The 52320-nt window shown below is 46.3% G+C and overlaps 3 protein-coding genes across 15 annotated transcripts; 2 read left to right on the forward strand and 1 right to left on the reverse strand.

Moving 5' to 3' along the window:
• The first annotated feature begins 430 nt into the window (after positions 1-430).
• Positions 431-18303, forward strand: C23H1orf167 (chromosome 23 C1orf167 homolog). Its single transcript, XM_059866751.1, has 20 exons — positions 431-522; positions 5157-5200; positions 5777-5993; positions 6170-6345; positions 6825-6922; positions 7687-7873; positions 8294-8475; positions 8779-8965; positions 9143-9365; positions 9943-10100; positions 10264-10360; positions 10812-10954; positions 11485-11693; positions 12399-12543; positions 14745-15009; positions 15571-15679; positions 15921-16125; positions 16202-16361; positions 17099-17209; positions 17913-18303. The coding sequence occupies exons 4-20, from the start codon at positions 6182-6184 to the stop codon at positions 17970-17972; spliced, it is 2703 nt and encodes a 900-aa protein (XP_059722734.1). The 5' UTR covers positions 431-522; positions 5157-5200; positions 5777-5993; positions 6170-6181; the 3' UTR covers positions 17973-18303.
• A 948-nt stretch (positions 18304-19251) lies between these two features.
• MTHFR (methylenetetrahydrofolate reductase) lies at positions 19252-31098 on the reverse strand. Of its 8 annotated transcripts, XM_059866756.1 has the most exons (13): positions 30978-31080; positions 28335-28385; positions 27966-28217; positions 26690-26928; positions 26281-26391; positions 25922-26115; positions 25203-25453; positions 23916-24050; positions 22891-23071; positions 22322-22504; positions 20907-21008; positions 20564-20683; positions 19252-20070 (listed from the first exon to the last, which is right to left on the reverse strand). In XM_059866756.1, the coding sequence occupies exons 3-13, from the start codon at positions 28205-28207 to the stop codon at positions 19873-19875; spliced, it is 1956 nt and encodes a 651-aa protein (XP_059722739.1). In that variant the 5' UTR covers positions 28208-28217; positions 28335-28385; positions 30978-31080; the 3' UTR covers positions 19252-19872. The 8 variants fall into 8 exon arrangements, with proteins under 8 accessions (XP_059722739.1, XP_059722740.1, XP_059722735.1 ...); XM_059866757.1 differs by lacking the exon at positions 28335-28385 and having other exon boundaries at positions 30978-31098; XM_059866752.1 differs by having other exon boundaries at positions 27966-28385; positions 30978-31087.
• A 244-nt stretch (positions 31099-31342) lies between these two features.
• Positions 31343-48448, forward strand: CLCN6 (chloride voltage-gated channel 6). Of its 6 annotated transcripts, none has more exons than XM_059866746.1 (23): positions 31343-31436; positions 32177-32236; positions 33286-33351; positions 33875-33943; positions 34587-34653; positions 35056-35162; positions 35394-35520; positions 36082-36149; positions 36246-36304; positions 36927-37059; positions 37465-37578; positions 37835-38001; positions 38870-39011; positions 39368-39494; positions 39815-39968; positions 40061-40220; positions 40366-40472; positions 41065-41251; positions 41676-41833; positions 42628-42784; positions 43465-43572; positions 43967-44092; positions 45435-48448. In XM_059866746.1, exons 1-23 carry the CDS (start codon positions 31359-31361, stop codon positions 45513-45515), a joined length of 2622 nt encoding a protein of 873 aa, XP_059722729.1. In that variant the 5' UTR covers positions 31343-31358; the 3' UTR covers positions 45516-48448. The 6 variants fall into 6 exon arrangements, 5 of the variants coding, with proteins under 5 accessions (XP_059722729.1, XP_059722731.1, XP_059722730.1 ...); XM_059866748.1 differs by having other exon boundaries at positions 31346-31436; positions 38870-38996; XM_059866747.1 differs by having other exon boundaries at positions 31346-31436; positions 33878-33943.
• Positions 48449-52320: the final 3872 nt, after the last annotated feature.

Below are 52320 nucleotides of genomic sequence, written 5' to 3' on the forward strand. Positions count from 1 at the left end.
ACGGCCTTGCCGCCTTCACGGTGGGCCTCTCGTGGGGTCTCATTGAGATCTCCTCACCCAGACAGCTGCCATGCTCGATTCGGCTGCTTTTGCTTTGTTTTTTTAAACCTTCGGCTCCTGCTGTGCCCGGTGTTTTGGTGGTGAGCAGCTCCCAGCATTAAGCCTAACCCGCGCAGGGCACGTCCCTCCCTCAGCTCTGGCGGGTTCGGGTGCCGCCTGGGGAGGAAGACGTGGCGGCTGTCCTGAGGCACTGCCCGGGACAGGCACGGCTCCCGCCCGGCATGAGCCCCCCTCTCCACGGTCGGGACCCGGCTTTAATTAGCCATGGCCCAGAGCAGCTTTCCCCGGCCATCTGTAGCTCCGGTGACCGACCTAATCGGGGGGATAAGCTGCTTATGGAGCCGCAGCTGGAGCGGGCGCTGAGGGGGCCGAGGGTGGCTGTGGCCGCGAAGGAGGTGCCGCCTCAGCCGCTCAGTGTGGTCGGTCCCCGGGGCCCAGCAGTGCCGGTGTCTCTCGCAGTGGGTAAGTGGAGCCGTCGGGGCTGCTGAGCGGAGCCTCGGCCGTGGGTGAGGAGTTTCTCACTCCCACTGCTGCGTCCTGGGCGCTTGGATGGCAGCGCTGCGGAGGGAGGAGCACCTGTGTGTGCTTGTTGAACGCACGGCATCGTGCGGCGGCAGCGGTGGTTGGTTTGGTTTGTAACGCTGAGCAGTGTTTGGAAAAAAACTGCTTTCCAAGGAGGCTGAAGTGTGAGCTCAGAGTAATCACTGGCCCCTACTTGGAATATGAAATGGATCAGTCTTGGTCTGCAGGGATCGGGAATAAGCACTGTGTGTGCAGCGTAAATGTGTTTGTTATGGGTCTGGCGTTGTTACCGTATTGCTGAAATGGTATTTGCTTGAAAGAGCTTGATTTACTTTTCATTAACTGTGCTATTTATTTCCTTTGGCGTATAACAAAAGAAATAACTTGATCATCTTAATTTTTATTTGCTTAATTGAATTTGTTTCAGGTTTTAATGTGTTTGTGTGTTACTGCAAAGTGTATATAGTAAGCATGTATTAAATGTTTTATTGGAATCATAAAAACTAATATAAAATCCATTGGTCATGGATTTTGCAGTTCATAAAATGTGCAGTTTGCCTTGATTATCTTTTGGCCTCAGAAGAAGTTTTAAAAAAGATCTTCATAAGATCTGGTGACTGAGATTAACCCTGCTGCTTAAAAGTTGTTATGGTAAAGATCTGAGTAGCAATTTCAGAAGGCAGACAAACGTGATTTTGAAAGGATACTATTTCTTCCGGATCTCAATGAGACTGAAATTAGGAATGAGGTGGAGGACACCGCCTGAAATAACCATGGTGATATGTTGAGAACCTGGTACCTAGCACAAAGAATTGAAATGGAGAGCTAAAAAAATCACAAGTTATCAAAAAAATAGATTATTATCAAGAAAATAGATTATGTCCAGATTCTTGAGCATAAGGTAGTCCAGAGCCAGGTTTTGGGTGTTCACAGAGCAAAATAACACTGAAAAACGTGGTGGGTTTATGTCCTTTTGCTATTTAAATCCTTTGTAACACCCTTTTGTGATACATTGCTTGTCGATTGGATATTTCTGGGATGCAAGGAGTGCTTCCATGGAACACCAGTCCACTGCATTTTGTGGTTATACTTCATGCAGTGATAGGCACCCTAAGGAAGGCAGCTGTGCTTTGTCTGTTCACTCTGTAGTTGCCAACTTCAACTGGTCCGGAGGAAATAATGGGATCTTTCCGTTCATGGCACCCTCGGTGATGTATGAAAGGCGGTAACAGCAGTTCCCAGGGATAATTGCAGCACCGCCTGACTGTCTCCTGCTGCTTTAGAAACTGTGTTTGCTCCCCAGATTGTGGTGATTACTGAAGGAGTTTGCATGTGAGAGGGAAAAATGAGCTGCTACAAACAGGGACAACTGAGCCTCAAATGTTCTCTTAGAAGAGAATGAGATAAACACAGCTTAGAAACAGTGCAATTTGGCAGGAGGCTTTCTGGGATTAGAGTGTGTTTGAAAAAGACAATGGGCATTGATTTCGTTGCTGTCTCTTCTCAGATTGACTAGGGGGCTTTAAGATGATAGAGATGTGTGTGTCTTTATACAATACCATTTTCATTTTTAAAAGAGAGGTGGAAAAGAATGGTGGTTAGAGTGACAGTGATTGACAACTTGCTTTTAAAATCTGAGGGAATGGAACCACAGTCCTCTCAAATTGCGCTTGCCTGTTAGCAGCAACTTAAGAATCCATTTTCAGCATGAATGTTACATGTATAACCATCAGACTTAGTGGCTAGACTGCACAGTAGGTCTCCCAGCTATGCTGTAAATCTTCCAGATTAGGGGGCAGTGTGGATTTTATGAATATGTAAACATGGTTTCATCCTTTAGTGCAGACAAAAAGAAATAAGTCTGTATAGCCTTGAACTTGGGATAATTCAGCCTTGCTAGCAACAGACTCCTTCTGAGGCTGCTGGTGTATAATGCTGGAAGTCTTTGTTTTCCAGGTTTTTTGTGGAGAACTGAATCTGTCCTTTTCATTCATTCCTGCTCTGCCAGATACGATTGTCTGCTGAAAAACAGGAAGACAGTAGTGTCCATAACACTTTCAGGACTGAGACTGGTGGATCAGAAACAAGAAATTCCCAAGGAAAGTACCCAAAGGTTTTGGCAAACTAGGCAAGATGAGATAGGAAATACTTGTGGTCCTTTGCTTATATTTCTTCTTGTTTTTCTTCAGAGCAAAGAAACATTCAGAAGAACGTGAATGTCAATCTGTATTTGGGCACTAGAAGTCAAGTAGACATTTCTCATCCCTGGCCTGAGGCTGCAGCATTCAGTATAAGCACAGAGGCAGCAGCACAGGGTTAGCTGTGTACCACACCTCTGTCAGATGGGAAGAGATCCCAGTCTGAAGACAGACTAATCTCTCCAGCCCTTCCTGGACTCTGCCAGCCAGTTCTGCAGTTCCTGCTTGCTGCAGCAGAATAATCTGTGCTCTAGGCTGCACAGCTCTGTAAGTGTGTAGTTCATGGAGTCCCCATCTTGCTTTGTCAGTCCTCCCTGCTGTTTATCTCCCCCAGGGGCACTTTCACCTTGAGGCTTGTGTTTTGGAAGGGAGAAGGAGTGAGAGTATTGACTTGCCTCAACAACACCATCAGGAAGCCAAGACAGCTGGTAGCTGCTCCATACCCATTGTTCACCATCGCTATTCAGAAAGAAGGAACAAGAATTGTGACTATCTGGTGGAAAGCCAACAGCATCAGCCTTCTGCTGCTTCTTGTATGAATCCTGTGAGCTCTTTGCTGGTCAATGCACATTTGTCATCTCATGCTGCAGATTCCCCTCTTAGGTATGAATTAGTGGTGGGTCCTTCTTTAAGGAGCTCAAGTGAAAGTGTGAACACTTGTCACAGTTCAGCCCTGACTCTGGGGAATCTTGATCCATCTAATCTGGAGTCTTTTCAGTCTCTTTTGCAGTCCTCACAGATTTCTGCTAGCTTGTACTGTTCAGTCCAGAGGCTTGAGCAAGAAAGTGCTTTGATGGGGATACGGGGTTCCCTCCCTCTGGAGTCTGAGTCTTCTCCAGTCATTGGCCGTTCATGCTTTTCTCCTGATGATTTAGGTCCCAGTATCCTGACCATGGGAGAACAGCTAGCTGCAGTAAAAACCAGTGCTCCTCAGGCAAGATTGAGATGGAGTGTCCCATTTGCTAAAGACTGGAGCCTTAGTGCAGTGACAAGAGATTTCAGTCCTGCTGAGCCTCTCTCTGGCTCTTACAGATATGGATACATTGGCTCTAACACATGGAGAACCAAAATTTCAGGGGGCATCCAACCACAAATCCTTACTGCTGGAGTGGGCTCTGGCAGGCTAGTGGGTACAGAAGCAGATTCCTCCTTCAGTTGCTCCCCTTTCTTCAGATGCCAGTCCCTGGTAAATCCATCTCTGCAAACTGGTAGTCTTTATGTTCAAAGCAAAAGTAATTCTCCTGGAAATGTTGTTAAAGGAGAGCAGACATCTAATGGGGGGTCTTTATGTGCTGAGTCTTGGAAGAAAAACCTTTCAGCCAGGCTGGATCCAGAGGTTCTGCAGGTGTTACTGGAGACAGATTTGGGGGGCGCTCAGAGGAATGTTTGTGTAGCCATGTGTGGGACTCCTACAGAAGTGTGTGTGAGCATCACTTCTCATCCTGGAGATAAAGAGTTTAGACCAGGCCAGCAGCTTAGTGTTAAATCTGTAGAAGTCAGCAACTCTCAAGTTAAGTACAGCAAAGAGTCAGAAGAGGTGTGTCACTCCAGATCACCAGCAGCCAGAAGAACAGCTGCAGTGGGCAGCAGCCAGTCCAGTCCTTTGGGTACGCCAGTTGAAGAAGGTTTTAGTGAACATTCTGATGTAGATTGTATGAACATGAGCAGAGAAGGAAGGAGAAACAAATACTCCTACCAAAGCAGCCGGTGGAATTTGGAAGCTGATGGCAATCTTGAGCAGTCTGAAGAATATTCTGTAGAAAGGAATGCCAAAGAACCATGGTGCTATGAAGAAAGGAACCAGACACAGAAAACTCTGCCCAGAGAGGTGAGGGTGTGGTCACTGTGAAGCATCTCTGTTCACAGGTATTACTTGTGCTTGTTTCTGCCACTTGCAAGAGGTGCAGAGTTGAGGTACAAGTGATGGGGATGCTTGTCCTATAGTTTTTTCTTGTCACTGAAAAGCCAGAATCTCATCTCTTACAGTCCTTCTTCATCCCAACCTATGCATCTTTCCATCTCACATGTTTCTTCCTAAAGACCAGCTTGTCAACTTGGTTGTTTTGGCAGTGTAAACACCTGTTTATATTCTCTGATCTGCATGCCAAGGGAAGGCATTAAACTGGGTTTTACTCTGTGCATTGTTGCAGGGCCCTGAGATTTGAGGCTTTTTGTGCCTTTTTATATCTGAAGTATATAAGAATATTCACAGAGCAGTGGTGTGGGAGCAATGTCCAAGGCATCCCACATAATACATGATCTTGAGGCAGTCCTGCTCTGGTCTCCATCCAAAATGATGTGTGCCACAAAGACAAATTCTTAATAGAGTGGAGCAGTGTGAATAATTGTGAATTACTGTCTTTTGTCTGTTTGCAGATCTCAGAGAACAGCTTCTGGTCATTGAAGGTGAATGAGCAAAGGTAAAAAGACTCTGTTTAAGTATGAGTGTGCTGGTAGTTAACCAAGAAGCACTTCTGGGAAGTGGCTAAGGAGCCTTGTCCCTAGGAACATTTAGGTTTAGGACTTAGCCTACATTAACCTGCTGTGGTTGGCTGAGGGGCTGCATCCACTTCTTTTCAAAGGGTTGTCATTTAGAATGGAGCATGAACTGAAATATAATTTCTGTATCTTTTCAATGCTGTCTTCTAAATTCAGCCTTGGTTGATGCTAGAAATAAAGAAGTGTTGGTATCATCAGTGCTACTCTTCAATGCAGCAAATCCTGATGTGTTCACTGCACAGTTAGAGAAGATCAAGAGCTAGACTTATCCATGAGATGGAATTCAAATTTGTGGATAAGATGTGAATGAGGTTGCTAGCTGTTTAGCAACAGTGATTCCTTCATTTAGTATGAGATTGCATGTTTTCCATTCTTTAGAGAGAGTGATTTGAAATAACCTCTTTACAACTTGATGGCTGAACTCTGATTGCCACCTCCTGGCTGGTTTCACTTTCCTTTCTGTTAACAGGAACTCACCTCTGTTTTTCATTTTTAAGTTTCTGGCACTTGTGTGACAAACAAATCCTAACAAGGTGTTTCCAAGCCTGGAGGAGATATATCCTTTGGAAGAGGGCAGCCACGCAGCTTTACAGACACCAGCTGCTTCAGAAGGGCTTTGGTGCTCTGCAGTGGCTTGTGCACCAAAGGAGGACACAACTGGAGGTGGCCCAGCAGAGACATGCTTCAACTCTGCTAGCTGCCAGCTTCCAGAGGGTGAGCACTGGCTGGGGACAGTGGTGCCATGAACTTTCTGCTGTGCAATCAGAGAAGGCACAAATCTTGTTTGGATAGGGAGGAGGAAGGGGTACCCTGTGTGAAATTCTGTCATGTAGACCCTGGTACCAATGCTCTGTCTGCAGTTTGTTCTAATCATGTGGTTTCTCCTTCAGTGGAAGGAAGCTATGGCAAAACAGAGCCAGAAGAAAGCTCTGCAGCCTGAGCCTTACTCCTATATCCAAAGTTCATCAGCTGGGATTTTTGGAGTAGGAAGATTAGCCACTATGACAACCTCAGCTCAGCATCAGCTTGGAACAGGTTACTCAAAGGAAGTGGAGCAGGCTCATAGGTAAGCAGAGAGGATTCTCTTTCTGTTATCTTGGACAAAGGAAATGTTACAAACACAGGGCAATTTTTTTCTCAAATGATGGCAGACTTGTTTCCATGTCCTTGGATGTATTGCTGTGGATAAACACTGCAAGAATAGCAGTTTAATGTTAAGAACTAAACAGTCCTATTTCAGAGCTTCTGTGCACCAGTGTTTGCAGTCTTGAGTGTCTGACAGAAATACTCCTCTACTACTTCTTTGCTTCAGCTGTCAGCTGCATATGTGATACAGGGGTAAGTGAGGTTGGAGTGAGGCAATACTACAGTCTCTAGCAGTAGCTTGGCAGTAGAGGTGTCAAAAGAAAAGCCTTTTGTTGAGGCTTCTAATTCTGAAGACAGACGAACAATTTGAGACAAAAAGAGAGAGGAAAGCCCTGGATTCTGTTCTGTGAGGGCCTCTTTGGACAGTTGGATGTTAAGGCATGTGTGTGGCTCTTTCAGGATGGAGGGAGAGCTGTGGACACAGCTACGTCATAGGCAGAGAGGAGATGAGTTCTGCTGGGGAGTTGAAGCAATCAGAGACATGAGGCGGCTGGCTGGTAAGCACACATTCCATGGCCTTGGAACAGCTTGGAGGTATTCACTGTTTCACCAGTTTTTGTGCTTTATGTCTAGTCGTTGCTTTGAGCTCTTTCAGAATGTGACCCTGCAAGTGTGTTGTATTTGTGTGGTTCCCAGATGATGGAAGGAATGATGAATCTGACTCCATGTTCTTAGAAGGCTGATTTATTATTTTATGATACTGTATTATATTAAAGAATACAATACTGAACTGTACTGAAGAATACAGAAAGGATACAGATAGAAGGTTAAAAGATACCTATGAAAACTCGTGACTCCTTCCAGAGTCCCAACACAGCTTGGCACTGATTGGCCTTTAAGTCAAAACAACTCAGCGGAATCAGTGAAACAACCACCTGGTAAACAATCTCCAAACACATTCCAAAACAGCAAAACACAGGAGAAGCAAATCAGATAATTATTGCTTTCATTTTTTTCTGAAGTTTCCCAGCTTCCCAGGAGAAAAATCCTGGGCAAAGGGATTTTTCAGAAAATATAACAGTGACAAAAGTAGCTGGACCAGGATGTGTGATTTTGGAGGATGGCCACTCACCATGTCATACAAGTTTTGCCTCATTTCTTGTATGAATTCAGCTGCAGCATGTGTTGCTCCAGCAATGTGAGCTGCCTTCCTTAAGTGTCCTTCCTCTGGCAGCTTGGATTGAAGCCAGGGAATGCTTGCTGTGTGACACAAAGTTGTTTGAAGTTCTTCTGCTATTTCTCTTCCTGCCCTGCGACACAGCAGCTTTCAGACTGTGGCGCCTGCAGAAGGAGCTGCTGAGCAAAGAGGAAGCCAGGCTTTTGGAAGCCCGTGCTCTGCTGGAAAAGAAGAAGCTGCGAAACATTTTCTGCATGTGGCATTCTCAAAGCTTGGAAATGAAAGAGATTCTAAGACTGACAACTCAAATCCAAAGAAACTTGATTTCCCGGTGAGTTGATGAGATCTGGTTTTCATGTGAAAAATCTGTTCTCTGTGAAAGTCCGTGGAATAACAGAGCCAACCCAGACAGTAATAATTGTTCCATCTTAAAGCCATTTATCCTTTTGTTAATAAAGATGAAGGTAGGGGTAGAAACATAAAAAAGAACTGCTGTGGCCGGAGATGTTATGACTTGCCTCCTGTGCACTGCCAAAACTTTTTTGTCCTGACTTTAGATGTTCTGAAAGACCAAACCCCAGACCAGCCACTGTGCTGCTGTGCTCTAAGCATGACAGTGGCTTTTTACTGAAATAAACAAATAGAAGCTCAGGTTACAGCTTGTGTCTGTCTTTCCTGAACTAAACCTAGTCTCAGGAAGACCCATAAGCTTGTATAAGTGTTTTTCAACATTTTCCTTTGGTATTCTCAGGTGCTTCAGTACGTGGAAGGAGACTGTTGAGCAGAAGGCACTTGACAGGTGCAACCTGGCCCATCTCAGAGCAGTATCACTGAGGAAGCACTTCCAGCAGTGGGTTGAGATGCTGCAGGTCAGAGGAGGTGACAAGCAGGCCGTGGTGAACCTCTTCCTCCTACGATGGAGGCAGCATTATGGTGAGCAGTTTGGGGTCTGTGCAGAATCTGAGCTTTAGAGGTGCTTAGGCTCCTTCCTCTTCTTGTACACTGAAAACAGCCTGAAAACAGAGGGGCTCAGATGATACAGGGTATGAGCAAACCAGCGTGGGCAGAGGACTGGTTCTGGGTGTGTCAGTGAAGCTACAGGGAAGTTTGTTGCTCTTCATCATAAACCAAACATAAACTCTTAAACCTTGCTGTAAAGAAGCAATGTGAGGTTTGGGCTGGGCTGAGTTGAAATGCCTTGAGACAATCTCTTGTTCCTTTATGTAACTGGTTAAGGAGCAGTTGTGAGCTCAGTAGCTGACAAGACTGTGACAAAGAGGCATGAAGGTCAGACATCATGGACTGGAGAGAGACAGCTTCTGGAGAAAACAGTCTATTCTTTTGATGATTTCTGCCAAAAGCTGAAGCTGCAGAGAGTATATCTGCTGTGGAAGACAAGGCTGTGTGAGCATCACAAGGCTAAGTGAGTGCAGAAGAGCCAGTCCCTGGAGCCCTGCCCCCATTAGTAGTGTCCACTTGATTTTCTGAACCTTTTGCTAGAGCCCCTTTTACCCCATCTATTGTCCATCATGTCTGTGCTAGTCATCCCCTCTGGTATTCTTCTTCTTTCACTTTACTGTCTCACTATCTTCTGTCTCAGTTCTTTCTCTCAGATTTTGGAGCAGAGCAAACTCAGAAAAACTCTGAAATTATGGCACCAAAAGTATCTCATGCTGAAGACAATTGAACAAAGTTCTAAGCACTTGCATAGAGCTGTCCATGAGGAACCTTTTGCCATGCTGTTTTCTGAGGACCTCTCAACATCATCTGGCTTTGACAGCAGTGCACCAGCTACTCTGACCTCTCAAAGCTCATTGGAAAAGGTGAGAAGGTCTTGGTACACCTAGACTGCCTTGAGGTATTAAATTGCTGGGATTTTTCAGGGGAAAATTTCGCTTCAACATGATATTGTCATCAGCAAACTGTGCTTAAAATTTAGTTCTGAATCTGTGGGGTCTTCAAGCTGAAATGAAATCTAAAGGTGTAAAGTCAGTGCTCTCTGTGCCTTTTCTGATTCATCAGTTAGAGATATGGGAAGCTGAGCTACTGAGTTTCCCTTGTACAGTTGCTTCTGTTGGTGGCTGCAAGGTGGAAGGGATGAGATATAAAGAGCTTCCTCACTGAGACAGTGCATATGCTCATTTCCCCTTTTCTCAGTATAGAAAGACATGTTTTTCTGGATTCAGTATGGAAATTATTAGTATAGAAATAACTTTCCCATCACTTAGATGTTTGCTCCGCAGAGGTGTCATGGCTAGCCTGCAATTCCTTTGGATGCATTTTGGATTTGCCTGAATCCTTGATAAAAAAAGGAGTAAATGGTGTGGTCAGAGCTGTTAGCTGGGTTCTTCCACTGCAAGGACACTCACCTCACACATGTTCCTCCCTTCACACCTGCAGGAATGCAGTCTTAGTGACAGCAGCCAGCATGGCTTCTCCTCCCCTCTGACTGCTGAGGATGTCACACATATGTCATGTCACAGTTCTTTCCTTCAGCTCCACCAGTGCACAGAGCTGCCAGCTGAGCTGTGCTTGCAGAGCTCCTTCCCTGGATCTGGGTGAGTTGGAGACTGGTTTTTTTGGAATGCTGGTAGGAGTGACCCCTTGTTTGCACTGTCTGAATTCCTTCCTTCTGGATAATCCCTCATGTCATGTCACACCATCCTTCTAGGGGATTTATTTTCTTTCTTTCCTTGCTCACCCAACACTTTTGTCTTGCAGAAGAAATTGGTTTGTGGGAAATCAGTTCCACTCTTCAGTGCTACAGAGTCCAGATAATAATTCCCAGCCTCTCACCAGTTACTCTGCATGGGAAGAGGTAAGGCTAGAAAGTGTTGTGTAAAATGTAAATATACAAGTGTTTTCTGCATATTCAAATTTAGCAAAGAGCCTTTGAGTTTCAATATCAGCATATGGAAGGTCTCACTGCTATTTTGTTCTCACTCAAACAGAAGATTTGAGAGATTGAGGCTTTTCTCAGGGTAACTCTTCCCTACCATTTGTCAGCTGAGTGGAAGTAGGGCAGGTGTCAAGGCTTTAAAAAGGATGTGTTAGACCCTCATGTCTGGCTGTTCATGTGGGGCAGGTGTCAAGGCTTTAAAAAGGATGTGTTAGACCCTCATGTCTGGCTGTTCATGTGGGGTGGATGGGTTAGGGATGGAGCTGGGCAATCACAGCAGTGACAGTGGCAAGCAGAGACAGCTGAGCTGTGTGGAGTAACTGATATAGCAGCAGTTCAAGGCCTTTTTTTTTGCCTTTCTGGATTACAGGGCTGCAGTTCTGACAAGGAGGTGAAGAGTTGCAGGCAGGAAGCAGAGCAATGCTGCCTGCAGAGGTGCTTCATTGTCTGGTCAGCTCAAACTCGACACCATGTGAAGGCCCAGCAGCACTGCAGGCGTGTTCGGCTGTCTCGGTAGGGATTGTGCTTTCCAGAAGTTTCCTAAAGCTCTCTGCTTTGAAAGCTTTACACTTGCTTTAATTAAAAAAAAAAAAAAAAAAAAAAAATTCTTCCTCCAGCTATTTTATTTTGTCTTCAGTGGGAGTTTTGCAGCCCATTATTTTGGGCTTTTTCCAGCTTCAAAATTACTATGTAGGAACACAGTAATTTCTGGTTTGATGGAATGCCTCATAAATTAGAGCAAGCCCAGCTCTGCTGATAGCAAGTCCTGGTAACTTCCTATCCACTGAACTGGCCTTGCTCTCTACTGATTCCAAAGCTGAAGAGTGCAACAGGCCTGGCACAGCCAGGACAGAAAATCTTACTCTGAACAGCTTGTCCTGTCCATCGTTTCCCCTGGTGTTTAATGGGGAAAGGATGTTTACAGATCAGATGTGTTTCCAAAACTCTCCTCGTGTATGTTTCTTGTTGAATTTTCTGTTACAAAGATGTGTATCCCTGTGAGTTGTTCCTACAGTCAGTGCAGCAACCTTTATCCTTCTCAGAGCCTTTCTCAGCTGGCATCACTGGGTCATGGAAAATAAGAACCAAAAAGCAGCAGCAGCCCTAAAACATGGAGTTCATTGTGTCCAGATGGCTTTCAGCCTGTGGAAAAGGAGGCTGGCCCAGAAAGTGGAAGTTGACCGGAGATTCAGATGTCATGTTCACCAGATGACTGCTGATGCTCTGTGGCACTGGCATTCCTGCTGGCAAAGTGAGTTACCCCATCCCTCTGCCTCACTTGTCTGTATAGAGAGAGCAGCTCTGGGAATAGTTGGGATGGAGAAAGTCACACTTTTGGCTGTAATTCTGTGCACTGCTCCTCTGGAAAGGCACATACCAGGAGTTAGTAGATGCATGTGTCACTGCATTCTTCTGGCTATCAGCAGGACATGTGACCTACTGTTTTGTCATGCTTTATATTAGGGAAGATGCTCCTTTGACACTTCTACCTGCACAAAAGAGTGTTCAAGCAGTGTGTTTTAGGAGCTGGAGAGTTAAATGGACTTCCATGCAGCATTCTAAGTTTGAACGTGTCTCCTCAGACCAAGCAGTCAGGTTGGGAACAGAGTGTATCTTTTGGGGTGGCTTAACAATCCTGATCCCTCAAGGAATTCCATATGCTCTAAGTACTTGCACTGTGCCAGGGAAGAAAATCTCCTGATTTTTAATGGAAAACTGCCTTGCAGATAAGAGTGGAAGTAATCTGTCATCCCTTGCAGGGAAAATTTGACTGCCTTGCAGACAAAAACTGCAAGGTGAATTGAAAAGTCTCTTTAGCTGCTAAAGAGAGGACAGGAAACGTTAGCAAGTTTGGCCCCATTTGGTGTTTGCAGGAGATGTATTCTTTGCTCCTGTCTGGACTGTGCAATGGAGAAACATTGACTGGCTGAGCTCAGGAAGGTGTGCTCTCTCACAGGGAAGCGTGCTCTGGGAGAACTGCAGCAGCAATGGGCCTGGCACAGCTGCCAAGAGAAGAAGAGGCTGGTCCTGCAGACATGGTATCACCAAACAAGGAAGCAGAAATATGCTGTGTTATTCTGGGAACGTTTTCTCCTGCACAGGTTTGTTTCTTGCTCTTTGAGAGCATTTCCAAGGGAAGCTCTGCAGGAAGAGCAATTTATCTAGTAGTATCCAGTATTCTGAGCAGAGCTTGGATTTGAAAGTGTGGATAGCTCATGTATAAATGGAGCTTCTGTTGGAGCACTTATCTGAGGATGTCTCTGTTAAGGGGTCTGTTACCTAAAGCCTCACACCCCACCTCATTTTTCCCATTCAGAAATTCTTTTCCTTCTTGAACTTGTATTCAGTCTTAGTTATGCATGGTGGTATTTGTGCACTAAGCAAGGGAGAGATGCCAACAAATTTGTGCAGTTTAAACTTTGAAAGCCTTATTTGCACTTCAGTATTTGCTGAAAGGAATAGTGGGCAGAGAGCTTCCAGAGATCTGATGTTTTCAGAGTTAGTCTTTTAGGATTCTGGACATAGTGTGTTGATTTTAATTTAATGTGAAAAATTGAGATTGATTTGTTCCTGCAGCAAGGCAGAGTAAAGCTTATGAAGGGAGAATCATGATATTCAACTCATCTTGGTGTTATTACAATATAGGTGAAGCTGTAGTCTGTCTTTGAGTCTTATGTTATGTTTACAGGTCTCAAAACCACAAGAATTTAATTATTTTCCTCTCTTAACTGTGTTCAGTGGTCTTCTTACTGGAAACAGTTTGGATTGTAGTTTATGTTGTATGAGGCCAGAGCCTGCCTGAAGCACAGAGAAGTGTCCAGCTGTAGTGAACCAGGATTGTTGAAGTGTTTCTCTAAAGTAATTCAGGAGGATAAGAATGAATAAGATTATTTATGTCAAGAGCTCATTTAAGGTATGAGAAGTGTGGGTTTGGCCCTATCAGGTTTTCTTTTGAATTGCAGCTTCAGACTGAGAGGACTCAAAGATCTGCAGAGGAAAGAGCAACTAGAAACCCAGTAAAACTTGGGTGGCTGTGATGTTTAGACTCTGCACTTACCTTACCCAATTCATTTTCCTCTGCAGATCTATATGCGTGGCTCCCTCATGGGAATTGTATTCAGGAGAAGCCCTTAATGTTGCTCCTTCCTGTTGAGTATGTCTCCACCTTTAATCTTCCTCCTGAGTCTCCTTTGATGAGAGTGCTTCTAATTTCTCACTTGGATGAGCTCTCTCTCTTTTGAGGGGGGCATTTTTTGTGCTGGGATAACCTGGAACAGCTTCTTTTGATCTTCCAGAAAGCCTGCCAGGCACAGAATATTCACACCTCTGCCCTATGGTGCAGTGGGGTGATTTGCATAATGAAGGTACAAATGGAACAAGCAACCACAAGGATAAGCCAGAATTAAAAGCAGATTGCATTCTCTGCTTGCAGAGGAAGACTGGCCTCCTGTGCATCAGCCTGTGAGATACAGAGAGATTATTGTGGGTGCAGATTTACCATGCTGATTATAGTAACTCCTGAAGCTGTTGATTTTTTGGAATAAAATAGTCTTTGTAAAGATTCTAGTTGTACATCCCACATACACAGGGCCTTAGTTTGTGACAGCCAAGAAACAAAATCTGAATCTTGACAGCAAGTGGCTGTCATAAATGCTGCAAGCAGACTTCAGGAATCTGCTGGGTTCCATGCTGAAGGAGATTTTAACAGTTTTACTCTCATCCCATAATGGACAAATGAAAAAGCCTTCATCAAGCACCATCTTTCTGGTCAGCTGGTAGCACAGAGATAGACTGAAGACTTTCTTATTAATTTATTTTTTTGTGTGTGTGGGTGGGGGGGAACCAAGTATGTGTACTGGCAAGGCAGCCTAGGAAAAGAATTTGTTTTGTAGGCAGAGGAAAAGAGTAGTAGAAGATTGGATTCAGTTTGCAGAGGCCTTTGAATAGGAGGAAATGCTAAAATGGCCAGAGGGAAGCAGAGTCTCTTGAGTAGGTGACAGGTAACAGTGCTGGGAACTTGAAGTAAAATGAGGGCAGGTTTTCAGCAGAAAGATATTTCAAGAGTCTGAACTTGCACCTCCCAGAGATGAGGCACTGGAAAAACACGCAGCATAGAGGTCAATGCATAAATCTTGATTGCAGGAGTAATAGGAACAGGCTTTTTTCTTGTTGAGTGCTCTTTGTCTTGCTTTGGCCATTTATGTGGGATGCTGCAGGGCAGGTGAGAAGGTGAAATTTGGTCTGACATGGAATTGTTACTTCAGGCATCTGCTTCATTTCTGTGCTTGGAACTGTTTTTCAGGTGCCTTGTCACTTGGGCCCAGGTCACTGCATGTAAACTAAGGCAGCATGAAGCCCTCTCCTCTTTTAAAAGAGTCAGAGAGCACCGTCTCCTGGTTGGGAGCTTCATTAAGTGGAGGGACAAACTCTGGAGAGCTGAACAAGTGCCAGGAGGGAGAAACCACAAGTGGCAGGAGCCCTCTCCAGGCAGAGCCTGTCACCGCTGGCGAGTGGCTGCAAGAGGACAGCAAGCCCTGCGCCTGGGATCTGTGGCTACTGTCAAACAAGTAAGAGGAGATAAAGCTCCCTAAGAATGAGAAGATAAAGGTCCCTATGAGACAGTTATTATTAATTCAGTGAGTCATGAGGCACTGAGATAGTGTGACAAGGCTTGTATAAAAACCTGGTTTGATTTATGGTGACTGCTTAGTCCCTGCTGTGAAATTCTTCACCGACTGTGCACACAACTTCATCACCATAATCTGGCACTGATTGCAGCAACCATATGGAGCACAGCAATAAGGAAAGGGGACATTTTGACCAGAGAGATGAGAGCACTCCTTCCTCTCTGCTCAAAGATAAGATGGGATAATCGCTGTCCCTGCAGAGCAGAGTGAGCTGCCAGAGTTGCAGCTTTTTTCAAAGGACTCACAGCTAGCGAACTACAAAGAGGTCCATTGATTTGGAAGGGCTGAGTCAGTCCTGCTGGGATCTCATCTGTGCAGTTTCCAGCCTGGGGTCTAGCACATTAAGCTACCTGCAGAGCTGTGAGCCTGTCTCTCTGGGTTGTGTGAGTGCTGTGTGCATTGTGTTTACTCTTGGCTGCAGCTGTGTTATTTCTTTTGCAGGCCTGCAACTACTGGACCAGAGCAGCTGCCTTTTCCCAGTGCTTACGGCAGCGCAGTACCCTCATAGGTGTCAGGAAAAGCAGAAAGATGTCCCTCTCTTGGCCCACGAGTAAGAAGATTCTCCCTCCTCTCTTCCTTTCACAGCCCCATGTGGGGAGTGAGGGAAAGGGGATTGGTGTTTACCAGCTTAATGACTGGGATTCCTCTGTGGAGCAGGAGCTCATGGCAATCAAACTCAGTTGATTTCTTCTGTGTTCAGGAGTTGAAGGACTAAGGGCTCATGGCAGCTCTGATGTCTCCCTCTCTAGCTCCAAGGTTAGCTCCTGTGTGATTCCTCTTTTATTTCTTAGAAAGCAGAAGAGGCAGAGAAGAAGATTCAGCACCAACTGGACATTTTCCCAGTGCCATTCAGCGCTGGCTGGTGATCTACAGGAGCCAAAACAGGGCAGAGAGGTTGCTGGAGGGACCTGATGTGGTAGGACCTTCTCATGCATATGCGAAGATCCAGGAGAATGCAGCAGAGGTGGACTTGGAGGAGTGGGCTAAGTCACTTGGGTAAGTGGAGTGCAGGGCTCTGGGCTTCCTCTTGCTGATACCATCAGGGAAGGGCTCCCGTGTATGGCTGGTAAAGTTTATTTGCTGCTTTTGCCTGCAGGAGGAGATATCTGAAGAGGTGGCATCACACAGTGGTACTGCGCCGGTGCCAGCATGATAGGAAACTGCTCTGTCTGGCAAGGGGATGGCATCAGTGGAGGGAAGCCAGCAGGGTGGTGATACTGGCTCAGGTGCTGGTGAGTGTCCAGTGCCACTGGGGTGGCAGTGATGGGTGTTACTGGGCAAGCCTGCTCTGCCTGTAGCCTCACATACATCCTGGGAGATGACACCTGGGGGTTTAACAAATACCAGTATGCACCAAAAATCCTGCTTTACTGCTGTGGCTAGTTTTTCCATTGTTGTTCTTGGAGTGTCAGCTTGATAGACTGGCATATCCACAGATTTAGTTGTGTTTTGCCCTTACAGATGGGAAGCTGAAACAGGATTTGTCTAGATTGTCTGTAGACTGTACAAAAAGTTCACAGCAGTTGTTATGATCTTTGTCCTCACCTGTGTTCCTGATACATCCCATTGGTGTCTACAGTTTACCAAGAGCTGTCATTTGGCTTCCCCTTCTGTTCATACCCATGTTCTGCCTGGTTCCTGGGCATTAGCTGTGTGAGCTGTGCTCTGGCCTGCCCAGGTAACAAGATGATGCCTGTGTAGTGTGAGCATATCCACAGTCACTGAGGGGCTGTGCTGGAGCACAATGGGGCATTGTTCTCTCCCCAGGGTACTGGGACAGCCACACTGGGCTGGAGAGAGTAGCTCAGCAAGAGCTCTGCTATTAGTCCTCTCTGGTTTGTTATTACCAGTGCAAAGTCTTTTAAGAGGGACTCAGGAAAGCAACTGGAACAAGGTGGGACTGGAGGGAAGTGTGGTCATTTGCCTGCCAGAGCCCAGTTAATCTGTGTGCTGCCTCTTTTCCTGGCAGGACCAGCAGCGGCTGATAGAAAAGGCCTGGAGGGTGTGGAGACAAAGATATTTGCAAAGCTGTGTGGTGCAGAATCTTTTGAAGGAGGAAGCCAGGAGCCTCCTGTCTCAGGTAAGCATTTATGCTTTCTTCAGTTGAGTGGACCTCAGTGATACAAAAAGCACCCCAAAGGGACAGCTGGTGTTCCCTGTATCTCTCTCTCTGCACAATGCACTTGCTTAGGGAGAAGTTGAATACATCAAGGAATGGGACTTGCCAGTAAAAAAGGAAAAACGCTTCCAGCTTAACATGGGTTCATCTATGGGTGTTTTTCAAAGCTTTGTGTCAGGAGTCAATTTCCCTGACATGTGCCCCCTTCCCTGTTATTAGTGATGTTAATCCCCTAATCCCCTTCCTCATGAGACCCCACTCAGGGAAGAAACAGGCTCCACATTGGTGCAGGAGGACTCTGCTGCCTTGCACCCAGGGGCAAGCAAATCACTATGAATTTGAGTGAGCAGGCAAAGCCTTAGAACTCATATCCAGTCGCTCCTCTGCCTGCCTCTTGAAGATTCATGCAGGATTAGGGCCTCCTTTAAGGACACAGGAGCAGGTACTGAAATTAGAGGGCATTGGTCTTTCTTCTCTCACATTCATTTGTACTCTGCATGCCCCATGTTGGCTCCAGGAGAGACAGGGAAGGCTTTTGAGTGAAGGGTAAGGCAGCTGGCAGAGCCATTGCTAGAAGGAAAGCCATGTTTGTGGGTTCTGTAAGAAAGGCTGCAGCCCCTCAAGGGTAACCCGAGTGTTTGATTTGTGTACTTTCCTCTTTCAGGCCTTTGGGAGGTGGTGGCAGCTCACAGCATTCCAGTGTAAGGACAAAGGATCCTGCTGAATGGAGGGGCCTGCCTGCAGCTGCTGCTCAATTCAGGGCACGTGGAGGATACAGCTCCTGTCACAACAAGGAGGTGGTCCTGTGCTGTCAAAAAAGAACTCTCTGCTCTTACAATAAAAGCAGTGCTGCCAGTCAGAAGGATGACAGCCAAAGAACAACCAGGAAGAGATTGTACCTAGCTAAAGGTCCTCTTTAAAGGACTTGTATCTTACAACACAAACAGAGCAATACAAACAGAGAAGTTACTTACAGTTGTAAGGTTGCATTCTCTTCTTCTCTGGACCATGCTTTTGCTGGAGTTCTGATTAACGGGCAAAAAAGCCTTACAGGCTTTCCTTTTTCTCAGTGTTTTTTCCCTGGCCAGGAGCTTGGTGTCAAGGGGGGAGTATGCAAATACAGCCTTAGAGACGAGCAGGAGTTTGTGGGTGCTGGATCCTTTTGATTTCAAAGTCTGGATTGGGTAGATGCAAACACAGCTCTTTATTTTTAGATTTGGCTTTTACCCTGGAAGGGGGGCAGATTTCCACATGGCCCCCACCTCCTCCCCCTGTCTAGGTCCATCAGCTCTTCATTAAGCCTTTCAGTGGGTGGCCAACCTCCTGACTGCTTCCTGCTGGTTCATTTCTGTGCTGAATGGGCAAGGTATGAAGGAACCTGCTGGGAACAGCTGAGCACCAAAAGCTTTGCTGAGGCTAGACAGGCGTGTCTGATCCCCAGCCTTCCCATTACTTGCCTCTATGATTGATGCCTTGTAATTACCCTGGATATATGAGCCCGCTCTCAGACAGCTGTAACAAGAGGGTCTGAACAATCTGGAAAAGGCTTTTCTTCCTTGCTTGTTTCAAAGAGATGCTCACAGCATGGCAGGGATCTTGAAATCCCACTGGGAACTACTCCAAGGTAGTTTTCCTAGCCTGTGGCAGCTTTGCAGGATTGTTAAGTACACAAAGCAGCCTCAGCTTCCCCAACCCCTCACTCCAATGCCTTAGGGTCTAAGGCTGTTAAGAGTCATTAGGTCAGGAAAGATAGGTTATCTTTCCTGGTGTAAGCTTATCTTGTCCTACAGACACTGGAAAAGAATTCCTGACCTTAATAGTGTAGCTGGTAACTTTTGGTAAATTCTAGGATTTACACTTTCTCCACTCTACCACGGAACCTGGGCCATACTCAGGACATGCATTGAAAGTGAAGGTAGAACTGCCCCAGAAACAATTGATTTTCCTGAAGTTTTCCCTTGTGCCAGGTGATTAGTTAAGAGCACAGCCTAATAAAAGAGACATTTGTATGCATGAATTTTATTGTATGTAAATCTAGGAAATAGTACAATTCCTACTTAGTCTTATCCAGACTATTAAAAAGAAAACAGGAAATAAAATACAAGGAGAAAAGTTAGGAAGAAAATTTGAACCTTCTTCTGGAGTGAGTGCAAAAGTGCCTGATGATCAACTGTGAAATATATTTTAAGAGTGCAATATAAAAGCAATTTGACCTTCTTTTCCAGGTTGGTAACTGCTGATATAATCCCCTTGCATGACAGGAGTGTTTCTGTTCCCCTGCCAGCATTTCTGGCACAGGAGAGTTACCAGAGGGGAAAGTTACCAGAATCTCCTGTTCTTCTGTTACTGTAATTAGCTTAACCATGATTAGCAGCTCTTCATCCTGCAGACCCTGGCCTCTGGGCTTAGTCTGGAGCCTGAGCTCAGAGGTTCAGGTAGTTCTGGCGAATGTTCAGTGAGAATGGCTCAGGGAGCCTTAGTGTTGGGGACAGAAGAGCAGAAGTGTGGGTAGATCAGAGAACCACCCTGGTCACAGTGTAGGAGTGTGTTCATTGTCAACACAGGAGCTGCTGCTTTCCCCGAAGTCAGTGGATGGGAGGAGGAAGAGATTAGAAGAAGAATTTTCACTGCTGAGTTGGAGAGTTCAACAGCTCAAAAGTATCCTCCACAACCTGCCAGAGGCAGTTTTCTAGTGGGAAGTCATTGTCCACCAGGTTGACCAAGTAATAGTTGTCATGGATGTACTGGATGATCATGCGGGAGGGCGATTCCTCTTCGTAGAGCTTGGCCCATTGCTCGATCCACAGTGCAAAGGCCTCGTCCTGCCACAGGAACAACAAAAATTTGGCAGTTGTCAGACATCTTCATGTTATTTAATTTAGGATACCCAGTGTTACACATCACCGGCCAGACTGTGGCTTGTTTCTTCACAGTAAAAATGGCAAGAGCTGAGCAAGGAGCCTTATGCTTTCCAGTCAGCAGAAAGTGCTCAGAACTGAAAGGAGACATATTTGCAGTACAATGGATGGCTCAATGCTGCCCCTGTATGTGTAAGAAGGGAGGAAGAGCCACTGTCCAGCACTCTGAGGCCTGGTACAGTACCAGGAGCAGCTCTCAATCCCTGTTACTGGGTGCTTTGTGTGTGGCAACAGCTCTTGCTGGAGCTGAGGGAGCAGGAGGAACAAGACCTGTACCTCTGCCAGCCAATATAGCAACAGCCCTCAACTGTGAGCAGTGTTAGAGACTAAAACTAAACCAGACACCCTGAACTTCCAGGGCATCACAGCAAGGTATCCAACAGAAGGCAGGACTCACCTTCCAGGAGAGGAAGCTTACAGGATCCACTACAGTGGGCTGGATGATCTCCCTTCCTGGGAAGATACCCCAGGTGACAGCATTGGGTTGCAGGTCTGGAGCATTGGTGATATTTTCGCCCTGACAAAGGAAAGAAAACTTTTCTGAAGCAACTGCTGGAGGAAAGAACTGAGTTAGTTGGAAAAAGTGTATTTACCCTCTCCTTGTTTAGGGACCAGACAGCTGCTGCACACCACAGCTGATGTACTTTACTTTCCCTTATCAGCCCTCATGTCTGAATATTTGGTATTTGTGTCTCTCCCAAGGTGATGAAGAGGAAGTGTCCTGTGAATAATGACCTTACCTTGACATTGACAATATGGTAGTTCACTCTCAACTCGTACTTCTTCAGCACTTTGAGCAGTGCCCTGACAATTTCACTGGAGGTGAAGAACTCCAGGTATGCCTGCAGGGAGGGATGGAGAAGGGGAAAGAGAATCAGAGCCTTAAATCACAACAGAACTGGCAAATACAGGTAAACATGACATTTGTAGAGTCTGGGCTGCCTTGTATGTTCATCCCCAGAAACACAGACTAATTTACTGTGGTAAGTGAGCTAGGGAAAAAAATAACTGTGGAGAGCAGAGGGAACAGCCCAGGAGCAGTGCACTCAGGAAAGCTACACACTGCCTGTTTTGCATCCATGTAAGTCCACAAGGGGGAACAAACTCCCGTGTTACCACAGCTGCTGCACAAGGAAGCAGACTGCCAGAATGCTGGAAGAAGCCTGAGCTTAATGTTGATTTTACAGCAGTGTCTTGCCAAGGCAGCCCAGCCTGGTGAGAGCAGAACTCTGGGGTCTCAGCTGGCCTCTCCCAAGCACCACTCCCTGTCCTCATCTTTTGTTCACAATTCTCCCCACGTGCTTATATAACCAAATTCTGTGCTTGGCTGCCCCCAACAACTGCTTCCCCTCCCCCCATTTCCTGGCAATTGCGTGAGATGATGGATTTCCCTCACCTCAGGGGAATTTCTTCCTTTGAAAACATAGATGCATTTGCCATCTGCTGGTCTCTGGCTTTACCAGGTTTGGAGCCCTTTTGAACAAGGATGCTTTGTCTTCCAGTATGAGCTACTTGCCTGGCATTCACCTTGATGGGATATTCCTATCACAGCCATTAGACAAGGTTCTAGGGCCTGAATGCCTGACAGGGGGAGACAGGCATGGCAGGCATGACTGTTTGCAGGCCAGGGAAGGAACACAACCATTTTCTGAACAGCACAGTGCATGGGCTGGGGGCAACTGTGGAGAACTCTGACTTACAGAAGGACAGAGGAAGTTTTTAAATATCTATTTATCACCATGAGATGCTGGGTGGTAGAGATACTACCTCATTGATTCCCATTTTATGAAAAGTCTGGGTGCTTTGTGCATCACTGAATCAGATGCAGGGGACAGGCACATGTGTATATACAAAATGTCACAGTCCTGCTCCAGAAATAAAAGTTACCAATAATTACTTGCTGAGAATAAAACCATGAAACTCTACAGATGTTCAATAGATGTTTTGAAGTGGGGGAAAATAGCTGTGAGGTCAGCCATAGAGATGGCATTATGGCTTTTAAGACACCAAAGGAGCTTTGCCTTATCTCACCCAGAATGCAGTAAGGTAAGGTGTGGACAGAAGGATTATGTGGATGTAAGCCTGGGACCTCCCAGCCTAACAGAGACCAAAGCAGGTCAAACTCTTTGCTGCCTAGCCCAGAGAAATCCAGTACCTTTTGGAACACATAACCTCCACTGGGCCCCCAGCCCACAATGGGGTCTGTGGATGGCTTGCCATTGATGTTTGGCTGGGAGTTGATGGTCAGGATCCCTCGTCTGTTGACCTTCTCCAGCTGCTCCTTCAGAAGGTTGGTTTCAGTGGCAAGAGGGTCGTCATTCCAAGGCATACACGTGACCTACCACGAGGAGAAAGGATGGCTCACAATGGATGTAACAACCCTCTGAGTACCACCTGGGTGTTGAAGTAACTCAGCAGTGCCTTAACAGTATCAAACACACCTGCTTCAGGAGAGAATTCCCAGGTTTGGTTCAAGGGTTAGGATATGCTCAACAGTAAGAATGACTGCTGAACTCAATCAATACTGGTCCTGTCATACTGTAGCACCTTTTCTTTTATGCTGAGCTTCAGCTCTGGCTGTTGGACCCCCCTTCAACCAGTGTGCCAGGAAATCCTTTTGGATACAGAAGTGCTAATTCTTCTTTAGAAAAACAATGTGGTACCAGGGACAAGAGGAAAATGTGCACTATTGTTTGTGGCACACTGACCTTCTTGGCCTCTCACCTTGTACCCATTCCTGTTGGGTTCTCCAGTGATGTAACATGTGAACACCTCAAAGACACTTTCCTCACTGGTCAGTTCTTCTCCCCACATCTTCAGAAGCTCCTCACGGGGAGACTTGCTCTTCAGATAAAAGAGGTAATAGTCCTTCAGTTCCCCAAAAGCTGGAGAGGAGGAGTTACCCCTGTAAGGGGAGAAGACACAGACCTGGAGTCACTGAGGAAAATGAGCTGATTTGGTGATGCAGGAAGAGAGCCAAGCAGCAAGAGAAGTACACAACAAAACCCACCTCGACACCAAAAGTCTCAACATCTTGGTGCTATTCACCTCACTCAAATCCAAACAACAGGGGACCATTTGTTAAAGCTACCTCAGGTGTGCCCAGGACATCAGGCTTTCCTACCACAGCTCTGCCTTCCTGCACATTGTAGAAACCCAGGGCATTGGGAATATTTCTGTGTCTGCTCTGGGGTGCCCTGACCCCCAGGGCAGCACTGACTCTGACCCTCATCCATGGAGAAAGTTTCCCAGACTTCAAGAGAGACTGGAACCCACAAAAGTGTGAAATAGATTATAGAGAGCAGTGCAGGTGTGTCACTGGGTGAGACATTGAGGGTTTGGGATTTTTAGGATGTTGTGGATGGCAGCAAGGTGGAGGGCACAGGGTGCTGTCCTGGGTTTCTTCTTCGTGCTTCTTCTTCCTCCTTCTCCATGGGTTTGGGTGGCATTTTGTAATTGGGCAGAAAAGTCTGCATTGCAGCTCTTTGGGATCAGTTCTTGGGTTAAAAGGGAAAAAAATCCAGGTGTCAGTTGTTAATTGGACAGTTTAGCTTAAAAGCCCTTGTACCAAGAGATTGTTGGGCATTTTGTGCCTTCTAATGAAAAGCTGCTGAACTCTAAGCAGTGAGACTGTTTGACTGATAAGAAATATAAACACCTGAGTCTGAACATGAACTGCTGTCTCAGTGCCTTCAGTCCAGACCCAGAGGAACCCACAGCTGGGACCCCCACAGCACGTGCCAGCTTACCATCGGCCGTTGGGGAAGTCATCCCACTCCTGGGTGCGGTAGATGTAGCTCTTTGGCCTGGAGGCCCAGAAGATCGGCCGGACATCTTCCACTCTCCTCTTGGGGTGAGCACTGACTGCCCAGGGCAGAGGCCTCCTGCATGGGATGAGTAGATGTTAACACAGTTCCTCTGCTGACTTTCCAGTAAAGGCTGGAAGCCTTTCCCGTGGTTCAATTTGCGCCTGGGTAGAAGTAACAGGGGCTGAGAAGAGTTCTGGTTGTCAGAAAGTAAGACAGGGAACTCTTCTTCCTTTATTGAAAATATTTCCTACTCAGTTCCCTCATAGGATGCTCAGTAGGGTCTATTTAATGTTAAGGTACAGGACTGACATCTGAAATTGGAAAAGGTAAGGGCAAAGCACTTTGGGAAGCTACTTCAAGGAAAAACAAAAAACAGCTGTCAATCTTCCTTTGCTTCTTCTTGTCTGTGTTGAATCCTGTGGACTCCGAGAGAAGTCCACATTCCCTTTCTCAGCTGCAGAGAACCCTAGAAGTCCACAGTAGGAGCATACCCCTGGCCTATAAGGGGTTGTGATGGGCATCAAAAACAGGCTTCTTCCAAGTGGCAGCTCTAAGCTCTGGATTTTTAAAGTACCACAATGCCAGCTTTAAAGCAACTTGACTAAAACAAATTCCTTCTTTAGCTGTCTCCTCTCTTTCTCCCAGCTTTTGTTGGAGATCTGTGGGAAGGGTGAACTACTAAATGCAAAAGGTGATAAAAGAAAAACGGAGAAAGGAGAGTAGAGGTATTGACCCATCTGTTGCACTGTTGTTGTGAGCATCCCCAGGATAAGGTGAGAGATGAGAATTGACTCCAAGTTCTCAGAAGGCTGATTTATTATAATATGATATTATATTAAAAGAAAATGATATACTAAAACAATACTAAAGAAAGAGAAAGGAGACATCAGAAGTCTAGACAAGAATGATAATAAAAACCCGTGAGAGACTCAGAGTCTGACACAGCTGGCTGTGACTGGCCATTAACTAAAAACAATTCACATAGAACCAATCAAAGATGCACCTGTTGGTAAGCAACCTCCAGACCACATTCCAAACAATCAGATAATTATTGTTTACATTTCCTTCATGAGGCTTCTCAGCTTCTCAGGAGAAAAATCCTGGCGAAGGGATTTTTCAGAAAATATCATGGTGACCCCCATCCATTATTTGTACATTCAGTAGATGGGATGGATGGACAGATGGACAGAAAAGTGGAACTAAGGGAAGCCAACACATCCTGCTCACCTTGGGTCCTCATTCCATATGCCCAGGCGCTTCAGGACCTCGGTGGTGGCCACCTCCCGGTTGAGGGTGTAGAAGTGGAGCCCGTGCACCATCCCACTGTCCAGCAGCTCCCGGCACATGGACACTGCCAGCTCCACCCCGTAGTTCCGGATAGCTGCATCGTTGTCCTTGATGGGTTCAATCACATCTTTGATCTCCTGGGGCACTTCCAGCTTGGAGAGCTTCACCAGCTGGCGCAGGGAGTGGTAACCCTGCATGAGGATGCAGATTATCATTTTTCCAAGACCCTTTTTTGCCATCCCACTAACACAGGTACTTTATCTTGATTTTTGTGGCAGGAGATTTAGAACCGGAGCTCCTGGAATCAACTCCCAGGCCTCATCTCATCTAGGATGGTAACACAGTCCAGGTCATGTCACTTTAGGTGATTTCTCCCCACATCCTTGCCTGAGCTCAGCATACTTAGTGACCTCAGGACTTACAGGCCATTGTCCTTTACATTCCTTTTTGCCATATGGGCACAAGAAACCTTTTCAGCTTGTTATTAGCTGCCTAAGAGTTTAATCTGGCATACCACCAACAGATTTATTACATTCCTAAGTCTCTCTTCCCTGAAATGTTGTGAAGGATATTTACAAACCTCTCTCAAGCCTTGACCCACAAATACCTAATATCCTAAATCCTTATTCCCTCCCTAAATCCAAATTACTGGATTTCACCTGTATAGGGAAGATGCCAGGAATAATGGGGCAGGTAATGCCAATGGCTTGACAATCCCTCATGAACTTGAGAAAGGTTTCTGGTCGGAAGAAAAGCTGTGTAATGATGAAGTCTGCTCCAGCATAGACTTTCTCCTTCAGGTGCCTCAAGTCTGCCTCATAGCTCTCTGCTTCAGGATGACCCTTGGGGTAGCCTTTGGGGAGAAGGGGAAAAAAAATTAAGAATGTGGTCAGGGCAACATGCAGAAATTAAGAAGTATCCAATCTGATTGTACTGTCACAGCCCAGGTTCAGGGAGGGACTGCTGAGCTGATTTCCCTGTCTCAGACTCTGCACACTCTGCAATAGAAGGCATTTACCTGCCACACAGATGTCAAAGTAATCATCAAATTCACTGCGAATATGCTTAACCAGATCAACAGCATAGTTGAAACCATGTACTTCTTCCTCCCATTCCTCACCAGAAGGATCTGAAAAGAGAACAAATCCACAGCTCTCTCCAACTGTTTGCTGAACTCAGATCTGGTAGTTCTGTAAAACCTGGTATCAAAAGGAAGACATGAACTCCCAAATCTGCAGTTTTATCTGTGGACTGGTTTTGTCTGCCCTTGAGCTGAAGGGACTGCTAACAAAGGGCTCAGGTGAAGCACAGTCTCAGCATTTAATTCCTGCAGAAGGAGCCTCTAAATCTTCTCTGGTTTTACTCTGGAATTGGACACAAGAGCAGCACAGTCTCTGCACTACACATCACAGGACAGAAGGATTCACCTCCACGCAGTGCCATGATGTTCTTCAGCCCGAGCCGCTTGGCCTTCTGCAGGTGCCCTGTGATGTCATCCTTGGTCTGGTTGCAGCATGTCATGTGCAGGATGGTCTCCAAGCCACAGTAGTTCACTGCAGTGTAAGCAATAATCATGGAAGAGGTTTCCTTGTCAGATCCTGGGTCCCCTGCAGGGTGCCACGTCACATCAACGAAGAGGGGACCACCTGCTCCCATGTGGTCAAACCTGTGGGGTTTAAAGCTGTGTTAGCCTACACCAGATAGCCAAATCCCCCCACCCCGTGCCTTGAATATCTTGCTCACTGCTAGAATGCCAGCAGCAGGCAGAGAGACCTTGGATGACAGCAACAGGATAGACCACAAAAGTGCTGCACTAAGAGTTTAGCAAGTGGCTGATGTAAATAAGGAAAGCCATCCTTGATGGCTGTATGGGGAAGTGCTTACAATTTCATAGAAGAAGAGGCAATGGAGGTGTTCTCTGTACAACAGACTCTCTCCCTGCTTGCTCTAATAGACTGATACACCTTCTGACAGACAGCAATGCAAGTCCCATTCCTTTTGAGATAGGAGACTATGCTGCAGCCCTCTGTTGCCAGCTTGAACTGTAGAGGCCACAGGGCTTCCCGGACTTCTCTCTCCTGCTCCAAGGTGGAACAGGCCCTTCTGTTCAACATATGGCATTGGCTTATAGCAATTATAAAAAGAATTATGAAATACCCTTTTCTCCTCCAGCTAAGTCCATGGTGGCTCCTGGGGCTCCAGAATAACTCCTAGCTCTGCTGTGACCTATCAGCTTTCATTTAGCCCACAGATGTGGATACTTATGTGAGAGGCTAAAACTGTAGTACAGAGGCACAAACTGTAGTGGCTGGATGAATATTGAAAGGAAATGGGAATCTGTTTCAGAGATTTTGTCACTCTGTCCATCAAGGAATATTTTCTGCTTTTACTAGGTACTTTTCTGCCCCAGCACTGTGCTTCGGACCCAGAATATGACATTGGGGCTACTCCATCTTCCCAGGGCATGGGAGTGGGGAAACAACCTGGCCCCTCAGTAATCCCACCGTGACACTTAACTCTTCAGGGCCTCCAAGGAAGACAAGTTACTTGGTGTCCATTACCTTCCTCAGCAGGAAAGCACAGCCCCACTACCTGCTTCGTCACCTGGAAGGGGAGACAGAGCATGGAGCAGAGCCTGCCTCGTTAGCTATTTCCCTGCCCTCCACCACAGATACCTCCCCTCTCCTACCCTGCAGCCCTCACCTGGAGATGAGATTGACAGCAGCGTTGGCTGTGCGTGGAGGGAAGAACTCCAGGGAGAACCACTTGTCTCCAGCCTCCTGCCGGCGGCGCATCTTCTCGCGCAGCCGCTCGTGCCGGTCGGCGTCGAGGACAGGGGTGGAGCAGCGCGAGTTGTCCTTGGAGCTCTCGCTGCCGCTGCTGCTGCCACCATCAGACCTGGAGCTGGAGCTGGCACTGCAGCTGTGCTGGGTCTCATTAACCATGGTGGGAGCTCTGCAGAGGGGAGCAGACAGAGGATGGTCGGTCCGTGGGTCTCTGCACGGAGCGGGCACTGCTGGGGTGAGCAGCAGATGATTGAAGAAGACTATGCTGAGACCCAACATTCATCACCATCACTTTTTGCCAGCTTTCACTGTAACACTGTAAGCTGTAGTAGGAAATCTGGAGAAAACACAGGAAAAAGCATATGGTTAGATAGTGCTGATAGTGACTGTAGCCTTGGGCTGGGCATGCATAGGAATGTGCTCCCAATGGAGTGACAAAACTATCCTTTGTCCCCTTAAAAAGGAAATAAGCCCAGAAGTTTCTCTCCTCAATTAGGTGAAAAGACATCTCATAGGACCTGCGGGACTTCACCTCAAACTTAAGGATAGCTAGTTGGACTGGAGCCTAAAAGTTCCCCCTGAGCAATTTACTAGAAAAAGAAGAGAACAAAGAAACAAATCTCTTTTGTGAGGTGTTTTACAGGAGCAAGAACCTCTTGCCCTGGTTTGGTTTTTCTCTGTAAAGAGTTTTGTTATTTTGCCTTTTATTAAAACCCTAAATTTGTTTCCAATACTACCACAGAAGCCATCCTGCTGATTTTATGCCTTCTAAGGTAGCTGAGCTATCTTGGGTGTGAAATAGATCTCCAAGAGCTTGTGAGACCTGGCTTGAGGAGACCCCTATTTCAGGCACACCAGCAGATATTTTTTATTGTCTACTGCAGCTGCTTCTTAGACTGTATCCATCTTCAGAGTTTCCATCCTGTTTGTTCCCAAAAGGCAGCACTGCTTTACAGTGTAGGTAGGAAAGTCAGTGCTAATGGGGCAGGTACTCAAGAATGCACAAACTATTGCTATGTCAGAAACAAAGCACAGAATCCCCTCTGACAAGGCCATCCCCACAAACTGTCCTTTGTTTTCTTTGCTGGCTTCACACCTGCATTTCCAACCATCAGCCTTCTCCACAAGACACACCATCTCCACAGACAACTGGCCCCTATGCCAGTCCCATTGCACACACTCAGATCTTTACCAGCCACACTGTTCCCTTGTCAACAATTGTGGCTGCTTGGAAACAAGGCCAGCAGGGATCATCCTCATCTCACTGTCTTGCAACAAGATCAGCTGTGCTTGCTTGGCGTTACAGAAATCAAAACTGCACTGCAAGTCAGTGGTACAAATAGGTTTAGGATGCCCAGCTCCACTTAGCTCTGCAAAATGTCCCATCCTGTGCCTTTAAAATGAGGTAGGGATTACAGTTACGGAAGAGCAACCACAATATTTGGATCTGTGTTATTTGCTTTAGTACCTGCCAAAATTTAAAATTCTCACTGGGAAGCAGCATGTCCAAGTATTACATAACTCTGGAGCCTGTTTTGGAGGAAGCAGTTGCGTGAACCACCACACTCTCAGTCCTTATCATAAGGTCTGTGGGTTTAGTTCAGCCAAGAAGACTTTGAGCTCATCTTCTACTGTTTACACTCGAGCTGCCAATCAAGCAAAACCCTTTGAGAGAAAGTCTAGTTTTATCACCTGAGGAACCTGTCCAGCTGGCAGGAGATGTGAGAAAGAAGCACAGGCTTTCTGTTCCAAGAGGAACTGGGAGCTTTAGACCTCTTGTGTACCAACATAGCAGCTGCAGTAAAAATCAACACCACAGACCTACTGACAAGTGAAGCAAACCCAACTGGGTGCACAGTCACAGCCCTGACTAAGCTCAGAGGACTTTGCCTGACATCCACATGCACTAATCTGGGAGAATTATTCCCAAGCACACGTTAGTGATCAAGCTAGCAGCTCACAATCACATGCTGCCAGCTCCCAACATCACATTGCTAGCAAGCATGGCACAGCACTGTAGGCAAATCAAAGGAGCTTTGTTTTTTGATTTGAGATTTTAACACCCATCACATGGAAAAAGGGTTCAGGTCTCTATGTTTCTATAAAATGAGACTGGCTGTCGAGCAAAGCTCCTTACCGTACTAGCAATGTCAAATCATGAAGACATGAAAGAAGCACACTTAGACTTTTGTCTAAAGGCAGCATTTGGAACAATTTCCTTACCATGATATGCATCACAGATTTGCTGGCAGATACTTCTAGTTATTGCAAAGAGAAAAAAGATAAGCCTAAACAATGACAACAGCAGTAAAGTAAGACCATTTGTAACACCTGTCAACACTCCTGCTCCTGTCTTTGTCATGCTGCAGAGCTCAAAGATCCGTGGCTCAGCACACTTCTGATGCTCACCATGGATGTACCTGCTGTGTTTTTATGATGTTGGTGGTATTCCAACACCTTCCAGCCCTGAGCTGACACCGACACACAGAGCGTGGAGTCTGCATTCCCCTAAGCTCAGTTTTACCCTCCAGACTAAACTCGGCTGCAGCAGATGCACACTTCTCACAGGGTGCACACGCTGCACGGCGCCGCTCCAGGGCCACGGCATCAGGCTGAGGCCAGGCGGGCAACCCAGGGGCCCGTGGGCGCATCCACCCGCGGAACAGCTGAGGGGGCACGGGACAGCCAAGGGGGAAGGGCCGGAGGGAGCCCGGCAGCCGGGGAAGAAGGCGAGGAGCAGCACCTGCGATCCCGAGTGCCAGGGAGGGGGTCGGAGCCAGGCAGGTCACTGCAGCCCGACGGCACCTTCACCTCAGCTAACCCCGCCGGGAGTACGGCCCCGCCGGAGCAGCCGGCAGGCAGACGGGTTGGGGGGGGAGCCCCGGGCGCTGGGGCAGCGATGGAACCCCCGCTCCCGGGCCCCGCTCACCTGCGGCTGCTGTCGGGCGCTGCCCGCGCCGCCCGCCCGCCGCACTTTAAAGGCGGCCGCGGCCGGGCGGGTCACGTGTGGGCCTGCGGCTGCCCTCAGCCGACATGGCGCCGCGGGCCGGGGCGGGGCCTGGGGCCGGACGGGGCCTCGGGGGTGCGGCCAGAGCGGGCCGTAGGCGGGACCGGCGGGGACTGCGGGAACGCTGTCGGCAAGGGATGGGGCGCGGCCGGGCCGGCTGTGGGAGCGCGGCCGTGCGCAGGCGAGGCCGATCGGGGCCGCGGGGGCCGCGGGGCGCGGCCATGCTGTGAGGGCGGGGCCAGGCGGGGCTGGCGCGCGGAGTGACGCGCGCGGGGCGGGGCGGGGCGCGGTCGGCGGCGGAAGATGGCGCGGTGCGGGTGCGGGGCCGGGCTGTGCTGCTGCTGCTGCGGCGAGCGGGAGAGCCGCACCCCCGAGGAGCTGGTACGGCCACCGTCCCGCCCTGCCCTGCCCTCCCCCAGCCGCCCCCTGACCCTCTCCGGACTCGTGCGTGCTGGCGGAGCCCCCTCACCCCGGGTCCCGGCCCGGCCCCACCCGGCTGTGGGCAGCGCCTGAGGGCGGGCGGGGAGCGGTGCTGGAGTGTTGGGCCCCGCGCCTCAGGGCCACCTTAGGGTGCTGCTCCCGGCCCAGTCTCTGATGCAATGCTCGTCCCGGCGCCACAGCCCGTTCCCGCCCATTCTGCTGCCGGGCCTGATGCTTCCCCGCCAGTGCCGGAGCCCCGCGCTGTCCCTAGCCCGGCCCGCGTTCTTTGTCTGGGCCTCGCATCCCAGCGCCTGAAGCCGCTGCCCCTCGCAGTCCTAAGGGGGAGTGGTCCTGGCAGGGGCTCTCTCTGACTCTAGCACTGCAGAGTGCTCTCATCAGAATTGTTGTCCTGCGCTCCCCTGTAACCCGTTGCTGTGAAGGGAACGGGATGTAGGTTTAGGAGTTTGCTCTCGGGAGCTCCCATATAGAAGTGATGTGTGTTCTGGCTGAGGGACAAGCTGTAAGGTAAGACCCGTTAGCGTTACCACAAAGTAAGTGGTGGTCTGAAAATCCACACTCTCAATTTATAAGCAACAATGGTATAGGGCTTCTGTAATTTTGGCTTTGCTACCAGTGTTCATGAACAGCTGTAGATGGATTCGTTCCCTTCATGGTTTTCCTTTCCTGCATTTGTTTTGCAGACGATCCTAGGAGAAACTCATGAAGAGGAGGATGAGATCCTTCCACGCAAAGACTATGAGGTGGGGAATTAACTAATAGCAACTTCTGATATTAATGTGATAAGAACTGCAGACAGGTTTGGATCTGTTTGAGTTTGTAATGGGGCAGATACTCAATATGGATCATTAGTTTGCATTGGCATCAGCAGAAATTAGAGAGTTGCTGTGCTTGCAAAGAACTGTTCCTCATCTTTGTATGTTTCTGGGATAAAGCTCTGTGAGTAGGTTGAATGTTTCCTCTCAAGTCAGACTCTTTTTGAGAAGATTCATTTTCAGAGCCTGGTGCATTTCCTCACCTGTTCAGTGTGAGATTTATAGGCTCTGGTGGCCTTGTTTTCTGGTGACTGTAGAAAGTATCTGTAGATATGTGGTCACAGTTGCCTTTCTGCTGTCTGTGTTGTCATGCTGGCTCGCAGCAGATCTTCCCATATATCAGATTCTGATGCTTACAGGAGGTTTTTGCTTTTTGCATCACTGTCTGGTGGCCCTGTAGTATTTAGAACAGTTGCAGTCAGTATTGGTGTCACCAGCCCAGCCTGTTACAGCTTGGCTTTAAAAGGTGGAGATGTGAATAGATCTAGTGGAGTTTTGTGAGTGTGAGTGGGAAACTATTGCTGTTAACTCCTTGCTGTGATAAATTGAAGAATTGATATGGTTCATCTGCACAGGAGTTCCTAGCTAGTGTTCCTGTTGCAGTGAGGGTGAATATAAAGATCCAGTGTTATCCCCTGCACTGTCAAAGTGGAGACACATAAAGAAGTCTAAAACTGTACAATGTGACTTCTCTAATATAAAGATGTGTAAGTCAGTTGTGCTTCTGTTTCTTTCACTGTCTCTCTCAGCTTGAGCAGTGAAGTTTTTCTGTTCTTTCACTTTGTGATTTTCAGGATCTGACTGATCTAAATATTTAAATAAGGTTGTTTCCAGGAGTATTTTCTCCTACTGTTGTTTGCAGACTCTGCTGTGGGGGTAGCAATGACTTCTGTAGTCTTTACTGAGGTCTTCTAGATGTAATTTTTTTCACAACCTGTTGCAGCTGATTCTCCTAAATTGACCTTTTTGCATTTCAGAGCTTGGATTATGATCGCTGTATCAATGACCCATACTTGGAAATTTTGGAAAGCATGGACAACAAGGTAGGACCTTGTTCTTTCATAAGCTAAAACCATGGAAATTGTCCAGAGAAACTGTGGATTGGAAGTGTTCAAAACCTTTTTGTATGTGGCTTTGACCAGCCTGGAAGGAGAAGGTGTGCCTGTCCATGGCAGGGGGGTGGAATGAGATGAGCTTTAAGGTCCCTTCCAACCCAGATCATTCTGTGGTTCTAAATATGCACTGCTGGAAATTTTATGGAAATTTTTTTCTTATTTAGGACTGAAATTCTGTGTATTCTCCTGGTTTCTCTATTAGAAAAAGAAAAAAAGAAAAAAAAAGTGCAGATTATAGCTCCCAGCATCTCTTGTGATCCTCATGTTTAAAGTGAGCAAGATGTTGAGTCTTTCAGTTTCCTATTTTCAATTTGCTGTTTTCACAATGCACTCTTCTGTTGATTTATCCTTCTGGCTGTTGAGCTGTGGAGCTAAACCCACCTTCCAGAAAATCCCTGTTTCTGTGTTGCTTTTATTTTACTTTTTTTTTTTTTTTCATCCTCTTTCCAAGCAGAAAGCCCAGAGATACGAAGCAGTGAAGTGGGTGCTGGTTTTTGCTATTGGAGTCTGTACAGGACTGGTAAGGATCATGCTGTTTGGGGAATGAGGAAAATTCAGGAGGCTAAGCAGGAATAATTTAGAAGTCAATAGCTAAGGAGTAAATTTAAGAGGAAGCTTTCTCTTCCATGGTGGTGAGAGCTTAGTAAATGGAGTTGTCTTTTGGGAATGTTGTTATAGACTATTTTTCAGGAAGCCTTTTTTCTTTCAGAACTTGCTGTGTTTTCTTTGTAAGTCTGGCAAATTCTTTAATTTTGCACACAGGAAAACTTGTCCAAAGCAAACAACTTAGGAAAAAAAGATGACAGTTTATGGCTGAACTGTGAAAATCAGCTCAGCTGACTGTATACCTCAATTAAATACCAGTTTTTTTCTGTACCCTTAAGTATGTTGAGGGTGTTAAAAATGGTGCCAGATTAGTACTTTCATGGGTACTATTCAGATGCAGAAGTGCATCTCTTCAGGAATAATGTTAGGATGCATCTGTCCCAGTTAGAGAGAGGGAAGAAATTTGAGTTTTCAAAGCTCCTTTACTCTGAATGATGCTTTTGTCTTCTTCATTTTCTGTTTTCCCCTGTGTACATACTTGTGGTAGGACTAACTAGAGGGTGGTCTTCATTTGTATGTAGAAATTACTGATGGTAATTCTGTCTTCTTTTTCCCAGGTGGGCCTCTTCGTAGATTTCTTCGTGAGGCTCTTTACCCAGCTCAAGTTTCAGGTGGTACAAAGCTGTATCTTTTACCTTGGGCCTTGCTAGACTCAAGTGACCTTTTCTTTTCTGTTCCCATCTTTTGCTCAGAATAGCTGACTTTCACAATTTTGCCATTGGGCATGTTGTTCATAATTAAGCAAGTTTTCAACTTGCTTATGTAATTCAGCCCTTTAAACTAAGAAGTGTTTCCAGTGTTAGGTGCATAAGCAGAGACTGAAAGAATGAATGGTTTCCCTTCTTCCTAATTCAGTGTTTGAGCTTTGAAAAGGAAGCCTGGCTTCCTGACAGGCTGTGTTAGCTGTTCTGGCTGGATTAAGAAGCACAGGCTTGGCTCTTGAGGCCAGTGGGTGGCTCAGGTATTACCAAGTAATTGTGTGTTGGTGTGGGGAATGTTGTTTTCCTTGACCATCCATCCCTGCAGCGGTGGAGGAGTGCACTGAGAAAGGCTGCCTTGCACTGTCCTTGTTGGAGCTGCTGGGGTTCAACCTGACCTTTGTTTTTCTTGCCAGTCTTCTGGTCTTGATCCAAGTAAGCCTTTGGTCCATTGCTGCTCCTTACACAACCTTCCTTTCCTCTCACACACGTTCTTGATATGAAATATCCTTGCTAGAAACACTTTCTGCCCCAAAGCATCAAACTAGCATCACAGTTCTATGTGATTTAGCTAAGCAGGGTGTCTTGGTCCCTTGCTCTCTGATGAGAAGTTGTTGGTCAGCTATGAAACCAGTGCACCATAGTGGCAGTGTTTCTTTTCTGCAGCCTGTAGCAGCTGGGTCAGGAATTCCTGAAATTAAGTGCTACCTCAATGGAGTGAAGGTTCCCGGGGTTGTGCGTCTGCGGACAGTGGTGTGCAAAGCTACAGGAGTGCTCTTCAGTGTGGCAGGAGGTAAGGAGGGCTCTGGTGGGTTCATCTTGTTGGGTGAAGGAGTCATTGAAAGGGGAAAGGTGTTTTCTCTGCTTATATAGGGCACAGAAGGCCCTGCCTTTCCAGTAAAATAATTTTGGTGATTTGGAGCAGAGTCATGAGCCCTGAATGCGTTTATAGAGTAGAGAATAAACAGAAGAATCAGGACTATCAGGGAAACAGGTGATTTTCTGAGTGGGCTTGTCACATGTGACTCTTTGGGGCAGAATCCAAGAGAGAGACCTGAGAATGTTCCAGGACCAGCCTGTGGGCAGAAGGGCAGAATAACCTGGAGAGTTCAGAGTCCTTGTAACAGTTGTTTTTCAGTTACTTCACCCACTTGGAGTGCAGAATCTGTGCAAGTCTTTGCAAACATTTGGGGTTGTTGAGTGAGCTGGAGGTCAACACCTCCTTGTGAGGAGCTGCAGGCTTGGCACAGAGAGATGTGCCATGGCATGGGGGTGCTGAGCTGATCTGGCTTTGTCAGCAAGGGAGGGTGGCAGTGGGGAAAGTGCATTCCCTCAGTAAGCTCTGTTTTTCCAGGTCTTTTTGTCGGGAAGGAGGGTCCCATGATTCACAGTGGTGCTGTTGTGGGTGCAGGCTTGCCACAGGTTAGTGCTGGCCTTAGCCACGGTCCTGGTCACGCCACTGTTTTGTAAGAGTAAGTTCCCATCTCCTGTGTTTCTAAATCTTTACTTTGTTTGTAGTTCCAGAGCATCTCTTTGAGGAAGATCCAATTTAACTTTCCCTATTTCTGCAGTGACAGGTACTGTACCCAGGATGTGGAGGGGGGGAGAGGAGGATGAGTGAAGAGACTTCCTTGGGAGAAGGGTGGTGGGCTGGGGTGAACCAGTCAGTTATTTTAGCAGTTTTTTTTTTAGAGTCCTGCAGTTTCATTCTGCAGCGAGACAACACCAGAGTGTCACTCTTCCAAGCTGCTCTGGTCTTCCTGTTCATAGATGCTCTCTTGTGCTGCTCAGCAGATCTCTACCTATTTCAAACCTTTAATGTGGGTGGTTTGAAAGCTCACCCCTTTTGATTAGGATATACTACAGAGAAGGCTGATTCTCCTGAATGTGAACAAATTCTTCCCTTTCGTTTCTGTAATTCTTTCAAGTGATGCTGGAGTCCATGGTTTGGGATGGTTCCTCATATACTGGGCAGTTGTGTAGTACCAGAATTCTGCTCTGTGTTTGTGCTCTACTGAAAGAGCACAAACCTGCAGCTTAATGAACAAATGGTGGTGTCTGCCATGGCCAGCTTTTCTCCCAGCTCTCATTCTTGAATCCCTTGGATATTCCATAAATGGGGATCTCTTACTTTGCAGAGCCTAAGCATCTCCAGAGCTCTAATTTGCTAAACTGAGGTTGTTTTTCTCTTAATTTCAGGGATAAAAGGGATTTTGTATCTGCTGGAGCAGCTGCAGGGGTTGCAGCTGCCTTTGGAGCCCCAATTGGAGGCACTCTTTTTAGTTTGGAAGAAGGTTCCTCCTTCTGGAACCAGGGACTTACATGGAAAGTGGTGAGTGGTGATTCTGACTCTTTCTGTGTGTCTCTTCTTGAGAAGAGGGCTCCCCTTGGTAGGGCTTGTCCATGAGGCCATTCTGATTATCCTGCCTTTTCCTGAGCTGTCTTGGCAGGAGGGAGGTTGCCTGCTCTCTCAGTGTTCCAGAACTACTACAGATCAGGGGCAGAGATGAGCCTGGTGGTATCTGGAGCTGTGGGAGAGCTCTAGGCAGCAGATTTAGTGTACCTGGGAGAGTGTGGGCTTTTGTGCCTGGGCTGTCTGCAGTCTGATCCCTTCCACAGTCAGTTCCTTTGACCAGGCATAGGTCTCAAGGAAGAGCTGACTGTACCAATCTTAATTTTGGGAACCTTTGCTTCCCCCCCACCCCCTTTTTTTTTTTTTTTTTTTTTTGTTCCACAGCTTTTCTGTTCCATGGCTGCCACTTTCACCTTGAATTTTTTCCGCTCTGGGATTCAGTTTGGAAGCTGGGGGTCTTTCCAGCTCCCTGGGCTGCTGAACTTCGGGGAGTTTAAGGTAAGATGTACTGTTATTTCCCCACTCCCCAGTCTCTTGTTAGTCCTGTACTTCTGTCTGTTAGTTTGAAGGTTTATTTTGACACCTGCTTGTATTTCAAGGCACTTTATACTTAGCTGCAATACATTGATACCCTCAGACAGAATTGTCACCCTTTGATTTTAGCTTCTCAGAATCTCTAGGTGTGGAGACAGAAGTGTTGGTAGGAAATTGCAGCAACTACTATAATGCTTTTTTTGTACACTTTTCTTCATAGTGCTCTGAGTCTGATAAGAAATGCCACCTCTGGACAGCTGTGGACCTGGGCTTCTTCATTCTGATGGGGATTGTAGGAGGCCTTCTTGGAGCCACCTTTAACTGCCTGAACAAGAGGCTTGCCAAGTACCGCATGCGCAATGTGCATCCCAAGCCAAAGCTGGTCAGGTATTTGTGCTCTCTCAAATTTGTAGAGGGATCTCTGCTCCCAGAGCAATAGCATCAGTCTAGAAGATCCTTTGAGTAGGATTGGAGGAAGTCTCAGACTGGTTGTTTTAAAAATCACTGAATGAATCCTCCACAGAACTTAAAAGTGAACACCAGAAGCCAAATGTTACAGTCCCTGTAGTTTTTTGATAACTTTGATGGTACAGAGAGAATTGCAATCCCTCTTAAAGGGGCAGTGGAGGGAGTTCTTTATCATAAAGGCTGAACAAACCAGAGCTTTGTCTTCATGCAGGATTTTTTGTCTCCTTGTCCAAACTTATGTGGGTTGAATAGCTGATCTCACTTTTTAAAATCATGTTGGTTAATTAAATTCACAATATGCGTGCTGTTTAGAGAGGGAACTTCTGTGTTATTCTGAAAGCAGCTGTTTGTTTGCTCTAGACAGCTCCTAAACACAAATCCCAGGTTTAAAGAGAAAAATAAGTGTATTTCAGCAGCTAGAAAAGAGATTGAGAGGCTGTGCATCACCCTGCCCAGTCCTATCTACCCTTTAACCCTGTAAGGATGTACAGAACATTGTTTCCATATGAACAGCCTCATTACTGAACCCTGGGGCTTTTCATGTGTGACTGCTGTGTGTTCTCTGGGCAGAAATAGCTTCTTTTTGGGACAACCAGTTAAAAGGGGGAGCTAAGGCAATCCCTGGGAACCAAGTCAAAATTCAGCTTGATTTCCAGTGTCCCTTGTTCTGATGCTAAGCTATGGTGAGTGCTGCTTTTTGCAGCCTTATCAAAGTCATCTGCAGAGCTGGGACTAGGTTACAGTGCTGAGTGTGGCTTCAGTGTATGGTTTCTGTTGTGTCTTTCAGAGTCTTGGAGAGCTTGCTTGTGTCCTTGACCACCACCGTCATGGTCTTCGTGGCCTCCATGGTTCTGGGGGAATGCCGGCAGATACCTTCCAGCAGGCACGGTGGCAATGACACCCTGAGCCTGCAGGTGAGGGATTCTTATGTGAGTATTATATTCCCTGTCACATTGTTCACCCTGCAGAGAAGCACAGGCATGCAGTGAGCTTTTGACAGCGTGCAGTACATGACAGAACTGCAGTGTGAGCCCATGGAGGGTTGCAGGAGCTTAGGGTAATAATGAAACCTGCATTGTGCTTTTGTACAAAGCAAGTCAGGCTCTGAGTCAAGGAGCCCATTGATGTTGTAGGCCCCATCTCTGCTATTGGTGTTTGGTCTGAATTTCCCAAAGCATGGCTGTCCTGGCCTAACAGTAACAGAAGTGTTATTTCCCTTCTTCCCAAAGGCTAATGTAGGAGATGGTGAATTTTAACCCTTTGTGTCTTTTGTGTTCTGCATTAGGATATATCAGAGGATGTAAATTCAAGCATCAAAACTTTTTTTTGCCCAAATGAAACGTACAATGACATGGCCACGCTCTTCTTCAACCCTCAGGAGTCAGCTATCCTGCAGCTCTTCCACCAGGATGGTAAGTAGTTAGGAGACTGCCTCATCCCATGCTTAAGCTTCAGAGCTTCATCTTAGCTGGAACAGCACCACAAGGCTAGCAGCATCTTCAGGCCTTCATGGCTCTGGAGGACTGCTAGTAAAACTGGTGGAAGTCTCTTTGATGGGAAGAAAAACCTGTTTTTCCTCTCTTTTCACTTACTCATTGTCTGCATGTGTGTTTGGACTGGGAGACTCAGTAGCTGTTGTGAGATCAGCCTGCTGTGAGCTGAGGGGTGTATGGTGCAAGACTATCTTGGACAGACATGTGCCCCTTTAGTCATGATTCTTCTTGTGTTGCAGGTACTTTCAGCCCAGTCACCCTATCCCTGTTCTTCCTTCTCTATTTCTTACTCTCCTGCTGGACATATGGGATCTCTGTGCCCAGTGGTCTGTTTGTACCATCACTGCTTTGTGGGGCTGCCTTCGGACGCCTGGTCGCCAACCTCCTCAAAAGGTGCATCAAGTGTGCGTGTGAGGGACATGCTGCAGGTGCACCATGAGCTCTCAGGCAGGTTTTTCTAATGAGGGCTCTGTGCTTTGCTCTAGTTACATTGGTCTGGATCACATCTACTCAGGAACCTTTGCACTGATTGGGGCAGCAGCATTCCTGGGAGGAGTGGTCCGCATGACCATCAGCCTGACTGTCATCCTCATTGAGTCCACCAATGAGATCACCTATGGGCTCCCCATAATGATCACCCTCATGGTGAGTGCAGGACCCTAGCTCTTCCTTTTTGCAGACTGCTTGAACATGTGCTGGCCATGAATCTTTGTTACTTTGGGGGCTGTCATAAGCCAAGGGGTCTTGCACTTGGAACAGCAACTCAGTAGATCTCGTGTTTGCTATGCAGGTAGCCAAGTGGACAGGAGACTTTTTCAACAAAGGCATCTATGACATCCATGTGAACTTGCGAGGAGTGCCTCTTCTGGAGTGGGAAACTGGGATGGAAATGGATAAGTAAGGCTGCTCCTCTTGGCCAGGCTGTGGGTTGGAGTTTGTGGTGGGGATTCTTGCTCAGAAATGTGTTAATGCGGGGGGATGATGCGTCATCTTCAACAAACCTGGTTGCTCTTGAGGAGCAACTGTGAGGGCTGCTGTGAAAGGTGTTGTGCACCAGGCCTACAGCAGGAAAGAGATGCTGAAGCCCTTTCTGAGGGGGTGGATGGATGGAAATCTGCAGGGTGGGTTTGGGAAGCTTTGTGAAAACATTCCATTGGACTTTGCTTCTTGTGGAATGTCATCTTCCCATCTGTTGTCTCTTCCCAGTAGTGTTTAGAAACTTTATTGTAAGTTAGAACATTCTACCATTCCTCTAGTGAATCATTGATACAATGTTATGTTATTAAAAAAAAATTAAAAATCAGGTGTACCATCACTGCTGATACCACAGTGAAGGTGAGCACACAGGTAAAAGGAGCTAGCAGAATTTAACTGCAGCAGACTCCTTCAGGATCTTCTTTAAGGACTGGTTTGTTTCCATGTTTGTTCATCACCAGCCTTCTGTCACTGAAGTGATGCATGCAGCAATCTTGCATTTCTGTTTCTTCAGACTACAAGCCAGTGACATCATGGAGCCCAACCTGACGTACGTGTACCCGCACACCCGGATCCAGTCCCTGGTTAGCATCCTGCGCACGACTGTCCACCACGCCTTCCCTGTGGTGACAGAGAATCGGGGCAATGAGAGGGAGTTCATGAAGGGAAATCAGCTGATAAGTAACAACATCAAATTCAAGGTAAAGGGTTGCTTGTTTGACAGGCTGAAGAGTAGAGAGCTTTGTTTTGCATTCAGAATGGCCTTGCTTTAGTTATTTAAGCTTTTGGGCAGAATTTGGGTCAGAGATAAGCACCTACTGCAATAAAAAATTTTTAAGAACTCCCTTTAATTCTATTGTCTGGGTGATGGTAGAGACAAAAGAGTGGGCTGCATTCCTAGAGGAAAAAGTTAAGAGGAAAAAGGAATCTGTTTAGCATAGACATGGAAACGTTGGGATTTGTTACTGAATTGCACAGTCCTATTGGCTATTCTTGCAAGTCCTGCAGCAGCAGTGGCTAACGAACATGTAATGTGGTGGCACAAAACTATGATTAGTAGTTCATAGTCACTCTTGGATAACTGTTGACTTGCTTAGTATCTGAAAATTTTTTTGTTGTATCCAGAAATCCAGCATTCTCACCCGAGCTGGAGAGCAGCGCAAGCGTAGCCAGTCCATGAAATCCTACCCCTCGAGTGAGCTGCGTAACATGTGTGATGAGCACATAGCAGCAGAGGAGCCTCCTGAAAAAGAGGATCTGCTGCAACAGATGCTGGAGAGGAGGTGAGGTCCTGGTAGGCACAAATGTACAGAAGCAGGGTTTTTCCATATGTTGAGTTGTGTTGTAAAGAATGTTTCATCAGTCTCTGTCATTCCATATGGCAGCGGAAACAGTGCTGGTATCCATGTTTTAGAAGTGATTTGTCAGGTCTGAGGAGCCAATGCTGTGTCTCACACCTGTGACCAAATCCCAGGCAAGTGGGTTATGTCCAGCTTCCTGTATTTACTTCAAACACTTATACAGACATATTTCCTTGAGAGGATGAAGTACCTGGGAAGATTTCTGTAGAAATCAATGTCCTCTTGTCTGCAAAAATGTGAGAGCTCTGGAAAGCTCCCTTATCCCAGCTAATGACTTGGTGCCATGATACTTATCCCAAGTTTCTGGTAACTGGGCTGAGTCACCAGGCTTGTGTTGCTGTTACTTCCACATAGAAGCCCAGTCTAGGGAATAATTTTCTACATCAGTGATTGTGACTTTCATGAATGGCATCCTCACCCTAATATGTTGCCAGATGCTTCAGCTTTTATTAGAATCTGAGTAATTTGGCACTGAAAATTACTTTAATAGCAAGTAATGTGAAATTGAGTTAGGAGACTGTCCCGTTCTGCTGCTCTGACTGCATAATGACTCTTGACCTCTCTTCCCCTAATTTTATTTTTTTCTGTGACTCTTGCTTGTCCCTAGCAAGAGTCCCTGAAATATTCAGAGGAAGGTTGCAAAGAGCTGAAACAGCTGCTCTTTTGGGAGTTGGGGTATGTGAACTTTGTAACACATGGTGTTAAATCCATCACAGATACACTCCTTACCCCAATCTGTACCCTGACCAGTCTCCCAGTGAGGAGTGGACCATGGAGGAACGCTTCAGACCCTTGACCTTCCATGGCTTGATCTTGCGCTCTCAGCTGGTCACCCTCCTTGACCGGGGGGTTTGCTACTCTGAGAGCCAGTCGGTGAGTCTTCCTGTTCAGGAATTGCAGCAGACACATCCCTGCCTTCTCAGGAGGTTGGGAACAATATTCATGGGCTGCCAAAAAGAATATGTCTATTTTTACACGTTAAGGAATGCATGTGTGTTTTTAAAGTTGCAGACGGGTAATGTGAATTCTCCCTTGCAGCTCTTAGAGTAAAGGAAGTTGAAAATATCCCCACTGTAAAAAAAGTAATCCAACAGACCTCTATGTTGCATAAAGCTATGGAGAATATATGATATGAATATATGACTTAAAGATATGCAGAACTGGAGAATAGAGGGCAGATATTAAATGCAAATAGAGCATCCAGCAGTATACACTTAGTGTTTTACTGCTGTGTGTCAAGGTCCTAGCAGAAAATTGTCAGCTGTGTCACTGAGATCAGTGAGAGGATCTGAGGCCCAGCTCCCACAAGGCTGGTTTCCTGCTGCCCTACAGTGTCTAGTGTAGCTTTGTCAGAGGTTGGGGAGCTGTTCCCTCTCAGCTAAAGGCCTGCATAGGTCTGGGTAACAGCACCTCTTCAGAAGGTGGATGTGTGGTGTGGGAGGAGAGGGAGATCTGGGGGAGTGGTTAGGAGGCATGGTTTGCTGTGCTGCTTGCAGCCCCTGTGTTGTCTGGAACGGTGACACATGGGTTCAGTGGGGTTTCTTTGATTGCAGAGTGCAAGTCAGCCTCGTCTGTCCCATGCAGAGATGTTGGAGGATTATCCCCACTACCCAGACATCCATGATCTGGACCTCACATTGCTGAACCCTCGTATGATAGTGGTAAGAAATGCACTGCAGTGTGACAGTCCCTCCTCAGATACATTTACAACTGTCCAAAGCCTTTAAAAAACATTGGGGGCATGTTTTAATACACTCTTTGGTGCAGTGACCAACATCCTGTGCTCCTCAAGCACTCAGCTTTCTCTGCACGTGGAAATCCACTGCTATGAGGTGTCTGTCCATTGGTGCTTTACTTCTAGAATAAGGTGTTGCCTGTCCATTTTACCTTCTCAACAAACCAAACCAAAATAATGTCATATTTGTGCAGAAATAGAAGATGACCACAGTCAAATACAGTCATCAGTGCCATGGAGGACTTGTAGGAGTTGCATGTTAGTGATTCCCAGAGACATTGAAAATGCCTCTTGTAAATAACATCGTTTTTCTTTTTTAGGATGTCACTCCATACATGAACCCATCACCCTTTACTGTCTCTCCAAACACTCATGTGTCACAAGTCTTCAACCTGTTCAGGACAATGGGACTCAGGCATTTACCAGTTGTGAATGCAGTTGGAGAGGTGAGTCCCTGTCTTGGCTTAGCTGAGCAAGGAAGCCACAGTGTTTGTGCAACATTTCCCATCTTTGGGACAGTTAAGATCTCTTTTAACATCAAACAGAAATGCTTTAAAGAGATCAGAATAGGATTTTTTAGGGCCCTGAAGGCTTGACTACTGTGACTTTGTTGGAATCTTTTGTGTCCAAGCCTTTTTCCCCTTTACCTGCAGAGAGCAGGACATGCATCTCTCCTGTCTCAGGTGTGCAGCCTATAGAAGCTGTCCCATTTTTCTATCTGTTGAGAGGCCCTGAGCTCATCAGAGGCCACTAATTTGCCTTTCCTTTCACAGCTTTATTTAAGCCCAAGAGCAAAATTTCCTGTATGTTGGGGCAAGAGGTTTTTTTGTAGGAAGGGAGTTGTACTCTATTTCTACTCACAGGAGCAGCAAAGCAAAGGAGTGTTTAAATGGTCTGTGCTTGACTCAGTGTCCTTTTGCCATCTACAATGCTCAGAAACAGTCAGTAGATGTCAGCAACCTCCTGTAACCACTATGAGGAACTGTTTCCCCTAAGCCTGACCTGGTCTGTGTGAGGCAGCACTGCTTTTTGTGCCTCAGGGTTCCCCATAGTTACTCTGCAGGGCCTGTGAGTTGCAAACGAGATGTTAGCTTATTCCATTTTAGTACAAGATGCTCTTGTGGTACTAGAGAACAGCCTAGTTCTAAACTCTTTCCATGTGTAAAATCAGAGAGGTGTTTCACCAGCTGAAATGCCTGGTTTGACTTTAGCCACAGCAGGCTGGGAGAGGGTCCCTCGTGTCACCTGGCAGTGTGCAGTCACCTCTAAGCTAGTCTTGACCATTTCTGTTTTGGTCTTTAGAGCTTCCTTGAATGTATCTGACAGGAGCTATCTAAGTCATGCCATGTGGAATACCAGAAATGTCTTGAATGAAGCCCTAAAAGACAGCTGTGTTATTTCCAATTGCAGTTTTTCTTTCTGAAGGATTTTACATCCTTATGCTGTCTGACATGGGAAGGATTTCCCTTCCTAGGCAGTCAGTCCTGCTTTTGCCAGACACCACAGCAATGGTGAAGCTGTTTGTTTGGATGTTGTTGTTTGGTTGTAAGTTTGGGTGTAGTTAAATCAGCATTCTTGCCTGAAGAGTGAGTGTTGGTAGAGGGAGGAACTTTGTTTCTGTGAATTTCAACATGAATCCACTCTAACTCAGCACTGGTCAAGAGCTGCTCTCAGGTTTCCTCTTTTTTGGGGTGTTGAAAAGAATGAGCACTTTATTATGGATGTCTTTCAGTGGCACATCTCTGATACAGACTTGTATCTTTTCTTCTTCTTTTCTTCCTGTTTAAGGTTGTTGGGATAATCACTCGGCACAACCTGACCCATGAATTCCTGCAGGCAAGACTGAGACAACACTATCAGACCATTTGATGCCCCTGCCCCTCTCTCAGTGTGGCTTCCTCCCTCCTCCAAGCTGGCACACATGCTTGCATTCTGCTTGGACCACACAAGGCCCAAGACCTCCCATTTGGCTTCTCACGTGCATATCAAGCCTGGGGAACTGGAAACCATTTTGCTAGCCAGAGAATTAGAGGAGCTGCCTGAGCCCAGAGCTGTTGATTGGCCTCAGGCATTTGGTTTGACAACTCTTGATCCAGATGTTTTCTTCCCCTGTCCCCCAGTTATCTCCTTCTGCCAGATGTTGTCCTGACACTGTGTGTTCTGCCATTTTATTTTGGGATTTTCTGAAGAGTTGGAAAAAAGAACCATTTCCCTCCACTGTGTCTTGGGCAAAGAACTGCAGTGTCTTTCCCTTCCTCCTGTGTGACTCCCTTTTCTTCTTCCTCCCTTGTTCCTGCAACTGTTGCCTTATTTGTGTGAGAAGGGAGTTACTGTCACCACTGAGAGGAGATTACTGAAGTTTGCAGATATCAGATAGCTGCTCTCCAGGATGGTTTCTTGCAAAAGCAGTATTAAAAAATCCAGCGTTTTGGAAACACACCTGTTTTTGCAAGTTTTCCCCTTTGCCTGTATTTTTTCACTCTGGCTTCATTTGTTGTTAATTTCTCTCCTTCTTTCATGGAGAAGTGTTTCTGCTGTGATGTTTTTGACAGCAGATGACCTTTGAGAGCAGCTCAGCAGATTCCAAGTTCAAAATGGTTACATTTCAGTTACTGTTTGGGTTTATAAATATTTAATACATTTGTGAACATCTCAGAGAAAGGAGATCTCTTCCCTGTTAGCTGTTGCTATTATCTCTCTGTAAGAGACTCTTCTAAGATGCTTGGTGGCACTCTGACATGCCTGCATTTCTTGGCATTTGTAGGCACTTTGTCCCTGCACTGCTCAAACAGTGAGAGCCTGGGGCACCTTTCCAGCTGGAGTCAGAGACCAGGGAACTCCACAACCTGAGAGCATGGAGAAGTGTTGCTTTGTGGAAGCAAATAGAGCTGATGGTCTCTGGGCTTGCTTGAATTATCTCTGTGTCATGAGAGGAGTTGCTGTCGTTTCAGGCTGCCATAAGGAGGGATACTTGGTGCTGGTGACTGAGGCAGGATCTCCTGCAGGTGATAAGTGGGGCTGTCTGTGCTCTAAAAATGGGATTATGTTTGCAACTGCAACAATCTGTAAGGGTAAAATCAGCACTCAGGAGCCAGTTGCAGCCAGTTCAGTGCTTTAGCAGGTACCATCCTGGCCAGCACCTGCATTGTTCCAGCAGGCACCTGCCCTCCTGAGTTCTCTGTGCAGATAACCCTCAGTGGGAAGCCAGTGCTGTGCCTCAGGGACTGCAGGGCTGATTGGCTTGATAAAGCACAGAGCATTCTCTCAGCCAAGGTACTGGGACAAGCTACATGGGGAATGGATTCCAGAAGAGCTTCTACACAGCCTCTGAGCTCTCCAGTTAACCTGTTGTCTGCCATAAGGAGCTGCCTAGGTGGGAATTGGGACAGAGGGCAGACTTAGTTGATTTTCTGTATTTCCTTAGAGCATAGGAGTTGGCATCAGGTACTACTCTTGATTTGAGAATTCTTTTCCTGTAAGTAGAGTGAGGATGTCTGTTCTGTCTGGGTAGTTTCTGCAGGTGTTGTCTGAAATGCCTGTGTTCCCCGAGCTCTGGTCTTACTCTGAGCTGTCCCAGCAAACTTCCAGCACCCATTTGCACTCTCTGAAGCTGGGCTGTAGGTTTGAAATATGCTTATGCTAGGCTACCTTTCATTCAAAGGATTTGTGCTCCTGGGTAATTAGGAATCACAGGAATCCTGTTTTTGTGGGATTTCAGATCACTTGGGTGGAATTGGCAGTCCTGTACTGTTAGAACACCTGTCAGGAATGTCCTGTGTCTCCCCATGACAAATGTTTCTCCTCTTGATCATGTTGAGGGAGAGTGTGTGGAAGGGAAGGTTCCTTCTCTTCCTGCACATAAGGCTCCTTAGGTTGTTTGCCTTGAGCTGCTCCTGTTTTATTTCTGTACACAAATGGCAGGCTGTTTTGCTGCAGGATGTCTTTGTCATTGCTGCTGAGATCGGAGTTGGGCAATCCAGACAAATCAGGCTGGAGAATCTTATCAAGGTTTTTCTGGGCACCAGGTGTTTCTCCATGAGAAGGCACTTTGCCTTCAACCTGTTGGCAGCACTGTCTGCTCTGCCTGGGCATCTTATTCAAATGTTTCAGCTGAAAAACACCCTTTCATTCTTTCAGTAAAGACATTTTCCATGAGGATGGTGGGTGACCCTATCATCTACTTTAAAGGGAAATCTCAGTGTGCAATTACTGTTCTGTAGCCTGCAGAAAAGGAATTACAAGTTCACCTGACATTTGGAGATGCAGTATTTCCCTTCTGATGAGGACTGATGCCAAGGGGTATGTGTTGAATCAGTCTTCTCTCACTTCAGTTACTTAATTCCTTTCTTACAACACACTTACTGCTTCTACCCTGGCTCTAGTTGCTAAGTGATTTACTAAGAAACCTGTTCTAACATAGGTGCCAGGAACATTTTAACAAAGCAACACTAAGGGAAAAATAACCCAGAACTGGGTTAGTACTGATGGCAAGGTTAGGGAGTTAGTCTGGGGTCTTCCTCCTTGCCTTGTGGTTTCCTGTGCAGTGTTAATTATGCAGTTTTGAATTATTAATTACTGTGAACCATTCCAATGGTATCAACTTACCTTTCCATTTGTTTTTTTTTTTTTTTTTGCACTGTTTTTTGTTATGAAATGATGTAAGCTAATTCCATGGTGTGTGTACATAAATTGTATTTTTTTTATAATTTGTATGAATATATTTTTATTTGAACTATGGCACTTGGGAAGTATTCATGTAGTTGTAACATGTCTGAGAGTAAAATGTTTGTGTGTCTCCTTCAGCACTTTCAAGGCCTTTTGATGTTTCTAGTATTGTTTTATTTTTGCCCTTTATGATAATAAAACTAGTAGAACATGGCAACATCCAAGAGCATGATTTGAGGTAGTTGAGTTGTTGCTATTTATGAGTTGTCTGGATCTAACAGTTTGTACAGAAGGTTCTCTTAGACCAGGCAGAGAGGAATGGCTGTGATCCATTAGGCTGTGACCACTGTGGTTCCACATTCTCACAGCAGCTGTTTGATAAGGAGCTAAATTGTGCCCATTGTGCTGCTTTTCTTACCTGACAACTCACCTTCCTCCCAGTAACTTAATGAAAGAGGTTTAAACTACAGTGTGTCACCTCTTGTTTTACACTTGGGCTTCTCCAGGGTATGAAGGATCTATCCTAATCTCACCTTGAATGTTTTAGTTTGTGGCTATCTTTCCTGCTTTATCCTGCTGTCTGCCTTACAGAAAAGAATCAGTGACAATTTTTGAACTTTCATCTCATTTTGGCTTACAAGCCAAAAATGTCAGTACAGTCTTTGAGCACTGTAGAAATATCTGACCCAAAAGCTCACTGCCTTTCCCTGTTTCTGTGCACTGGGGGCTGTGCTGTACAGGGTTCATGCAGTACAGATGCTGTACAGAGTATGCAGATGCTGTACAGAATATGCAGATGTTGTACAGGGTTCATGCAGTACAGATGCTGTACAGAGTATGCAGATGTTGGACAGGGTTCATGCAGTACAGATGCTGTACAGAGTGTGCAGATGTTGTACAGGGTTCATGCAGTACAGATGCTGTACAGAGTGTGCAGATGTTGTACAGGGTTCATGCAGTACAGATGCTGTACAGAGTATGCAGATGTTGGACAGGGTTCATGCAGTACAGATGCTGTACAGAGTGTGCAGATGTTGTACAGGATTCATGCAGTACAGATGCTGTAGAGTATGCAGATGTTGTACAGGGTTCATGCAGTACAGATGCTGTACAGAGTATGCAGATGTTGTACAGGGTTCATGCTGTACAGAATATGCAGATGCTGTACAGGGTTCATGCAGTACAGATGCTGTACAGAGTGTGCAGATGCTGTACAGGGTTCATGCTGTACAGATGCTGTACAGAGTGTGCAGATGTTGTACAGGGTTCATGCAGTACAGATGCTGTACAGAGTATGCAGATGTTGTACAGGGTTCATGCAGTACAGATGCTGTACAGAGTATGCAGATGTTGTACAGGGTTCATGCAGTGCAGATGCTGTACAGAGTATGCAGATGTTGTACAGGGTTCATGCAGTACAGATGCTGTACAGAATATGCAGATGTTGTACAGGGTTCATGCAGTACAGATGCTGTACAGAATATGCAGATGTTGTACAGGGTTCATGCAGTACAGATGCTGTACAGAGTATGCAGATGTTGTACAGGGTTCATGCAGTACAGATGCTGTACAGAGTGTGCAGATGTTGTACAGGGTTCATGCAGTAGCTCTCTGAGGCACTCTAACACAGAGCTGGCCAGCAGCTTGGCTGCTGCCCTCTGGCTCCCCCTTGGTGGGTGTGTAATGCCAGGGGAAGCCTGAGATGGGTAAAACCATCTCTTGGGAGGGAATGGCAGAAAGTCTGATTTGAGGAGCTAAAGAAATGCCACAGAGGGCTTAACTGAGCAAGGAATAGGAAGGATACCCTAGCTGGGGTGGGAAGGAGTCATCAGGAGAAAGGGCTGGGGGAACTCTGCTTCAGCTCTGTGCTGCCTTTGGTTGTAAATGCAGCAACACAGGAAGGAATGGGAGAGGTTTATAGACTCATTGGATCCAGCCATGCATCATTGGCCCTGTAATGACACACTGGGGCTCTAGCAGAAAAAAATTTGTGGTGTTCAGTGAGATTATTATTATTTTTTCATTTTTTGCTTTGCTAGCAGGATACAAGCTGCCTCTTCAGTGTGTGTGCATTCCCATACAGGCATGGGCATTCACAGTTATGGATCATGCAGCAGGCACTGGGAGGAACAGAGGATGGCTGCCTGGAGCTTTGGCTGTTGCAGGGCTGTAAGGAGAGTGAAGCTGCTCTTGTTGTCCAGGGTGCTGAAGGCTTGTCAGCAGCAGTGGGATACACTCAGTCTCCTCTGCATCCACTGTTCAAATGCAGTGTCTGCAAAGGCTTACTGGGAGCTGGGATGAGACATCAGTGAGCTCCCCTGCTGTCTGGGAAAGGAGGGGAGTCAGTCACTGAGGTTTGGATGTTGAGATAATGTCACAGTCATATATTCTGAAAAATCCCTTGGCCATGATTTCTTCTCCTGGGAAGCTGAGAAGCCTCAGAAAAGAATGAAAAACAATAATTATCTGATTGCTTCTCCTGTTTTGCTGCTTTGGAATGTGGTCTGGAGATTGTTTACCAACTGGTCATGTTTACCAACTGGTCAATGTTTGATTTGTTTCATGTGAATTGGTTTTATTTAATGACCAGCCACCATCAGCTGTGTTGGACTCTGAGTCAGTCATGAGTTTTTCATTATCATTCTTGTTACACCTTCTGTCTGTATCCTTCTCTTTCTTTGGTATAGTTTTAGCATAGTATTCTTTTAATATAATATCATAAAATAATAAATCAGCCTTCTGAGAACATAAAGTCAGATTCTCATTTCTCACCTTGTCCTGGAAACCCTCACAAACTCAACAAGATAACAGTTTAAAAGTGAGTAGGATGTCCCTTTCTCCAGGCTGTTTTGATTGCTGTGTGGGCTGTGTATGGTTTAACACACATCTTACTGATACTTTAGGCATTTTAAAGCAGAGACTGGAACAGTTATATACCAGTTTCAGTAGAAAACAATACTGTGTTGAAAACTCATGACTAACAGCTAAGACATTGCATCCTTGAGACCTTTGTTGACTCCCCCAGCAGCTCTTTGATGCCTATACTAGAGAATATCTCTCTGGGATGGCTGAATTAACACACCAGTTTTATTCTTTTCTTGACTTCCAATTCCCAGCATAGCAGGTCTGACTCTAGTTGCCTTCCCACCACCTTCTGTTGTCATAAACTTTACCTCCTCCCCAGAGGGATTGTGCTGGTTTTCTGAGAGAGCAATCAGGAGATGGTAATAGAGGGGGAAAGTCTTACAAATCTTCCTTCCTTCCCACACAGAAGTGTGGTGCACACTTATAAGCAGATGTTAATCAGCAAAGGCCTTTGGGGGCCAAGATTCAGGAGAAGTAAATCATTGAAGCTGGTTGTGGCCAGATTGGGATGTGAACTGGCACAGCTCCACGTCTCCCTGCAGCAGTGGAGGGTGTGTGCCCTGTACTTCACTTATGATTTCTTGGAGAAACCAAGCAGTGCTGACAGCTCCTCTTGGCATTCTTGCCTTCCAGCTTAGATTTCAGTGGAAGCATTTTGTTTAGTGGGAAGCTGGATAGGGATAGAGCAGTGTCTGAGGGGCAGAGAAACCATCAAATCTAATTTGCAAATATGCTTGCTGTGCTAAGCAGACCTCTATTCCAAACAAGGCTCTTGCCTTACAGAGTGCATGGAGCATGATAATGGGATTACTGGGTTTCAGAGTCCAAAGGAAAGCTGCTGAACTATCCATGGCCAATAATGAGTACTGCCAAGCACTGTTCAGAAGTTAGAATGAAGTCTGGCAGGGCAGGAGGTAGCAAATGTCATTATAGCTGTGTGGAGGGTGTTAGCCTGCTCCTTCTCTGGTCCCACTGGGATATTTCTTCATTTACATGATGGCTGTTCACAAGATTGTTCCCTGCTCTCTCTGATCCAGCACTCACAGCACCAGTGGCAGCTTTTTTCCATCCTTGGGGGTGATGTTCTCTGCCTGCAGAGCTGATCAGTGTCGAGTTTCTCCCATTCAGCTTTTCCCCGTGCTTC

Source organism: Haemorhous mexicanus, chromosome 23 (assembly GCF_027477595.1).
Source record: "Haemorhous mexicanus isolate bHaeMex1 chromosome 23, bHaeMex1.pri, whole genome shotgun sequence".
In the NCBI taxonomy this organism is placed as follows: Eukaryota; Metazoa; Chordata; class Aves; order Passeriformes; family Fringillidae; genus Haemorhous; species Haemorhous mexicanus.

What these genes read in the sequence shown, in the direction of transcription:
- C23H1orf167 (XM_059866751.1), top strand. Translation starts at nt 6,182, where the DNA reads ATGGCAAAACAGAGCCAGAAGAAAGCTCTGCAGCCTGAGCCTTACTCC. An exon ending in GAAGTGGAGCAGGCTCATAG is followed by an intron (nt 6,346 to 6,824) that starts GTAAGCAGAGAG and finishes TGGCTCTTTCAG; the next exon opens with GATGGAGGGAGAGCTGTGGA. An exon ending in CCAGGAGCCTCCTGTCTCAG is followed by an intron (nt 17,210 to 17,912) that starts GTAAGCATTTAT and finishes TTCCTCTTTCAG; the next exon opens with GCCTTTGGGAGGTGGTGGCA.
- MTHFR (XM_059866752.1), bottom strand. Translation starts at nt 28,327, where the DNA reads ATGTTGGGTCTCAGCATAGTCTTCTTCAATCATCTGCTGCTCACCCCA. An exon ending in GCTGTCAATCTCATCTCCAG is followed by an intron (nt 26,929 to 27,965) that starts GTGAGGGCTGCA and finishes TAAACCCCACAG; the next exon opens with GTTTGACCACATGGGAGCAG. An exon ending in ACCATATTGTCAATGTCAAG is followed by an intron (nt 20,684 to 20,906) that starts GTAAGGTCATTA and finishes TTCCTTTGTCAG; the next exon opens with GGCGAAAATATCACCAATGC.
- CLCN6 (XM_059866746.1), top strand. Translation starts at nt 31,359, where the DNA reads ATGGCGCGGTGCGGGTGCGGGGCCGGGCTGTGCTGCTGCTGCTGCGGC. An exon ending in TGGAAAGCATGGACAACAAG is followed by an intron (nt 33,352 to 33,874) that starts GTAGGACCTTGT and finishes CCTCTTTCCAAG; the next exon opens with CAGAAAGCCCAGAGATACGA. An exon ending in GTTTCAGGTGGTACAAAGCT is followed by an intron (nt 34,654 to 35,055) that starts GTATCTTTTACC and finishes CCATCCCTGCAG; the next exon opens with CGGTGGAGGAGTGCACTGAG.